General features: G+C 42.6%; 1 protein-coding gene across 1 annotated transcript; it reads right to left on the reverse strand.

The window, feature by feature from the left end:
- Positions 1-19,527: 19,527 nt before the first annotated feature.
- On the reverse strand, positions 19,528-43,616 carry EPYC (epiphycan). The gene is made up of 7 exons (XM_072150669.1): positions 43,539-43,616; positions 41,824-41,991; positions 26,607-26,769; positions 24,502-24,660; positions 23,529-23,731; positions 22,133-22,228; positions 19,528-20,059 (listed from the first exon to the last, which is right to left on the reverse strand). The coding sequence occupies exons 2-7, from the start codon at positions 41,980-41,982 to the stop codon at positions 19,889-19,891; spliced, it is 951 nt and encodes a 316-aa protein (XP_072006770.1). The 5' UTR covers positions 41,983-41,991; positions 43,539-43,616; the 3' UTR covers positions 19,528-19,888.
- Positions 43,617-72,089: the final 28,473 nt, after the last annotated feature.

Consider the following 72,089-nt stretch of genomic DNA (forward strand, 5'->3'; position numbering starts at 1 on the left):
CACGAGTCGAGTATAGTCTTTTGACGCTGACCATCCTTATCTCACCATGTCACAAGGTATTTAATGTGGGAATACACATTCTCATAAAATGTCAGCCATATAGTTGTGTGCCTTGTGCTTACATACTTCTGGCCTTGTATTGGTCATTGCTTATATATTCCTATCTATATAGTGTAATCACAGATTTTGTGTATTTTTAGAAGCTGATAGTTGTACTATACATTATACATTGTGCGGCACAGTATTGGCTATTTGTTATTATAACAACCATATATATGGCCACTTTTTTCTATACTTTTTTCCCTAGATATAACTTTTATAACTTGTATTATCGAGGAGAACTTAAGGAGTACATAGGTCCCAGCATCACTATTGTATATATGATGAACATGGTGGTCTCGCCTTCATGTATCATATATTAATAACCTCAAAGAATAAATAGTGGTTGTTTCATACTTAGATTGAAGGCTCATACAGCAATCAATCAGTTCAGCCAATCTGCAACTATGATAGATTGGAAAATCACGACAGCATGCATTTTTATTGTCATATAAATTGCAAAATGGCACATCTTTAGCATCACTGTTACAGAATAATAGGAAAAACATTAAAATTGCAGCATTTCTTAGAACCCCCCCCCCATCCCACGCCACACACACATTTTCTGGAAGGCCTACTTGGCTGCAATTACGGTCCTGTTGTGACCACTGAGCCATTTCGATGTGACTACTGAAGCCGGGGATTGGCTTTGCGATCTTATGCAGAATGCATGTGATGTGAGCACTTCCAACCAGATGGGACTGGAAGAACTTCAATCCTCCTGCCATCACAGAGATTTTAACCAGCTTGGGAACATCTCTTTTACATTTAGCCTCCAAGCTATTGCTATTATATGCTGAAGGGTAAGCTATGCTCACCTCGTATGATATTCAATACTAGATTCTTCACAATTTTTCCTTTGCTGTATATGATTAGAATTGCTTCAGATATCTTGTACAAACCCGGTGAGCGTGAAAGATACAGAGAAAATAAATCTGAAATCAATTGTTATACCATGCTGCTTCTAAAGTGATTTATTTTCCCTTGGAATCTGACATAGGAACCAAAGCGTAACAGACATGGAAGCAGAAGATTCTGTAAATGTCAGTAGTCAAACTTGTGCAATGAAGAACAGATTTCTTGTACTGCAAGATGACTGACTGTATATGCGTGTTCTTCTTTCCTCATGTACTAAATATTACATACTGCTGTTATAATAGAACTACCATGATCTGTAGTGACAAAGATTGTTATTACGTATATCATTCATTGTCCCAGAAGGAGCTCAAACACCAGTTCATACGAAAATCAAAACATGTATTAAGTCAATACAAAGTAAAACAATTTGTCAAGTTTAAATCTTTCTGTGACTCTAGATCAAAAGCAAAAAGAAATAAAAATGCACTAGCTGGTGCTCCAATACACTGTATGCATCAATGTCAATGTTTCAAGATTTTGTACCTCTATACTCTCTTTGCTATAGATGGATTTGCTTCCTGGGATAGTAGTAGCTTTAGTACTAAGTACAGAATTATTAGACTGGTTGTATGCAATTATCACAAGACAAATCCAGCATCTGCATGTTTCAAGACAGCAATATAAGCATGAAAGCCACCAAAATCTATCTTCTAGGTAGGTATATATATTGCCAGATATGATACACTTTCTCCAGCAAATGTATGTGATGATCCATCTACTTGGACAAGGATCTGCACTGATGTGTGTTAGAGAGTATGACACATGTATAGAAATGCAATGCTACGTGTGCCTTTCCCTGCAAGACTTAATAAATTGTCTTGGCAATGATCAAGACAGAAAGATATTTAGACCTGTTAGATCTTGTATTGGGTTTGCGTTAGTATGGTAAGCCATAGGGGACCACAGATTAATGAGCATGCACTTACTAAGCAACTTCAGAAGAACAATTTTTAACTGGGGTTCCCCAACCTTTGAAAATAAGTTAACAAACAAGCAAGTGGGTAATAAAGAGGAAGACATTATGATATGGGAGAAGGACGGAAGGTAAGCAGGTAGATGGGGAGAAAAGTCTAGGTTAGAGAAAAAGGAAGTAGAGCGACACAGACTATGACAATTGGCTAACAGTTTGAAGAAACCATTCAGAAACTTTCACTGAAGAAAGTGAGGAACAAAGAAAACCCTTATGAGAGGCTCCCTGGCAGCAGAGCAACAGAACAAAATTTGTCTGCATCAGGTTTCAACAAAATCACGGGAATGTCCACTGCAGAGGCACTTAAAGAGACTATGTCACCATATTTATACCTTTAAACTTACAACATTCAGAGGTAGGGAGTGATATGCCTTTTCTAGGATTTTCTCTTTTATGTTAATAGTCACCCATTTACCTATCAATAAAATTTATCCAAAGTTACATTCAAATTATCTATAAATTATCAAAGAGTCCTCGGGTGGGCCTAAGCTCAAACTATTTATAATGGGCCCCAAATATACAGCAGAATGCCTATTTGGAATTGAAGGAGACTCCACTTAACAGTAAGATTCATTTTTAAAGGAAATCAACCACATGGATTCAGTGGTTTTAACACAAGCATACCTACACACTGGTATGTGCCCCCTGAGACAATATCCATTCCTTGTTTAGCTGTTATTGGCTTATTTTTTGTGAAAAAAGATGGAAAAAAGTATCAAAATGAGCCTTAGGGGCTCCTGTGTATTTGTGTACATCACAGAAGCCCCTCCTGGCTATTTCAGCTGCTAATTATTCACTTCTTCCTTTCAGTGCTCCCTTCCTCCCCTAGAAGGGGCTTATTTGATGTACACAGGAGCCCCTGGGGCTCATTTGCATATTTAAAAGTCGTTTTGCATGAAAAATAATCCATTAACAGCTAAATGCAGAGCAGATTTCAGGGGACACACACCAACATGGAAATATGTTTGGGTTAAAACCAATAAATCCATGTGGTTGATTTCCTTTAAGGGTGATTTACAAATATCATGGAGCACATTTACTAACCGAGTTATGAACAGAAATACCAAAAAAGGCATATAGGACAACAATCTATCCCAACACAGACAAAAGACTATTTGTTGGGAATCAAATAACAACAATCTTTATTGTAAATTATTTACAGCAATCAAGACACATAATATTAAAAACATATAAAATATTCCACAAGACACAAAAGAGTGTGGTGGTGGTCCAAAAAGTCAATCAATGTAAATGCATCTCCACTATAATGGCCCAAATGTATATGCCAAATTGTCTACAAATTCAAATTACCCACCCGGGCGTGACATGATGAAAAACTACAGGAGAGAGGCTTGACCACCACCACAGCACCCCGACGCACGTTTCGCCGTCGCTTCTTCCTGGGGGTGTGTCACAATCTTCCTGGGGGTGTGACATACCCCCAGGAAGACGCGACGGCGAAACGTGCGTCGGGGTGCTGTGGTGGTGGTCAAGCCTCTCTCCTGTAGTTTTTCATCATGTCACGCCCGGGTGGGTAATTTGAATTTGTAGACAATTTGGCATATACATTTGGGCCATTATAGTGGAGATGCATTTACATTGATTGACTTTTTGGACCACCACCACACTCTTTTGTGTCTTGTGGAATATTTTATATGTTTTTAATATTATGTGTCTTGATTGCTGTAAATAATTTACAATAAAGATTGTTGTTATTTGATTCCCAACAAATAGTCTTTTGTCTGTGTTGGGATAGATTGTTGTCCTATATGCCTCTTTTGGTATTTCCATTGTGGTTTTGGTGTTAGGATCTATACAGGAATAGGGTCATCTGATTGGTATTCATTGAGTTATGAACGGAGTTCACCTTCTTCCCGGTGTATGTGAGTGCATTGTCTTGTGACACAATTTGAATTTTAAATCCTGCGCTTAGTCCGAATCAGTCGGTTTGTCTGACGGCCATGCCCCCAATTTGTGTCGCATGAATGTCGGGAAACCCAACGGAAATGTGGTGTGCGGACCCTTAGTAAATGTGCCCCCATGGGTTAATAAATCTTATTGATGTTACATTCTTAATGGGAATATTATGGATGTAGGGTGGGTCTTTAAAATGTGCACTTTGTTGTGCCCATCAAAATGCAGTCTGAGACTGTGTGAGATGAGTAACTTTTCTGTAACAAATAGACCCAAAATCCTGATCTGATTTAAATAAAGCGATATAAACCAGAAGATGGGGACTGTTGAAGACCTAAGATAGATATGTCTAAACTTTTCTTCTACTTATTTCACGGTTATATTCCAAAATCTTGTAGAAAGCCATTGTAGAAAAGTATATACTATTTTAGTTGCTCAGAAATGGCCAACTCTATACAGCGAATTGATATTTAGAATGGGATCACTTTATTATTTCTGTAAGGATTATATGTTGCTGTCTCAACCTAGAGTATGTGCAAATTTTATTGTCCCTTTATATCTTGAATCAAAACTATGGTACCTTACTGGTTCATGACTTTGCATTTGCAGAATATGGTAATCATTGCAGGGCTACAGTTTATTTTAACTTACATGATCAATTTCCTTATTGAAGAGGAAATGTAACTGAAATATCTCTCCATCTATACAGTGCTACCTAAAGTTCCTACATTATGTATTCTTTGTCACATTCTAGAAAAAGTAAGTACAGTACTGTCTTCAGAAGTAAGAGTCTATTTATTATTCAGATCCATAACCCTCAGGGTGAGTTCCCATGTTCAGGTTTTTCAGATGCAGTTTTTGATGTCCAAACCAGCAGTGGAGTGAAAAAGAGAGGAGAAGTAGCACTTCTCAATTACATGTTCTCACTCATTATGATCCACACCTATTTGCATCAGAAGACCTGATCATGTGGATTCAAAGTTCTGTGTTTTAACATGTTGCGTAAATTAAACTGCAAATTCACTGATTACTTTTTAAATCTTTAATTATTGTCCTAATGTTGGCAAACATAATGATTTTAAAATATTTGATATCAAAAATGTAATAATGACTTTATCATGAATTGTTTAAATGTTAATAACAGGAAAAATATATTTTAAATACTCATAATTCCACTTATATAGTTCTAAAGGGATATTTCCATCTCAGAAAGTGATGACAAATCCAATCGATGTGGAATATGGCTGTCCGTATTTTTAGTAATGCAGCTACTTCAAAATGTTTGCATTTCAGATTTGTGATTAACATTTTACTTGTCTGCCACCATTCAATAAAGAAATTATTATAGTTGTACACTAAGGCCAGTTGCTAACAAATGTGTTCTCTGTATCTGACAAACACAGAACCGATGGAATGGACTGTGATCAGTTCAGCAGTTCTATGTTCTGCTTTGTAAGGCTACATTCACACTGCCACTTGTTTGCCCAGGAATGATCCCGGGCGAGCACAGCCCCTCTCCATTGAAAGATGAGCTGCCGCAATTATAGGACAAGTCACAGTGCGACACTGTGTGCCAGAGACCTCAATGGGGGCTGTGATATGTCAGCAAATTTTGTGGCCAGATGTCGGTCCCCGTTATGTGAATGGGGCCTAAATACTGCAGATATGTGAAGAAAGTTTGTCAGAACAAACTCAGCTTGACCAGTGTTTTATGTAGAAAAGTCCTTTTCATCTGGGTTTGTATTGTATCCCCCGTTGGTTTCTAGACCGTGGTGGATACTGTATTCATAGTTGGATGAGATGGGCTGAACAATTGACGCTGATAGTTGTCAAAATGGAACCAATATATGGGATAAGGGGAATTATTATAAAAGCCTGTCTGAAGGCAAAAATTTGCTGCAATTTATTTTTACAAAGGTAGGAAACCAGAAAAAGTACAAAAACATGAAAAAAAGGTGGCATTATCCATGAAACACCCAGATTGATACATAGATAATAGCAGAAACATAGGTAATGCTATAACTTGAATTAGGAATTAGCGACTCATTGCATGAGCCCACAACTGTGACAAGATAAATTTGCTACACTAAAATGAGAATTCGTTCTGACTGCATGATGTTAGCCCAATACACTCATTTTTCTAACAGCATAAGATAGAAGAATAACTATGTCTTTGCTTGGTAATAATGTATCTTTATTCGTTACATAAAGTTTTATCTCTTTCACCTTTGAGAAATTTTAAGCATTGTCTCTTACTACATGCAGAACGTAACCTTGCAGTCATCTGAGGTAATTCATTTAATGATTTTGATTTCCTTTCCAAAATGTGATGGTGATATTATGGCTCTGTTCATGTGCTGTGTATTTTAAGTGCCAAGGACAAAATGAAAGTCTTTCAAAATACTTATGGATTCTGCTATCATATAGGGTGAGATCATATCTTTAGATTTAAATATAAGTAATGTATATGGCTGTAACATAATAATGTTTATAGACCCTAAGACTAAGTTATAATGTATCAATCATATAGTGAGAGTATATATAATCTTAGACAGAACTTGTAAAAGTCTAATAAAGACTTTGGGCCACATCTATCAAAACTGTTCTATGTGCAATTTGCCTGTGGAGTGTGCAGGGTGCTCCAGATTAATTGAAACTGGTGCACAATCTTCATCTTCTGGCACTCCCTGGACTGCTTGGAAAGTGTGCACCTTTTTTTTTGGTTCACTTTGTTCATGCTGCAAAATTGTGGCGCACGTCAGTAATAAATGTGGCACACAGTCCAACTATACACTAACACGCCTCTTTTGGTGCACATTTTTCTATCTTGTTGGACACATCCTCCCTCTCCCACTGATGTCAGTTCACCAGGCTGTGAGCTCTGTGAAGAAGCAGGAGGGAGGAGCTGTAAAGTCTGCAGCAATGACAAGTCACATGCTATTTTTTGAAATGCATCCAAACCAAAGCCCGACCCCTGGGACTACACAGAGGATTCTGTCAGAGTGTAAGGTAAGTTATAACACACAATTATATTGTAATGCAAATGCCTAGAGAAAGCAGAAAGGCAAATTTGCCATGCAGCTGTAAGGGGCTTCTGTAGGGGCTCTCTGGTGACAGATCCCCTAATTGCCAGTTTTTCTGATAACAACTTAATCAGTTTATATAATTTTATTATTGTAGGCTTGTATGAAATATTTTTGAAGTATTGTTATTGATTTATCATTACAGATAAAATGTGGAGGGTGAATAGCTTTTTATAAAATATATAGAAACAGTTATTTGGAAAAGTAATTTTATATGCATTTTAATGAAAAAACAAATGATCCACAAACCATGGGGATTTATCCCATGCCAGCGCTTAATATCACCTCTGCCATCAGATTCACAAATTCACAAAAAAGTTTCAAAATGCATAAAAATTCCCACCACATAGACCAGTAGAGGACTGGAGTCACTTTGAGACTTTTTATGGGACTTCAAAAGTCCCAAGTCATGAATCTAGCTTTGCACAGTGTTACACTAGCAGTTGTTCTATGTTAAAGTCAGGTTTATGAAATGGTGGAAATAGCGCTGTGAGACTTTTTAGCAGAGAAAAATCCCCAAAAACCTCAATGAGACTTTTTATGCCAAATAAACCTAGCAACACCAATGATAAATAACCCCCTTAATCTTTAGATTAGCTCTGATACTGCAGAAGATCCTGGCTGCATCTTCATACCTTTAAACATACAGCTCTGAATGCTTTTTATAGCTTTACTTTTGGCTTTACTTTTATAGCTTTAGCTTTACTTTACCCCATATTTTGGACACTGCGTTTACATCCTTATTTAAAGAGTATAAAATGGCCACTGCCATCATCCATATGTATATACATATCCTACAGCTCTGCAGGCCAGCGGATATTACAATTAATATATATTGCAAGAGATCCTTTCATTATTATTTTATAACCTTAGTGGGTTTATATAGTAATAACCTCAACCACAGTGAACAGTCCGAAGATTTAAATAAAAAATTAAAATACATTAATCTTCCATCCAGGACAACACTTTCGCTATAATGTAGTTCCTCAAGGCAGTGGTGACTGAAGGGCTCTCTTCACACTGGGTTTATTCTATCCGGAAAGAGGCTCATGTTCATGTAGGTCACCTGTTCCAACAAAGGCTGCTTATACAAACTTCTTCCTAGTTGTTCACACGGTTAGTATCCTTCATTTACATAGCTGTGTGCTATGTTTATTTCACGTGAATTGATAGATTACTATCAGCCCTAGAAGCTCTGCTGTCTAAAACAGAATTGTATTAATTACAACTAGGAAAAAAAGAGCATGTTCAATCGATGCCAGTATTAAATTGCATGGTGTTCTCTATTTGATTCAACACATACTAATGAGGATGAGATCACGGAACTCAATTTTAGTTAGAATAAGAATGCTGACACTTCTGTTATCGGAACGTCTGGACTTATACAAAAGGCCATAGTGCAAAAGGATGATTGTGCTTATTATTCTGCCTCAGAGACAGCGCTACAACTGTCATTAAGTGCTTTTCCAGATGCCTTGCCAGGTTTCTCATCTGAGGATGTCATAAGATAAAAGCTTATGATTCTCTTTAAGGCATATTGCCTTAAAGAGAATCATTCTACTCTTAAGCTAAGTTCTGAAGAAAAAAAATGTCACGATTTTAAGAAATATTTTCAGGAGCAACACAAAATTATTTAAATAATTAAAAAATGTTAAGAAAATGAAAAGCATTTACCATAACTGTTTTTCTGTATTTAGACAGTTGAATACCAAATGCATCTAGAAGACTTCATGCCAGTAGTATCTCAATCCTTGGACACAGCACCACCTAGTGATGAAACACGACTATACGCTCGTTGCAGATACTACACTCACCGGCCACTTTATTAGGTACACCGTGCTAGTAACGGGTTGGACCCCCTTTTGCCTTCAGAACTGCCTCAATTGTTCGTGGCATAGATTCAACAAGGTGCTGGAAGCATTCCTCAGAGATTTTGGTATATATTGACATGATGGCATCACACAGTTGCCGCCGATTTGTCGGCTGCACATCCATGATGCAAATCTCCCATTCCACTACATCCCAAAGATGCTCTATTGGATTGAGATCTGGTGACTATGGAGGCCATTTGAGTACAGTGAACTCATTGTCATGTTCAAGAAACCAGTCTGAGATGATTCCAGCTTTATGACATGGCGCATTATCCTGCTGAAAGTAGCCATCAGATGTTGGGTACATTGTGGTCATAAAGGGATGGACATGGTCAGCAACAATACTCAGGTAGGCTGTGGCGTTGCAACGATGCTCAATTGGTACCAAGGGGCCCAAAGAGTGCCAAGAAAATATTCCCCACACCATGACACCACTAGCACCAGCCTGAACTGTTGATACAAGGCAGGATGGATCCATGCTTTCATGTTGTTGACGCCAAATTCTGACCCTACCATCCGAATGTTGCAGCAGAAATCGAGACTCATCAGACCAGGCAACGTTTTTTCCAATCTTCTACTGGCCAATTTCGATGAGCTTGTGCAAATTGTAGCCTCAGTTTCCTGTTCTTAGCTGAAAGGAGTGTCACCCGGTGTGGTCTTCTGCTGCTGTAGCCCATCTGCCTCAAAGTTCGACGTACTGGGCGTTCAGAGATGCTCTTCTGCCTACCTCGGTTGTAATGGGTGGCGATTTGAGTCACTGTTGCCTTTCTATCAGCTCAAACCAGTCTGCCCATTCTCCTCTGACCTCTGGCATCAACAAGGCATTCCTGCCCACAGAACTGCCGCTCACTGGATGTTTTTTCTTTTTCGGACCATTCTCTGTAAACCCTAGAGATGGTTGTGCGTGAAAATCCCAGTAGATCAGCAGTTTTTGAAATACTCAGACCAGCCCTTCTGGCACCAACAACCATGCCACGTTCAAAGGCACTCAAATCACCTTTCTTCCCCATACTGATGCTCGGTTTGAACTGCAGGAGATTGTCTTGACCATGTCTACATGCCGCCATCTGAGTTGCCGCCATGTGATAGGATGATTAGAAATTAAGTGTTAACGAGCAGTTGGACAGGTGTACCTAATAAAGTGGCCGGTGAGTGTATATTAAAATACAATACAACTTTGTTATTAGTAAATAATAAAGCGACACAATTTGTTTTTTAAATTCCACGGTTATTCTGAATCCGTCCGACGCCCACGCTCCCCCCCATTTCTGTCGCATGCAAGCTGACGCCGATGCGCCACAATCCGATCACGTGCGCCAAAAACCCGGGGCAATTTGCCGCAAATCGGAAATATTCGGGAAAGTGCGGTGTTCGGACCCTTAGTAAATGAGCCCCATTGTGTGATGTCACACAGGTGTATTACTTGTTAGCATTACACAGCTTTGATTAGACCGGGTTTTAACAGCCAGCTCACCCAAGCCAGGATCCCACCCCTGCAGTGGTCCACTGATATCACCCAATACTACTGGCTACTGGAGGCATTATTGTGGCTACTGTGGGCATCACTGTGACTGCTAGCTACTGTGCGGCATCACTGTGACATGTGGCTATTAGGGGCATCACTGTGACTGCTTCCTCCTGGGAGCTTCACTATGAATACTGGGGGCATTCATGTGACTGCTGGCTACTCAGGGCATTCTTGTGACTCCTAGATATTGAGGGCATCAGGGCCCCATTATAGACTGTAATACCATGTAAGATGTAGGGGCTCAGTATCATCATAGTAAATAAGGTTAGAACAAGACATCAGTCCATTAAACTGTTACCGCTGTTACAGCCTAGAGATGCTTATGTTGTATGAAGAGGGCTTACGGGGTGAGCCTTCATAATACAGACATAGGGTTTGCTGGATATTGCAGCAAACACAAACTGCTAATAGCTTGCATCGATTGTCGGTGGTAACACTTTCATTGACGCCGCCGGCATTTAAATGTTGGTTCTGCGTGGGCGCCGTCTTATTGTTTGTGATCATTGCTCCTTATGACATCATCGGGGAGAAGTGACTGGTTGCCAAGACAGCCTGTATCGTTTCTGCAGATGGGTTACCATATGTTAATAACACATTGCGGCTCATTTACTAAGGGTCCGAACGCTGCACTTTCATCGGGGTTGCGGTATATTTCCATTTTGCGCCGAATTGCCCCAGGATATTGGCGCACGCGATCGGATTTTGGCACATCCTATCTTTTTCCGTGTACGGAGCAGTACGGTGCCGCACGTGTGCTGCACCGTACCGCTCCCGTAGGGCGCCATGCGCCCATTGACGTCTATGGAGGACGTGTATCGGCCGTATATACGTCGGCCGTATATACGTCCTCCATACGTCAGTGTGAATGTAGCCTTAGAGTAAAAAATCCCTGTCTATGGCGATGGTAGGCCTTGGGCCTAGGTATAAAAAGATCCTGTACTGCCCATTCAGATATTTGTGCATTTTGATGAGGTCTCCCCTCAGTTCTCTTAGTTGCTTTCCTCTGCAACCCATTCCAGTTCAACTGTCCTTTTTATACACTGGTGGCCAAAAATGTGCACAATATTCCATGTGCGGTGGGACTATTGATTTGTATAAGGGAAAATCTATGTCCCTATTGTGAGAATCTATTCCTCTCTTGATACATCCCATCATTTTATTTGCTTTAACAGCAGATGCCTGGCACTGATCACTAAAGTGAGTTTACTGTCCCCAAATACCCTCAAATCTTTTTATCCATCAGTTTTACCATAAAAAATGTATCACTTAAAACATAATTATCATTTATATAATAATATAATTTTCATTTCCTCGACCAAAGTGCATTATACCTCATCTGCCATTTGTCAGCCCAGGCCTTCAGCTCCCACAAATCCCTCTGTAATATTATACTATCCTCCTCTGTATTCATTACTTTACAGAGCTTAATATCATCTGTAAATATTGAAACTCTACTTTGTAAACCCTCTTTGAGGTCATTAATAAAAATATTAAAAAGAAATTGCCCCAATACTGACCCCTGTGACATCCCACTGGTAACTTCAACCCAATCTGATAATGTGCCCTTAATGATAACCCTCTGATTTCTATCACTAAGACATTTGTTTTCCCAAATACACAGATTGTACCAGTAGTCTCATTTTATGTACCAATCTTTTATGCAGCACTGTATCAAATGCTTTGGAAGATACTTTTTCAAGATACACAACATCAACAGCCTCCACAGGTCACTTATCACAAACTATGTTTTTTTCTAAAGATGCACTTATCAGCACTGTTGCACTTTGCAGCACTCTTGCAGTCCTCACTCCACTCTGTATCCTCGCTTGTAGTCTCTGAACTAATGCAACAGTTTTTTAGTTTTTGTTTTAGTTAAGTAGAAACAAATCCATAAGACTCAGTACCAAACAGCATATGGTTTCCTCAACAACAGGCTCCACTGTACACATAAATGGTCGTCAGAAGTCTGACATAATTGTGGCACACACCTTCTAAACTGAGTCAGACAGAAAAAAAATTGGTGCACACAGTGCATGCACTTTGGGCTCCCGCAGGGTGCGCCAAGCTCATGAAGACTGTGGACCTCCTCCTGTAGCCCCCTGTCCCCCAGCCTCCTCCTGTAGCCTCCAACCTCCTCCTGCAGCCTCCTCCTATCCTCCAGCCTACTCCTGTAGCCCCTGTTCTCCAACCTCCTCCTCTAGCCCCTGTCCTCCAGCCCCCTCCTGCAGCCTCTTCCTGTCCTAAGGGTCCTACCGTGGCCCCTTTTCCTGCAGTCTCCTCCTCTAGACCCCTGTCCTCCAGACACCACCTGTCACCTCCTGTCCTCCAGATTTCTCCTGTAGCCTCCTCCCTTTCTCCAACCTCCTCCTGTGGCCCCCTGTCCACCAAAATCCTCTTATTGTGCCCTCCTGTCCCCTGTTCTGGTGTATTACAAAAAAACCTGTTACTTACCTTCCCCCATTTCCCTTCAGCAGTCTGACATTCTCTTTTCCCTGCTCTGACTGTGAAAAGCAGGAGAAGGTGAAACAAAAATAGGAGATCTCGGCACTCATATGCCGGGATCATGACTTAGAATAAGGCGTATAGCCGAAACGCACAGGTCTTGTCTACCATGTGGGGGATCTTGTATTTTTAATGCATACTAATAAAGAAGAGTTGTTTTTTACCTTTCACCTGGACTACGTCCATCTCTACGCATATGAATGCCGGGATCTCCTATTCTTGCTTCACGGTTTGCTCTTCCTGCTTCGGAGCGATCAACGTACACCTGTCGAGGTGTAGACTGATATCTGGATTCTAGGGTGAGCTGGACAAATTCTTTACTTTTAAGAAGCAGGAGAAGGTGGGGCCAAGTGAGGAGAGGCAATACCTTCTCACATACCTTGTAGAAGAGGAGAAGCATGTGAGAACATTAAAGGGAACCTGTCACCAGGAGACCCATTTTTAGCACTCCCCCAGTCCCCACAGAGCATAGTACATACACTGCCAAAGTGTTTTTGTATAAAAAAAAATTGGTTTTACAGAAAAAAAGATATGTTATATTGTACCTTTCATTAGCATCTGCTGTGTGACTAGGCAGTTGCCAAAAGGGAGGGTCTGGAAAGGAGCAGTTCCCCCCCACCCTTGGGGAACAGCTTCTCCATGTGACCTTTTCAAATATATGAAAACACCCATCACTTGGCTTAGCAACGCCCCCTGCTCTTCTACAACCAATCCCGAGTGTGGCGAGTTATGCATATATTTGAAAAGGTCACATGTTTCCCAAGGGTGGGGGGGGACTGCTCCTTTCCAGACCCTCCCTTTTGGCAACTGCCTAGTCACACAGCAGATGCTAATGAAAGGTACAATATAACATCTTTTTTTCTGTAAAACCAATTTTTTATACAAAAACACTTTGGCAGTGTATGTACTATGCTCTGTGGGGACTGGGGGAGTGCTAAAAATGGGTCTCCTGGTGACAGGTTCCCTTTAAAATGCCCATATGTATTGATACCATAGAAACCAGGCAACTCCATTTCAGAGTTTCCATATGTCCGACAAGCCATGTTTTACAGAGCACCAACTAGGAGTATAAAAAGAGGAAAAAGTCAAATAAGAGACATATACTGCTGAGTAAGGAACAAGAAGTTCCAAAACTCGTTCAGTTATATGTCCAGTGCTTTTAATATTTTCTCAAAATTTTGTCCCATATGGAAAGAGAAAGGGAAATAACAACAAGCTAAGGAAATTCCCTGCAAATGAAAGAAGAGTACTTAGTATTGACCGTCTATGATACAAACCAACAATATCTACCTATTGAATGCCTATTCACAGTCTGCGATTAAATAAGGCTATCCGCAATGCAAGAAAATAAAACCGAATCGAACTACAGATTTCAGCACACCAAGGAATCTGCACAGTGCAGGTGTGAACAATCTCTGAACCTTGTCCTGAGACGAGAGCGGTAAAGTTTATACTGAGGCAGACACGCCACATCAGAGTGCGACAATGCTTGCTTCAAAGAATGGGTATGGTATGCCATATTTTTATGATTAAGAGAAGATTACATCTGTTTATTGAAATTTAAATAAGTCTCTCAGCTTTAACACTAATCTGGGACATTTTATCTTTTATTATTTCTTTTTTTTATTATGGAGAAGTTTACCATGATACATACAGTGAATGTATGAACTGAACTAAGGTTTAGAAATACAATTAGAGATGAGCGAGCACTAAAATGCTCGGGTGCTCGTTACTCGAACCGAACATTTCCCGATGCTCGAGTGCTCGTTTCGAGTAACGAGCCCCATTGAAATCAATGGGAGACCCGAGCATTTTTCAGTAAAATGACAAACTGACCGAGCACAGTGAAATAACACAGTGCAGAACAGATTGCAGATGTTCGGGAACATCTGCGATCTGTTCCGGAGACACGCGTGCAGAACGGTGTTCTCCACAATAGTATTTGAAGAACAATATGTGTAGAGAACAACTTGCAGATGTTTGGAAACATCTGCAAGTTGTTCTTCACACATATTGTTCTTCAAATACTATTGCGGAGAACACCGTTCTGCACGCGTGTCTCCGGGACATCTGCGATCTGCTCCGGAGACACCCGTGCAGAACGGTGTTCTCCGCAATAGTATTTGAAGAACAATATGTGTAGAGAACAACTTGCAGATGTTGCCAAACATCTGCAAGTTGTTCTCTACACATATTGTTCTTCAAATACTATTGTGGAGAACACCGTTCTGCACGCGTGTCTCCGGAACAGATCGCAGATGTTCGCGAACATCTGCAATCTATTCTGCACTGTGTTATTTCACTGTTTTCTTCAATTAAACGATTAAATTAAATGTTTTAATTGTATTTTTTTATTGTTCTTCACTTCTTTTTTTTTAATTAAATGCTCGTTATCGAGCAGGGCAAATACTCGTCCGAGCAACGAGCCGGTCCGAGTATGCTAATACTCGACCGAGCATCAAGCTCGGACGAGTATACTCGCTCATCACTAAATACAATCTTATTGGTGACAATTTATTGTGTAATAACTTTTTCGCTCCTGTTTACAATTCATTGTTTATGTATTATGTTTTATATAACATTTAGGCCCCTCCCACACTTGCGTTGCAGATCACGTCAGTCTGATCAGGGTTTGGTCAGTGAAAAAATGACGTTTTGCATCAGAGTTCAATCAGTTTTCAGTCAGAGTTTGTTCAGTGTCTCACGTAATGCGCGTGAAAGGACTCAGGGCTGAGCTCTATCTTTTCCATAGCAATTGATGCGTGAAAAACGCATTGCACTTGCGTTGGACTTGCATGTGACTCAGAGTGCGATGCGTTTTTGATGCATCTCCATAGACTTGTATGGTCTGAAAAGACCCATTGATTACAGTTGGGAGGTATGACACATGTCCGTGGTACAATATTTGTTTCCTGGATACTAAAGCTGTGTGGGGACTTATTTTATTTCTACTGATATATGAGGCTGAATCATGCTTGGACTGGCCTGCAGATGAACCAATGAATCCACCAGTGGGCCCCTGAGCTTGGCGGTCCCCCAGATCCTGCATGAATTGTTCAGAACCTTCAGTATGGCATACAGATATTATTCGGAATACAGCATTTTAACCACCCAATATAAATAACATAATCAGACATAAATTATGTACTAACTAGTGTCCTTCCTTCCAGGACTCCACCATCTCAATCACATTGCAGCATCTTACTACTGCCTGAGGCCTGTTACTTTGTGTACATGTATTCCTAGCTCACAGAGCTTAGGATGATGGCTGCCCTAATATATAGCCTGCCTCCTCCAGTGACCCCTGCCGGATCTTTGTGACTTATAGATTTAGCGAAAGCTTTCCAGTTGCGATTCCTGCGATTATTCGTTGAGACCTCCTGCTTCATTCCTGACCTTGATTTCTTGCCGCCCATCATGGCATTCTGCCTATCCACGACTCCAATGTTGCTTGCCGATTCTGTACCTCACCTTGGCCACCACCGAAAGCAAAGTTGCACCTGTGGAGCGACCTGGTGGTATTCCGCCGCAGCAAGTCCAACCCGCTTTACAGTGGGCTCTGGTGAGTACCGTATGCCACTTAGACTCCGCTCCCAGGTGTCGGCTTATGTCATTGCTTGTGGTGGTCCAGTGGGTCCACCACCACTGATCCTGACACTTGCACAACACAAGGTAAAATACATTTCAAGCATTACTCTATTAAACATGTTAATGTAACCCAAGATGTATAGTTCCAAACCTTGTATGTTGTGAAACTGCACTTTTTAAAAAATAAATCCAGAAATGGTAGAATAAAATTCTCATATACTATTTACTTTATCACCCCTGAAATTTCATAAAATGCTGCACTTCCCCCTTGTGTAAACAACAATACACATAAGTGTAACAAATGAGGTTTGTTATAATATAATAGATTTGTTATTCTCAAATAAACTAAAAAATGTGAAAGTAAGCATTGCAAATGGCCATGTGGTGGCAGCAGAGATATACAATATGTAGGAGACAGGCAGAGAACTGCACATGTACTACTTTTATGCAGGTAGCTATAAGTGGGTCCATTTAAATTCCCGTTTGACCGAACCCAACTTTTAAATATCTGTTTGGGTCAGCAACACACAACAGCACACACTTTGCAGTTCAGTTCCACTCAATATTTTCCTTACATATGGGCCGCATAATAATTGTTGTACGGTCTGTGCACATGGTTTTCTATTATCATTAAAGGAAACCTACCACTTCGGATAGGGCTTATAAGCAGCACATGTTGTGCACCAGCTCAGCTTAATGTTTATATCCAAACTAGCTTCCCCACACCGAGGTTCGCGCTCGGCGTACCACTTCCTATTCTGGCGCACACACGATCGCGCGCATGTGTGCAGGGAAGCTAGTTCGGATATAAACATTAATAAAGTGTTTAATTAATAAACGCTTTAAAACAGTTTAAAAATATAACGAAGATAAGCGCCGGCACCAGCTCACCCTGAGCTAGTGCACGGCATGTGCTGCTTATAAGCCCTATCCGAAGTGGTAGGTTTCCTTTAACAACTGAATGGAGACATATTAATTCCAAATATGGGAACTATTATATAACTATGCAAAAAAGGAATAAACACATTGGGGCTCATTTACTAAGGGTCCGCAGAGCGCATTTTCATCGGGTTTGCTGACGATTTCCAGGGGATTTAACAGGGGATTTTGACGGACGCGATCAGATTTTGGCGTCTCGACGCCGGCTTGCACGTGACAATAATCGGGGGGGGGGGGCGCGGCTGTCGGACAACCCGACGGAGTTGGGCAACACGCGGGATTTAACAGAATTGTGTCGCAAGACACGCACTTACAAGCACCAGGAAGAAGAAGGTGAACTCCGGTGGACCGCTGAACTTTAATGGCCAACTATCTTTGTTTCCCATTGCAAACAAAAACAAGGTATCGTCCATTTTTTATTCTGGCAATGAATATGTAAGCTGTGCAGTAAATGGTTGCTATGGCGAAAGATGGTTTCTTAAATCTGCCCCAGTGAGTGTCGAAAGCATTATCTCTTAGATGCATAGTCCATAACAACTAACCAAATTTCAGCCTGCAGTGCTTGCTTCAAAATATAAGAAGCAATCTGAATGATTATAATGACCAAACCTTAAACTTTTGTCCCACCCTTTATGCCACCCCACGCAGTATAATTCCCCCTTAGTGCCCCCCTCAGCTCCCCCTCAAATTGTTTCACTCCAGCCCTCCCCCCGCAGCTTCCCTTCAAACTGTGCCCCCTTGCAGATCCCCTTCATAGTGTGCCCTACCAGCAGTCCCCTTTGTTCTGTGCCCCCTAGCAACTCCCCTTCATACTGTGCCCCATCATATTCCCCTCATACTGCGCTCCCCAGCAATAACCCTTCATGCTTTACCCCCCCCCACCAGTGGTTCCCTTTCATATTGTGCCTTCCAGCACAATGATCCCCCAGCAGCTCTGTATCATGTTATGCACCTAACATATGGCCTAGCAAGCAGCACCCCTAATATTGTGCACCACAGTAGCTCCGTTTCACACTGTGGCCCACTCAGGAGCTACCCTTCATACTGTACCCCACAGCAGCCCCCCCCCCCCCCTCATACTGTGCCTTCCAAGCTGGTCCTTTCTTACTGTGCACCCAGCATCTCCCCTTCATACTGTGCCTTTGCAACAGCTCCCCTTCATACTGTGCCTCCCAGTAGGTCCCCTTCATACTGGCCCCGCACAGCAGCTCCCCTTCATACTGTGAACCCCAATACTCCTTGTTATTGTTTAATGAAAAATAAAATAATCACCACATACCTACCTCTCCACCTTCCCCTGAAGCAGCTTTCCTCTCTTTTCCTTCTGCTTTGTAATGCTGTGATGCTGACATGCAGGATGTCATCATATCATTACTAAATATTCAGTACATACGGCACAAAAGGCAATGCAATAGTGGTGACAATGTTACAAGTCAAAAGACATGGCACACATTTTCTTTCTTTCTTTTATTTTAGTGATGGTTTCACATAATCTCTTTCACCATAAAATCTGTTACATTTATGTCTCCGGATTTTGTACTTAATGGTAAAGGCTTTATTATGTGAAATCATCACTAAAATAAAATAGAAGAATGTAACAAGTGAAATTATAGGTGATATCATAATATCAAATGTGAACAGTAGGTGTCCGCCATGTCTCCTTGAATCTGGCTTAAAACGCAACCAGATCATCAAATGCAGAAGTTAGTTGAAAAAAGCCATGTATTGTTGACACGCTGCCTCAGGTGAACACAGCCTGAAGTTATTAGTAGACTTCACCTGAGGCAGCACGTCAACAATACATGGCTTTTTTCGGCTAACTTCTCCATCATATCATTGCGCCTGCCAGCCTCTGCTACACACAACAGCAGCCAGGGCACAGTGAGGCCTAAAATCTGGGACTGTAGAGCTGGGTTTGGGACAATTAGGAAGTACTTACAGGGAATTTTCCACATCCGATTACCCAAGATTCATAGTTGTATGTGTCTTAATATTTAGGTTTACCTAACCCAGATGATATAATGTGCATTTTCTCTTATATGTTTTTAAGGAAATAGACATTATTTGTTGATGTCAAGCCTGAAGATACTGAGACAAAGGAGAGTGGCATCATGGTACAACAAAATAACACACAACCTTTATGTACATGTTTAGTCCAGCTGTAACACATTTCACATTTACTTCACTTTAAATGAATTAACTTTGCTAGATATTATTAGACAAGTTCAAGATTACACATTTTAGTTACAGTGTTAATTCATGTACTTTATGTACATCCCTTTGCATATTATTTTCCAGTTTTAGCATATTTAATTACAAATGTTATTAAGATTGCATTTTATTTAGGGAAACACAGGAAATTGTAGTAGAAATTGTCATGTAACATTACATAGTATTTTAAGGGGGTTTTATTTAGAAAGCCAAGTAAATATACTATTTGTGGGTGATTTATGAGATTAATGTTTGGTCTTCTGACTTAAATAAGTCTGCCAACTGGAATACGAGGTAGACACAAAAAGGCCTGTGGTGTTCTGCTCAGGTTTATAGGATTTCCATCTAGTCTGATGTCTTCAAGGGATCTCCTGGCATATGACAAGTCTTTCATTTTACAGAAGGTATCTTCGTGCATTTCCTGAATATTGTTATCCTAAAAAAATATGGAAAGACAGATAAAATCTTACTCTTTGAATCAAAGTAAACACTGATAAACCATTCAGTCGAGCTGGCTCCTTACAAATGTATAAATAAAATCCAGAGGTGTAACTAGGAGAGGCAGGGCCCCATAGCAAGAGAGGAGAGGCTGGGCCCCATAGCAAGCTTCTGAATGGGACCCCCCTTCCCACTCAAAAAATGCATATATTTGTATACTCACACATGCAATCAAACATTTATACACTTATGCGCAAATATATAGAACATATACACACACATACAACATCATATACAAGCATACACCATATATACACACATACAGTATAATACAGTATATATACACATTAGCATATATAAATCACAGATACAGCATATATACATCACATTTATGTTATATACATATTATACTGTACAATGTGCAGCAAAATATGTATGTAATGGTGCACATCATCCACTGTTAGTGTGTCGGGTTGGATGATTAAGGGGCCCCCTGATACTGTGGACCCCATAGCAGCTGTTATGGATGCTACCACTGTAGTTAACACATGGGGGGTTATTTAACATTAGACCAGCATCTTGAGACAGTTATATCAGGGTTATTTACCATTACGCCGGCTCCTTGGGACAGTTCTATATCTGTTTTTGGAGCGCCACTGTCCATCACATTCATTAAGTGGCTTTGGCCCTTTACTAAATGTTCTTATGCTCTATTCTCTTTTCCCTCTATACTGCCCCCATGGGACAAACCATCAGTGGATTTGGTTTCCAGTATCATCTTTATACTAATGATACCCAGCTATATGCTTCTTCACCTAACATCACCCCTGCCTCACTTCAGAACACCAGTGATTGATTTTCTGCTTTCTGTAATATCATGTCCTAAATCTAAGACTGAACTTCTTGCCTTTCCACCATCTACTAACTGACTAAAGCCTGACTTCTCCATCTCGGTCTGTGGGATCACAATAATATCGTGGCAGCAGGCCCACTGTCTTGAGGTTGTGCTAACTACCTTCAGAGGCTACTAGGCGTGTGATCTCCAGGCTAAGTCTACACCACGTGCTGAGTAGCCCCCTAAGAGCCTCACTTCTGTGTGTCCATGCCACCTATGAACATGCTGGCATAGCCCGTACAGATGCAGTTGCTCCCCACATGGTGCCGGATAGATGGAAGCTCTGTGCATGGGCAGAAGCTCTTGGTTAAATGAGGGCCGGGAGCCACTGCGCCAGAACGGGCCAGGGTGACGCTGTGACAGCTGGTGACAGTGTCCCTTCAAATAGTCAAGAATACGAATCCTTACCCCAGTATACAAAGATCCCTTCCACATATGTACAATGGTCAAAACTAAAAATAGTTTTATGAAGCTAACCCAACAAAAATAACTTTTTTTTCATTTGCCAAAACCTGGCATGAATCCCATAATTTTTTTTACAAATATCTGTTTTTACATGTATTTTATCTGTGTTTGCATGTATTATATACATAGATTTGTACAGGCAGCCCCCTACTTAAGAACACCGACTTACAGACCACCCCTAGTTACAAACGGACCTCTGGATATTGTTAAATTAATGTACTTTATCCTCAGGCTACAATAAACATCTATAACAGTTATCAAAGTTGTCAGCAATTAAGTTTTATTATTAATCCTGGTTCTTATGACAATCCAACATTTTTAAAATCCAATTGTCACAGAGACCAAAAAAATTGTGGCTGGGGTTACAATTATAAAATATACAGTTCCGACTTGCATACAAATTCAACTTAAGAACAAACCTACAGAACCTTCAGAACCTACACAACCTTCTTGTACGTATCTTGTACTGCCTGTATATAAATGTATTCTATGAAAAATAGGATTCCCATATCATTCCACGTTTTGATATTATGCAATTAATAGATAGCTGTAAATTGAAAGAATGAAGTACATTTTTATATTTCGCTATAGACTTTGAAGTGAAATTAGGATGCATCAAGGAACATTAGTTATATTGGAAAAAAGTATACTAAAATTGCTAAAATTTTAACCAAACCTTAATATCCTTCAGATTATACATTGAATGGTTACCTGAAGGTGAAGAGCCTGCAGACTGTCAGGAAGAGGTAATGGGATATGGTCTAGGCTGTTGTCATTCAAGTACAAAATACGGAGATCTTTCATGTCCTAGAAATTAAAGCACAAAAGAAAACCATAGCATGTTTACCTACATGTTGCCTGTATTTTTAAAACAGAAAGATTGATTTAGCATTACTAAAGGGAAAATACATAGGTTATATAGGTAATGTTTACACTTTAAAGGAAATCTCCCATCAAACTCCAGCAAGGAAAAACCAGAGACACTTCCTCATAGAGCCAGGCATCGTGACGGTGGTAATCTTATTATAGTTGTTATCCATGGGTTCCTTCTTTCTAAATCAACTTTTAAAATTATGCTTTTGAACCTGAGTAGCTTCCCTAGACTCTATATGATCTGGCTTTATAGGTTTGTTACACTGTCTCACCCTCCACCCTAATTCTACAGCACTGATAATACAGTAGAAAGTGCTGACGGTGCGTGGGGGGAGGGTGAGACAGATTAACAGCCTGTAAAGCCAGACCATACTTTCAAAATCATTAGCATAATTAAAATTTATTTTGGAAGGAAGAAGGCCATGGTTAACAAATATAAGAATATTACCACAGTCACACTCCCTGGTTTATCATGATAGATTTTAACAATAGATTTCCTTTAATGACAAAATGTCACCAGTGCAGATGAGAAAAGTAAACTTTGTAATAAAATTTATTAATTTATTATTAATTTATTATGTTTCTGTATCCTTTATTTTACCCTGCATGTCTTCATTATTTAAGCAGTTTGTGTAAATCAACTGTCTCTGTCAGTACACCACTGACAGCTACAGATAAGGAAGTCTGAAAAAGGACTTTACCCTTTACAGACTAATCTCTTTAGCGAGCTGAATCATCAAGGAAATATTCTCTAGGTATACAAATGTAATATCTGCTGATGGATAAAGAGAATTTCTGATTTGCTGGATAACTGCAGAGTTTTGATGCCATTTCCTATGGATGTGAAAATAGTTAATTATTAGCCTCCTTATCTGCCTGAGGTGGACAGACCTCCCGTTACAGATACACACTGCAGGAGAAAGAAGAGTAGAAAAAGGCACAGAGAATCTGCTTTCCTTAATGAAATATATTACATTTCCATTTATATTACATTATTATTTATTATCACCTTTCTATTCATTTCTGAAATAAAAAAGCTTCAATATTGATTAACTACCATATTGATAAGTAATTGATTACAATGAGCACTTCCTCTAATGATCTGTTTGAAAAGACGGCAGCATTTATACATGTAGAGAGAGTGAGAGAGAAAGAAAGAGTGAGAGTCAGAGCTATAGAGACAGAGAAGTGTACACCTAGCTTTATTTTAACTGGCTTTATCTACAGTACATACTTTAAATGCTTCTTGTTTAATTCCTTTACGTCCAAGTCTATTCTTGCTGACATCAATGAAGCTAAGAGAGTTTGGCAGTTCTGGGAGCTGTCTTATCCTGTTATCCAAAAGTGAGAGCTCATTAAGTTGCGGCAAGCTCCTAAATGCATCTTCATCAATTTCTGATATGATGTTTGATGTCAGATCAATCTTCTGTAATTTGTCTAAAGAAAGAGAATGCTTAAAGTTATTACTTAAGTAAAACGCAAAACAACATCTGCCCAGAGCTTCATCATTAGAATTAAGAACACAGAACCTGATCAGAATGGCAAAGTATAACAGAGTTCATTGGTAACTACTTTTAAAGTGTCTTTCATAAAACTCTAGAACATCAATACAAAACTCATATAGGTATTGACCTTGAATTTCCATATGGCAAATTTAAGACAGTATTCAGCAAAATAGATAGATCTTTATGTCAATTGTATGCAGAGGACATATTTTCCTTGTTACAACAGCTCACCATTTGTAAGGTTCCTTCCTATGTGGAAGAGTCTACCATGATGTCTGAGTTTTTAATTGTATTATTTTCCAAAAATAATGGGTGATGATAGGTTCCATACCAAAAAAAAAAAAAAATTAGTACAGCAGACTGATGTAAAAACACAGAACGCCTCAGAAACCTGTTTTGCTGGAGAGGAATGGCTGCAGAGTTCCCGTCAATAAATTCTGCCAACAATCTACTGCATGTTCAGTTAATATTAGTGTTTGCATTTGGAAGATTGATAGACATAGTATTACAAATATAGCATAAACTGATTCCCTTTGCAGAAATCTTGATAGCTACAGGTAGCTCCCTAGCCACAAAGTGCTAGGTAATTGCATTATCCTAATTCAAAACACACATCTGTATGGTACCAGATGGAAAAAGTACACTTCAATATAAAGCTCCCCCAAAAAGGTACAATACCTGTTATTTACCAATAATACATACTTAAGTATGAAAAATCATTCTTGTTTATCTTGTTTATCTTATTGAAACGTAGGTAGACATGAGTAGTGTCTTTAGGGAGTGGTGGTACAGAATCGAGGTTGTGGTCATCACAGTAAACAGTAGTACGAATGCATGCACAGAGGATACAAGTTGAGATTCCTAAAAGACAATGAAAGTTATAAAGTAGATTACTGTACATGCAGTGCTAAATGTACATGACAAATTGTAGACGTCACATAGATCAGCATCTTCCTCCTGTATTAACAGCATATAAGATCAGCCAAAATACTTGATTTTTTTAAATAATAGTAACAATAATGTTGTATTTACAGTTGAAAAAATACTTATAGGGGTAATTCACCAATCCGCATAATTCGTATACAAGTGGGTACTTAAAATATAAGCTAAGAGGTAATTTTTTTTGTTTTTTTAAATTTTGCTCCTTTTAGCAGAAAATGGCTGTTGACATACACTGTAATGAAGAATTAAAATACTACTGGCCCTTTAATCAGTCCGTTGATTTTTTTCCGCGTGGAACAGACAGAGGACGGAAGATGGCAGCTGGTCACACGTCCACATAACATGTCCTGCACCTGCCTGGGCAGGTCATGTCATCACCTCGATGTTTGGCCGTAGTCTGTTGGTTGCAGTGCATACAGTATAGCCAATGTTACGGTGAGACCCAGCTCAGTGAGGTAATGTGCAGTGATGGCAGTTAAACATCATTACTATGGTTACTGAGCAAGAAAGTCTGTAAGATCATCACTGGGAGCAGAATATAAGAGGTAGGAGGAGTTACTGAGAACTAAAGGATCATGGGACTTGTAGTTTCCAGTGGTGGCCATCTTGGTGATAACTCTGCATACTTTAGAGAGGCCATAAAATCATAAAATCAAACTATTTAAGCTCCATTTTGTGACTAATGACACTGAGTTTTGTTATATTCATTTATGTATAGCATTATGGGTTTTTGTATCAGACATTCATATTCGCGAAATACCCCTTTAATCTAATATGGAGTCCCAGCAATTTTCTCTATCTTCTCTTTTACACTGCTGTTTTAGAAATAATCAATTCCTCCCTTTATGTCTGGTTGTCAGACAAATAGATGTGGCAGGTGCATCCCTGTATAATTTTTAATATTATTTTTTTTATGGGTGACAAATGATGTCACTAGCTGCCCCAACACCTTAAAAGATCACATGATTGAGTTAAATAGCAACTGATCTGGAAATATGGACCCCATGGAGATGACTTCTGTGTGTCATCAGTGTGTCATAAGTATTTTTTATGTTACCATAGATGTGTATGGCCAGAGCCGCAAACATGGGAAAGAATAGGCACTTGTTATGAGTTTTGTTCAGCCTCCTTACTAATCAGTAAAAAACACATTCATGTGCATGGTTTCATTGAAATCAATGTGTCAATGTGCACATGTACATGGATTAAAACTACATGTATGTAGCCCAAAGCAGCTAGAATAGAGTCCTTTTAACTAAATTACACCCTTCTTTTAGCTAAAAATTGTTTCCCTCACATCCCCATAAAATCAACTTACCTACCTCATGTATGTATGTGATCAGGGGCGTAACTACAGGGGTAGCAGCCATAGCAGCTGCTATGGGGCCCACAGTGAACTTCCGTGTTCAACATTAACAAAACTGAGTAAGCATCATACTCATCACCAGTTCATCGAGCTCACTATTTAACTGGTTCTGAGTACTAGGATATAACCAGCAGATATCATACCAGGATGCCCCTTCTGTTCTGTGTATATTATTGTGTTATAAATGTTAGAGAATATGATACTATTATTACAGAGAAACACATGAAAAAAATTTCCCTTGCAACTCAACACAAATAACTATTGCCATCATTTCCTGAAAATAAAAGCCAAAATTTTATATTTTTTCCCCTGTTTATATATAAATTGTTATAAAAAAACAGAACCGAATAACTGAAAACTGTTCAAACATTAAATATATAACAAATTAAACATGCTATATGCAGCTTTAAATCATTCTAAACCATTTCTTTGAAAACTATATTACATCTCTGTGCTAGTCTTGTGTAACTGAACACTCATGTATACTTATAACACAAACCTCCACTTGCTTCCGGAGTTTGGACTCCAGGAGACAAGGGTCCCTGTGGTGAAGATCCATCGATTAACTTTGGTGTAGATTCCTCTTCCTCTTCAATTTCTTCTACTGGTTCTGGAGATAGAATGGGTCTATTCACAATGGGAAGTACAGTTCCAATTTCTATCTAGAGAAGAAAAAATAAGATTTATTGATCAGAAAGATTTAGTAGGAGACAATCATTAGTAATAGATCAGGGTATAATGTTACGCAGTTAGTCACTAGGTGTCGCTGTGGTACAAATCCTTATTTTTGTGCTTACATAATCTTTTACACATATAAAAGGCTAAAGCTCATGTACCACAGATGCTAAGAAACTTAAGCTCTTGCATATTTCAGATCTCTATGTAGCGACATATTCTCAAATGCATTGCTAAAACCATGCTTCAGTATTCTCATTTTATGCTGCAGTGTCCCTCATTTCAATCAAAGCTCACTTTACAGTGTAACATCTTGAGAAGCCTTCACAACTAGAGAATTAAGCTGTTTTAGATAACAGAACATCACTAAGATTGCATTTATTCCAATAAACTCTCAGATCAGGACTAAATCAACATCGCTGTCGCATGTCAATGACACCTCATATATTTTCATTCAGCTAAATTATAGAAAGATTTTGACAATGTTGAGGAATTGAAGCAGGCAATGTATTAGGAATTTGCAAATCTAACTTTTAATGATGCAATATCTCAACTTTATAAATAAGACTAGACAAATTCAAAATTATGGTAAGTGAACTGCTGTAGGGATAAAAATAGCATATACTCAATTATAATGCCCAGGGATGCTAGTGTTCCACTTTTTGCTACCATCACATAAGGAAATAATTGGTAATGGCCTCTTAGCCAATCTCTACAGGTAGTGGGTCATCACCGTAGCAAGAGATTGAAATGTCTGTTCAGCCAATCTATTTTGTGCTTTGTCATACATAAGCGTCTTCATTTTTATCTCATTTATATCCTACTAACAATAATTTGTACATGCTTGTAAAACTCCTTTAGAAATTTATGGCGTTGTCACTACTTGGATTATCATTTCTCTATATTATACTAACATTGTCATATCTCTACATTATACTAACACGAAATTTCAAATATTTTAGTAAATACATCTCTTAAGGTGCTGTCAAGGCAGGGAAGATGTAGGAGCCTTAAGCTACCTACAGACTCTGTACCTACTACTTGCCAGAGTTGTGCAAGGGTGATGGTCTCTGCCCTAGTTATGTGCACAGCAAAAATGACAAGCAAACACAAAGACATGAACAAAGTCAACTAAATTGGGTCAGGTGAGTTACTACTTCCTGCAGACTACTTCCCCCATGTGGTCAGCAACTACTGGGTCCCATTATAAGAAGACTGCCTGACTTTGCTATGATGTAAAAATGTACAAACAAAAGCTTTATATTCATGAGGGGCTGCTGGATCCATAGCTGTTAATTGAGCCAGGAGCCACTCTGGTTAATTTGCATAATTTTTCAAGCCTATTGTTGTAAAAACAAGGGCATAAGAAGCTTAAAGAAAAGAGGAAATTGTCAGAAGGGAAACACACCAGCATGTAATTGTGCTTGCTTTACAATCCTCGATCTTGGTGGAAGATCTCCTTTTGTTTCCTTTAGCAGAAAAATGGTGTGGACATGCAGTGAAATGATACAGAACTTTAAATTAATCCTGTGCCTTTCTTGCAGTGTAGGAGGAACACGAAGGAAGATGGCTGCTCTCTGAATAGGTCACATGTCCTGTATCACTATGTTCAGCTGTTGCTAGTTACTTTCAGTAGGTTTGATATCACAGAGGAGGTATTTCCTATCATTATTTGTGGGAAGAACTAACAGCAGGGACCAGAGAAGCCCCAGATATGTCTGTACAGGTCAGTTCTATGAGGCAGAACAGGACTACATGTGCAGGGGAATAGAAGTGGCAAGACTCATTTATTTGGGACAATATGTTAGAAAGATGGAGAGATGACAGAGATATATTGATGCAATTTCCTTGTTGGTCTAAAGGCCATGTGAAGATCTCAGAACCCCGCCACCTCCCAGGCAGGAGGTCATGAACATGTCATCATTCAGCAGCCTCTCACCGGATCTGACTTTTTGGTATGAGAGCAGCTGTATTCCCCCGGTACCTGAGTGGGTGGTTTAGAGCGGAACCTAGAGTTAGTTCAGACAAAGTTATCTTGGACTATTGGTAGGCCTCTTCCACACCAGGCAGGGCCAGTAAGGGGATACAAGAAGAAAGGGAAGCTGCAATAGGATGGAGGGTTCCCACTGGGGCACTTCCTTTATACATGCAGTGAAGGGATCCCGGGAAGATTGTGAAGGGGGATGCCAGTGATGTTAGCGGCAGCCAGCGATCACATGTGTAGACATGGTATGAACATCAAACTCACAGTCTCTTTATTCCAAGACTCCAACACAGTAATATTTACAGGCTGAGGTAGTCAGTCAGCTGAGCATGTCCTTTAAACCAGGTGTAAGGTAGCTGTTAAGGCACAGTAGAGAAACAGGGGAAAGTGGGATCCATAATGGATAAAGAGGGGAACATGGGGTGCATAATGGAGAAAAAGAGGGATATGGGGGTGCATAATGGAGAAATATGGGGATTTGATGGTTCATAATAGAGGAAGAGGGGGATATGGGAAAGCATAATAAGAAAGAAAGGGCATATGGGGATGGATAATAGAAAAAGAAGGTATATGGGCAGCAGAATGGAGAAAGAGAGAGGCATGAAAATGTAGAATAGAAAAAGACTGGCATGGGGAAAATAACGGATAAAAGGTGTTATGAAGATTCAGGCAGGAGAAAAAGGGGGTCATTGGGGTGCAATCTGTGTTAGAAAGAGAGGGTTGAAGGTCAATATCAGATCTTTTAAATATAGTGGATCCCTGTATTTAGCTGCTGCTATCCTGACAAAAGATCCCATTACGCAAAATCTACCATCCATATAGAAGATCCATGCCCTTGTCTACTACTGTCTATATAGAGGATCCCTACCCTTGACTACTCCAGTCCATATAGAGGATCCCTGACCTTGACTATTACCATCCATGTAGGAGATCCTTGCCCTCAACTATCACCGTCCATATAGAGGATTCCTGTCCTTGACTACTAAATCAATATAAAGCAGGGATACACAACCCGCGGCCTATGCCTGCAGCTCCCAGTGCAGCAGCAGGGCCACGATTTTATTGTGTTTTTGCTGCATTGGAGTAGAGAATTTCCATCATCATTATTATTGTCTTGTTTGTGCACTGTATTGTAGTCTGCTCTGGGATCTTATTGTTACTTATTGTACAAATGCAGTACAGGCGGTCCCCTACTTAAGGACACCCGACTTACAGACAACCCATAGTTACAGATGGACCCCTCTGCCCACTGTGACCTCTGGTGACGCTCTCTGGATGCTTTACTATAGTCCCAGACTGCAATGATCAGCTGTAAGATGTCTGTAATGAAGCTTTATTGATCATTCTTGGTCCAATTACACCAAAAATTTTGAAACTCCAATTGTCACTGGGGCAAAAGAAAAAAAATTGTCTAGAACTTCCATTATAAAATATACAGTTTCGACTCACATACAAATTCAACTTAAGAACAAACCTCCAGACCCTATCTTGTATGTAACCCGGGGACTGCCTGTATTATGCAGTAGTGGTTTCTGGAGGGTATTCGCTCTGTACTGTGGTTTTTGGCACATCTTGGGTTTTGCTTAATAGTGCAGCCCCGAGAAGGGTAATCGTATCACAATGTGGCCCTCAGACCTAAAAAGGTTTTGCACCTCTGATATAGAGGATGCCTGTCCTTGGCTCCTACTATTTTCCATATGGAGGATCCTTGTCCTTGATTACTACTATGCATATAGAGGATTCCTGCCCTCAACTACTACCTCACATATTCAGGTCCCTATCCATGACTACTACCTACCATACAGAGCAGTGATGGCGAACCTTTTAGCGGCCGAGTGCCCAAAAAGACACCCAAAACCCCCCTTATTTATCGCGAGGTGCCAACCAAAAATTAAAGCAGTAACTTACTGCTCTCTGTTCTTCAACAATTATACTGGCCTCCTGAGGACAGCAACACAGTAGAAATATGGAAAATTTGCATAATTTTAGATTCTTTCCTGTGCCCCTCTGTAGACCTGTAGGGGCCAGCAGAAGGTCCTTCAAAGATAATTTGCCACTATCTATTCATTCTCCCTCTTCCTACAGTCCCAAGTAGTGAAGTCAGTATCAAAATATGACTGAAAGCAGCATTTTCTAAGTTGCTTGGAACTGCAGGAAGATTCTTTGAGTCCTGTCTGGTGTTCTGTGGCGATGGCCCGGGTGCCCAAAGAAAGGGCTTTGAGTGCCACCTTTGGCATCCGTGCCATAGGTTCGCCACCACTGATATAGAGGATCCCTGTCCTTATCTCCAGCCATCCACATTGATAATCTCCATTCCTTTGCTCCTGCCAACTAGGGCCCATGGAGTTGAGTAGCCACAAGTCACCAGGTACTGGATTAAGAAGTATGCCCATTAACCCATTACTCACGAACACTTCTTGCATTGTTCATATAAGTGGGATCATGTGAGCAAATTCTTCTCTATTTTTGAATGGGAAATCATTGACAGGTCTCTTTTCATTGTTCATTTATGCATTATGAGAGACCTTTCAATCATGCTGGGAAGGGTAAGGAGCACCTAGAGGAAAGTTGAGCCACAGACTCCACTTGCTGTGCGGAATTTTCTGAAACACTGTGATTTCTCAGAGTTAGAGCTGTTTCACACTATCCATTACCAGCCCATGAACATTGACCTATGGTACAGGCTGACCACACTACTACGTACATATGTTCATGGAGTTCCTGCTTCCATGCTAAACAGTATCTGTAAGTGTTACAGAGTCTGCGCATCTGTAAAGCAGTGAAGTAAGGGCCTATCCTTATTATAAAAACCCTGTGGATGGAACCCTATGAATTTGCTGACAGGCTCCCACTAACCTCTTCTGTACCAATGATGCTATTATTAAGTACTGATTGGTTTATGTGTATTTTGTGTAGTTTCACTTATCTGCCCAGGGTATGTAATTGCCTTGTTCCAGCCCTGCATATGATTAGCTGCCTTTGCCACTTACACAACCATCTATACATTGACTTCCATACACTCCACAAATGTTATCAGTACTAACATACACTAAATATATATGATAATGACTTCATTCATAAAGGCACATACTCCACTCACCAACTTCATTGAATGAGATGTGCACAGTAAGCACATTCATGAGGGCTCACATTCATCTTATACACGGGGGTTCACAATTATCATATATATGGAGTGCCCATCTATCACATACCAAGGTGAGCACATCCATCACATACTGTACTTGGAGGTTCACATTCATAACATACTCTATAAGGAAGGCACATCACACATAGTAGAGTTATTCTCAGGCAAGGAGTTGTATGAGACTCAGGTAGCATCCTGTCTCCTCCAGCTACTGGATAATATTTAGTTCTCTAATCACTGCAGAAACTGCTTGGGCTGAAGCATTACAGTGAGGCCACAGATGTGACACATTCAGTATGGCTGGTGTTTTGAGATGCCATATAAATGAGGCTGAAGTAATGTGCATTGATGGCAGTCTACAGCCCCGATACCCCGTGAGAACGCCAACATATGACGAAACATGTTGGGTGGCTGTATAATTGTGTGTGATATTTTAACAGCAGTAAATGGAAATAAGGCACAGAAATGACAATTTATAGTGTAGGCTGTGGTCACTACTGAGAGGGAACATAGTGACTATGGGAGTTCTTGAGTTCGTGAATGGGGCAGCCCTATTGGTTGGGCCGGCACCAGAAGGGTTAAGTTACCAATTGTAGGAGTACACCAAAGCATGTTGCATTGAATCATAAGCACATGAATATAATTGTGTAACTAATACTGCTCCTACATTGCTGCCTTCTGTGGAATTAACAGTGGGTAACAGAGTTCTATATTAGTGCTACTCCCTTATACTACAGTATATGTAGTCTTCCAACAACTCTCTATATGTAAACCACACACATGATGTGGGGCTTATATAGCTAAGTTTCGAACATATCTACATAGTAGTATAAAAAAATGGAAAAACAGCAGCACAGTCCCAGCGAATAATAGGAAATGGGTGCTATCCTTAACTCTCACCAGTCAGAGTCCATTGGATATACAGCAAAGAAAACGGCAGCACTCCAAAATTGTGAAAAAACAAACTTGGTGTTTATTCCACCTCCCGCAACGTTTCGGCTGTATTCAGCCTTTGTCAAGCAGTAGGTGTCTGATTGCATACAGGTATATATAGTCACATTGTGATGACATCATACAAATGGTAAACAAAGTAACATGCACTACCTCGTGCTTAATCAATACATATTACAGTGATCATGCAGCAATAAATTCAATGGCACATACATAAGGATTATACAAAGTTATAATCAATTAATAATGTGCTTCCGATTTCATTATACAATAGAAACCATGTGTATTCTCACCTGTGTGGGAGTCTCCTCTAGCAAAATCAAAACAGGCGCTCGTCGCGTCTAAACAATGCGACTGCGCATGTCCGTGACGCCTAGTGGGGAGCAGATCATGTGTGCGCATAAAAAATTAGTCACAGCGCCAAAAACTAAGAAAAGATATGGTCAGGTGATCTGTAACCCGGCGCATGCGCAGAACACCTCTGAGTGTCTACGATCGCCATCTTGGGTGAGGGATAACTATAGCCACATCATCCTTTAAAAATGGGCAAAAGCAGATAAGGTAAATAAATGAAGTAGTGCCCTTATGTGAATAAGGCACAATCGAGGTAACAAACCGACCCCAACATTTTGGGCTAATTGTGTAACTTCTAAAGAGAATCTGTCCCAATATGAGGTGGGTAATAGCATGGTTAGCAAAAACTGCGTAAGTAAAAGAGAATTGCACTGTTCCCACAGTGGAAAAGAACCCATCTCCACAGCAGATAATGTGCAGTCTCACCCACTAGTGGACACTAAAGGAGATAAGCCCTAGAGGTCGGGATGTACCAAAGTAAAGAAGCGTATAACTTCACACATCAAGTAAGGAAGCGTATAGCTTCACACATCAAGTAAGGAAGCGTATGGCTTCATGCATCAAGTAAGGAAGCGTATAGCTTCACGCATCAAATATGGAAGCGTATAGCTTCACGCATCAAGTATGGAAGCGTATAGCTTCACATGTCCAGTATGTGAAAACAACATCATAATAAGTGGTAAATAGACCATGAGTGAAGGCTATGAAAAATGATCTGCTACTCCCCTAGTTATGTCACAGAAAAAAATGAATTCACGTTGCGGGAGGTGGAATAAACACCAAGTTTGTTTTTTCACAATTTTGGAGTGCTGCCGTTTTCTTTGCTACATAGTAGTATAATAATGCAATTTCAGGGACTGAATGAAAACACAGGCAAGTTTAAATGGATTACCTTGACGCCACACATGCAGCAGTTTTGCTGTCTGGCCAGGGGTGTATATCTTTAGAGGACATCTATCACCAAGATCAAGGATTGTAAACCAAGCACACTGGCATACTGGTGTGTGCCCCTTATCACAGTATTTGCTCTTTTTTATCTTTGTATGCCCTGGCTTTAAAAATAAAATAAAATTAAAGTTATGCAAATGAGCCTGAGGGGCTCCATAGGTATTAATGAAGCCTGGTGGCCCTAAGGCTCATTTGCATAATTTGCCAGAGGGGGCACACACCAGTATGTCAGTGTACTTGGTTTACAATCATGAACATGGTGGTAGATGTCCTTATCGTGGGTCGCGGGCTCACCTGTGCCCCTCGGTGCCCGCTGGCACCACGCTTGCACCACTTACCCATCCTGGCTCCAGTCCTGGCTCCAGCATCCCAAATAATCTAACTGGTCATATACGGTACAACTACATTTGATGGGGTAGACAGGTAATTGTAGCATATAAGTTAGATTAGTCTATTTATTTGTAAATCAAATTTTGATGCGGATAGATATATTTCCTGTATGCCCAGGCTTACTATGCGCCGTTATAAGATACATGGATTGCCTAAAACTTATAGCCGCGCATGAATGACCATACAATTCAATTTCCGTGTATCTCTATCTTTGTAAATGATTACTACCTATATGCCTACCAAGACTACATTCTGCTTCTTACTCTGAGTGAGAGTTCGCGTTAAGATATCCTTGTTTACAGTGTTGCTGGGTTACGATATGTCATGTGACTTTGCTGGCTCTCGTCGGGTGTTGTGTCACTTCCGTTGACCAGTGTGTGGGAGCTGCACACAATAGGGGGCACCTTAACCCCTGAGGAAGTCTCTTGAAGGAGACGTAACGCGTGGTGAGCCCTCCACCTCTACTCTACCTACCTCTACCCCCGTGACCTGACCTATGGACCTAGACTTGCATACTGACTACCTACCATTGTCTGACTTGTATCGTGTGACTGGGTTTTTACCCCTTGCATGTGTTTGTAGGTCGGTCTTGACTCATTATGCACAGGGTATATGCATACTACTTATCTTTTTGTAACCTGTAGGTTTATGTTTACTAGGAGGCGTAGTTGTTTACATTACCACTGAGAGAGGAGGTGGTTTGTTTATTGGCCTTACCTGGCCAATCTAGCTAGGTGTTGTCTACATGTACTGGTACATTTTTAAGTCATTTTAACGTGTCTTTTTTATTGTCAGGATAGTATTGTTTGTCTTTTCTAATAAAGTATTCATTATTTACACAGTACTAGTTGCCTGTTGACACACATGTTTTTCTTCTGTGTTTTTCTGTTCATTAGTGTTTGTTGGCTACTCTCTACTTAGTTGTGCAGGGGACCATTTTTGTGTATGCAAGTCTTTATTCTACAGTCATTCCTTGGTCTTGTACTGTATACCACTGAGACAAGTGAATATGTGTGAGCTGAAATCTCTATACTGCAACTATGTACACACATCACCATTGGAACAGCTGGAGCACAGCAGATGGGTAAGTATAGGTTTCATTTTTTAATTTAGTGCACTACATTTTTTTTTCATAGCTTGGAAAATACTTGCTGCACCACAATTGATAACACTTTTGGGAATCCAACATAAGTTACATTTTATAGAGGTCTCCATTTTTAGGAGCATTGACAAGTATTCCTAGTAATGGGAAAATTGGACCATGGTAGAAATGTACTGGCGCATAGATTGCTTGTGTACCAATATTCTTGCATAACAATGTGTGTGATGGCATTAGCTGCATATATACAGAAATACATTCATATGCTGCCCACACTGAAATTTCAGACTTTACGCTCTCTTCCCATTTGCTGTTACTTGCCTGTTTCTTCAAGCATGAAAGGGGAAGGAGATGACTACTCGAGAGATCAAAACCCCTCCTGTGTAGTAGCAGGCAGAGATGTTATCACCACATAGCTGTATGTTGTAGTGATGTGTAGTTTTCGAATGATCTGGCTCTTTCATATGCACTACAGGACATGGCTCACTTAACCCTACCCCTTTTCAGGTAATATTGGTGTGGAGAGGGATGACTGGCTGGACTGAGGTTCCCTATTATACATGTAATAGGGAGCCGTCCAGAAGCCAGAAGAGCGGGTTATTTTTAGTGAGCGGAGCCTGATGATCCTGGACTTCTAATCACTAGTATGTTGAGGAATTGCTGCTGAACTGCTTGACCCCTAGAAGCCAGCAAGGGGTCAGCAGCACTTCACTGTATTGCACAGCCGCTGACCTACATCGATCCTGTCTTGCTCCACAACTTCTCCTCAGCTGCAGCAATTATTTAATAGTTAAAGAGGACCTATCACCCATAATTTCGGCAATAGGAGCTGCTTAAGCTCCTAGTGCTTAAACAATCGCCGCAGTGTTGGAACACTGCGGCGGAGTACAATGCAATCGTCAGGGCCAGTCCGAGGCACTGCCTCTTCCCCGGACCGCCCCGCTTACTCCATAGGGTGAATGCATATGAATACATCGGAATACATCGGGCCGATTTGCGTTGTACTCCGCCACAGTGTAAGATAGCGTTACCGGAGGTAAGATAGGTAAAGACAAAGTTTTTAATGGAATGAAAAGCTGTGACTCCCCTCCTTCTGGAAGGCCTAGGCACATGCCTCATGTGCCTTGTTATAAATATGGTGCTATGCCCAGCATTCCGTTAGGTCCCCCAGCCCACAGGGAGATCACTTGTGAATCACATGACTCTAGCAGAGCATCAGCCCAGGGTGTGGGCACAAAACACTGCAGTAAGTATCAGGTCAGAAAGTACCTTAAGAGGCACTACTGGACTCTCAACCAAACAACTTTTATCCACTTCATTGCAGATTATACCTTTGGCTTTAGCCTGTATCTTGAGGGCCTTTGCCAAACTGTGTACAGGTTAGAAAGAACAACATCTGATTACGAAGACAGAACAGTAGACATGGATGAAAAACAAGGGTTATGAGATGGATCAGCAGACATTGATGAAAATCGAGGATTACATTGCAGAAACCTAGAGCATGGAACTAGAATTAATATGGTTATTATGTGCGAACTTGGCCAGATCTAAATGTCTCCTATATTCTTTTTGTCAGTAAAACATAAAACAAGTTATATATTTCTCTAAAACCATATTAGACCACTAAATCTGCCCATCAAGTGAAAAAGAGAATTGTACCCCCAACTTCTTATAAATGTCCTGTAGACTTCTCATGAGACCCATTGTTGAAGCAAAAACTTCATGTTTCATCATAATTTTTCACATCTTTTTACCTTTTAAGCCACCAGAAAGATCTAGAAACCAATTGCTAGATACCAGTGATTCAAGGATGACCAATGAGTACAGAACTGTGATATTCCTCCATAACCCCCATAACTCTCATGATATTCCAATACCTTTCATGGTATTGAATAGGAACAGATAATGGGGGAGCGCCAGCGTATGATATAGCCCTATCTCCCTGCCATGATGGCAGATGAATCTTGAGGCTTGGACCTCATGATGTATGTACCAGTCTTGCTGGCTGGTGGACAAAACTACTGCAGGTCTGGCCTGGCATAGTTTTCAGTAAAAATCTGCAAACATTCAACGGTGAATGTTCGTAGGTACACGGCAGAAATACCCCCATGCCGGCCCAGTCTGCTGGCAGTTGCCTTATTTCACATCCCACCACACCTACAGGGCTTTATTGTTAGGAGCCATGTGTTGATTGTTACATATAACATTGGCATAATAGCAGGCACATCGATTAGGCAGAGTGAATATTCAATGGATCAGACTCATGTCCATGTGTAAACAAAGGTCTTACTAGGCAAGACATATAGACAACCTCATCTTTAAATTAGATCAGGAGACTCCTGGGTTCCTAATTGACCCCTTGATCATCACATAGGTGCTCTTGTGGTCTCGTATGGTACAGTAGTATAGTAATAATAATAATAACTGTATTATTCCATAGGGAACTTAAAGTGTCACATCTGCAATACACAGTGCAAACAAATAAGACAAAAAATAAGACGTACATACAACCACATGCACAATAAGAAACACAAGTTACACATAATTAGAATATACAAGTTGGTATATACAGTAAATAAATAAATAAATCCCCCCAGGTGACCTTTCTAAAACACGTTACACACAGTCCTGACTTGGTCTAACCTTCCTCATATTGTTCGACAACTCGAGAGCAGCCGTTATAAATGTCTTTTTAAACCTCTCCGACCTGCACCGGATAAAAAATAAATGGGACCATTTACGTACCAGGGTAATATGATGTTAGCAGGTTTTCCAGGGTCGAAACAGAGAATATTTTGCTATTGGTGATCCCATGTAGCAGGAGTGGAAGGTATAGAGGTAGGAGACTGAGGAGGAATTGGAATAGTTCTCACTTACATTCCCGAAGCCACCTATCCATTCTAAAAGCCAGAGACATAGACTCTTCTAGTACACTAGTGTTTGGATTACTGACTAGAAGGTCTCTTAAGATGCTGCAGAAACCTAGTCTGAAGCCATAAGTGCACAATTATTACAACCTGAGGAAACACACAACTTCTTAAATTCAGTACATTAATCTTCCTACACTGGCGTGGAAACATTAGTTGGCTTTCAGTATATATATCCTTGTTTAGAAATTCATACAATAACCCCAAAGCGGTAAAGAATGTATGAACATTCTTGATCCTGAGGATCTCCATGTAAAAGAGAAACTATTATGTCCACACTTTTGGCATTGTCACATATAAAAAAAAGCATTCCCTATAAGCAAAGAAAAGCTTCCTATTGAAACTAAACAATGGAAGTGAAAATAGGGTGTTGTACATAATCAGCCAAATTCTGAATCATTTGAACAATCTAATATTTTGTAAGGACAGGAGGAAATGTGAGCCATGAGCTTCTCCTGTCCCTGCCTACTTGCCAGATTTCAATGTGGCTGTAAAAGACTATTGGGTTGAAAGTACCAGAACAGAGAGTTCTGACAGGAGCTATTGACATAAAATTTTAACCAGATCAGTAACTAACAATCCAAAATGGAAAATAAATCAAGCTATAGATTCCCATAAATTAGTTATGTGTATTAAAGAGAAATTACATATGGAAAAAGTATTGAACGCATGAAGCAACTCAGGTGCAAAAAGTCATGGATATTGATGACACCAGCTAAAATTAATTAATAATTAGAAGGTTTCCCTGCCACTAAATGAAAAATAATCGGCTAGTTGAACTTATGGCATATAAAGGTGACAAATATAAAGCATCTCATGATAAAATAAGTGAGTGCTCACAAGACCTTTGCAACCATATTGTTGAAAATCAATTGTTGAAACATTTATGCCAGTTCGTATTTCAGCACCATCTTCACCATCAGTGGAGGCAAACAATTTCTGAGCTTCTTTGGATTATTTAATGATTGTTGTGTGAGAAACAAATGTCACAGTTTTCAACGCACATATGATTGATTACAATCAGCTCTCCTATTCCCCATTAGGCCTCTATCTAGGGTTGGCTCCTGGGCGACAGAGCCTCAATGGGCCCCTTTGCTCAAGTGGCGGCATTAAAAATTCTGATCTAAATCAGTCTCCTGTTGCCTAGAATATGCCCTAGTTTATCACACCAAACAGCCCCCTCATTGCTATTTTATGTAAAGTCCCCCTCATCCCATACGGATTCAATAAAAACAACTCCGCTAACCCCCATGGATTCCTTAAGTGCAGCCTTATGTGGGATCCCCCAGCAGCCCGGTTCACGGCACTTGCCCAGGTATGCCCAGTGCTGGCCCTGCCTCTATCACTGCTGTTTTACATGCCCTTCAAGTCATACCCCACTTTTCCCTTTTGGAAAATATGGATGAATGAGCAGAAGTTGTAAAGAGAGTGCCATGTTATTGGTAAAAGACTGCTTAGAGCTGCAGAAGAATTATGCTATGGTTTTGAGTGGAGATAGATCCAGACGGCAAGATATGTTTGAGATGGGGACTCTAAAATCAAGCTTAGATTTTAATTACTGTTCAGTATGTATAGAGCTGCACTGTATAGTTCCTTGAGTGGATATGTCCTTAGAAAGCTTACACGCAGTCTTAGACCACTTCCTGTCTGGTGTCTGTATGTTTATGTATATATGCTGTATGCTTGTATATGGCACTGTATGTGTCAGTATATTCTCTATATGTGTGTGCATGAGTGTAGGAATTTGTAATTGTAAGTTGCATGTGTGAGTATACAAATATGTTTATTTTTTAAGTGGGAAAGGAGACCCCATGCATAAGTCTGCTATGGGGCCCTGCCTCTCCTAGTTACGCCACTGCTGGAAATTGGCAATAGTAGCACTGACATAGCCCCTGTGTTTGCTATATTGATATGCTGTAATAGTACAACAATTGTATGGAACAAAGCATTAAAGCAAACTTGTCACCTGGAATGTTACTTGATGTTCTAAAAGCCTATGTAATGCTGATTTAAAAAATGTGTCATGTGTTATTTGTAATCTGTCAATAGTTTATATAACTTTATTTCACATTCTCAGCTCCCTGCCAGCAACATGTGGTGAGTGCCTGGGGAAGGGGGGCAGCTGCAGCCTGTGTGTTCCAGTGTCTCCTTATGTAATCTTCCTCTACTCCACACCATCCCCCTCCTTGCTACCTGTTAAAAGGGGTTGTCCGAGAACATTGGTTATCGGGAGGGGACTGCTTAAAAAATAAATATGTCCTTACCTTTGCAGTCTCTCCTGGCACCCTGCTTGCCCTTTCTTCTGTAAACAAAGAGGGGCACGGAAACTGCACTGCATCCAGCTTCCGGACGGCCGAGGTGACTATCCATGCCCAACCGTCCCTATTCCCAGTGTTGTATAAAGCAGAACAGGTGGGAGTGGCCGACCACCTCAGCTAGCCGGAAGTTGAACACAACAAACAGGGGCATGTACTGGAGAGATGGCAGAGAGGGACATTGGGAGGGACCGCAAAGGTAAGTACATGTTTATTTTTTTAAGCAACCACCTCTCAGCCACCAACGTTTGTTTTACGGTCTCAGACAACCCCATTAATGCAAATAGCAGGAAGTGGGAGGAGAAGAGATTGTAGAGCTGAGAAGACTGATACACAGGCACACAGGACTGATCATTATATCTCTGAGAGAAATTTAATTTCTTATCTTTATACCTCTCTCTCTGTCTTTCTCTCTGTATATATTTCTACATGTATTCTCTTCTAATGTTTATGTTAATTATAACAAAACTAAGTTGCCCAGTAGCTTATATTCATTATACCTTGTCATCTAGTTATTTATGCATTAGTGCATTTATCTGTTTATTTTGTTTAGGAACCCAGTAGGTCAATCTTCTAGAGTGATGAACACTCTACTTCTTATGGCTGTGCATACAAAGGTAGCTGTCCCACTGGAATAAACCAAATAGCTCCTCCTGCTTTAAAACATGCTAATTACACCGCATTTTCATGGTTACAAGTTCATTTCAATTCTATAATTAAAAAAATGTATTGTACTCAAATACAGATGGATACACACACACACACACACACACATATATATATATATATATATATATATATATATATATATATATATATACAGGAATGTTATACAGATTGTTGATGATGTTCTTCTCTACTAGATCACTCTTTCAATATGTGGGAAACCATTGACAAAGAATTCTAAATAATCAATTAAAGCAAATACCTCTCCTTGATCGATATTACTGGTTTCTTCATAGTCATAATTGCTGTACAGATCAACTTCATATGTATCTGTATCATAGTTAATGGCATCCGTAGGAGGAGCAGCTACTACTGCTTTAAGTATAAAAAGGCCCAAAAATATATTTGCAAAAGTCTTCATTCTTCAAAGCTTGGATGGAAAACAAAAATATGGAATTGGAATTATAACCTGTAATAACTGTAAAATAAACTTCAATTATAACATTTTGTGAGCAAGTAGCATAACCTGAGGAGCTCCATTCATTTCAGTGTAATGAGTACAAAAATATTGCGAGAATCCCACAGTCACACAGTAGCATTAATTCAACAACTTTCCTCTCTGCATATAAATGGGAGTACACATAGATTTTGGATGAAAGCCATAAAGTCTACAAGTCAACATCTCCAAGTTGGACATGCTGACATCTATGAATACATTTAAGGATACATAATACCACTTAGCCTAATGTTTTTGCTACTTACAGGTTGAGGTTGGAGTATAAAATGATGAAAACCTACAATCTTTGAATGTATGTATGACCTATTAATCAGAACAGTTACTACATTGTAGACAAAGGGCTTTCACAGAAGCTATGATATGTGATATTTATACAATAAAGTTTGTTTTGTGAAAACATCAACAAAGGCTTTCTCCTGGCAGGCCATATGGATCAAGTTTTTGGGAGGTGCTATAATGCCATATGACTAAAAACGGTTACATAAAATATTGTCAGCAGATTTATTTTATAAGCCAAGCTTTAGGAATAAGTAACACATTGCTATTATTAAAATTAAGAAATAATTCTTGCTAATATTCCCTTTCTACTCCTTTTGCAGTTTGAAACTTCTTTAATCATCTCTTGAACTGTGTAAGACCCTAGATAAACAGAGAACATATTTTCCTGCTTGAGTAAATAAGCATGTGACATGTGGTGTCTTCTAGAATGACAGTTCTCTTTAAGATGCTAAGAGTTGCTTAGCCCCATACACTTGTTCTATTCATCTACAGCTCCTAGTAGCTCTAGCCCAGAAACATTACCAATTCATTTGCTAGAAGGAACTGACATACAAACTAAATTTCTGAAAGTTAAAAGAAAGACAGCTTTTATGAAGCAGCTTTAGGCATGAGGATATGAAATTCCACTGGGAATAGAGAGCAGTACAAAGCTCTCATTTATGTCAGATTCTCAAAGATACTTTATGCTGGGCACCCATCATGAGAACTCTGCTTGAATTACCTATTTCCATTGCAAAACAACTAAGGCTGAAATAACAGGTTCAGCTTAAAATCTGCAGATATTGCAAAGAATGTAGGAAACTAGATAAAAATGTAGTATAGCGTATTAATATTAAAGATAGATTGAGAAACAGGTAGATAGTATTACAAAATACAAATTTTGTATAGCAATATTGTTTACATTTTCAATTTCAAAAGGTTCTCAATAATTTTACAGAAAATAAGCAATAAAATATGAATATAAAATATTGCCAGAATTCTATTACAAACTGATTTCAATTTCAAATCTCTAGAAACTAGTTTATCAGTGTATCCATTTTAAAAAGACATTTTGAAAGTTTTTGGATTTTTTTAGTTCCTATGCTTTTTGGGACGTATTCATTGAAATTGTATAAGATTGATGAATAACATTTATAGCACAAAAACAATTCATATAAGGAGACAGCAAGAATGAAACTTACCTTGGCTCCTGTTTTGGGGAATGGCAGCAGGTTAGATAGAGTGCAGTGCAAGTGGGATGTGACCTGACCAATGACAAGTCATATCTCAGTCTAAAGGAGGGTGGTACACAGACTGCTAAATATCAACTTGGAATTCACACCATGAGATTTCTTTCAGTTTGTGCATGTTAGAATTAGCAATATTAATGGTTTCAATGTCTAAATGTTATGTCCACTATGTATTGACATTGGTCTATAAAAACAAAATGAGAGGCAAGAAGTTTATTTTACTATATGAATACCTTCATTGTGGTTTCCCAGCTTGGGAACTTTTTATTGATGCAGCAATCTCCCAAAATTTGCAAGGAAGCAGCAAGATCCTGAACCTTGCCGTTACAAAATATGTTGTGGGTTAAATGTTTATACTATATTTAAGTCTCATTAAATAGCAAAGAAAAATTGTAAAACATAATAAGTCATTTGAGGACCATCTTGAGGATATGGGATTATAATAAAAATTGGTATAACCCTGTTTAATAGTTTATTTTGATATTTTTTTTTAAAACACATCATAAACATGCCAGGTTGGTGGAGGTTCAATATCTAGAACCATTAGCTACAGATAAGCAGGTCACAGCAGCTGATTGAACAGGAAGCTTACAGCTCTTTTCTCTGTGCAGTGGTCAGACCAGGGTAATGCAGATCAGCTACCATACAGATAAAGGGAACCTGTCACCACATTTTCTTATATACAGCTAGTGGCATGTTCCTATAGAACCCTATTAACTGACACCCTTCTTTTAGCTAAAAATTGTTTCTTTCACATCCCCATAAATCAACTTTATCTTATTTTACCTAGGATGTCTTGCTCAGCTGGCCCCTCCCATCTACTCCTCCCCATGCCTTATGTTCCCTTACTTTTAATGTCATCAGACCAGGGTGATGTCATCAAAGCTCCTGTACCCTTTACATTTGCAAAATGTACCACATGTCTGTATCTGATGACATGAAATCACAGCAGTCTCCATGGTTTTCTACTCCTCTCCATCCTCCAATGAGGCTGCTGAGATTTTGTGGCATCAGATACATACAGTACAGTACGGGAACAGTTTGCTAATGTTAGGAAGTTAAAGGACCTGAGATGATGTCTCTCTTGTCACATGACAGAGCTGTCATTCAAAATAAAGGGGCATGGTTGACTGACAGCCCAGGAGAGATACTTCCAGAAGATACTAGTCAGAAAAAATAATTTTCAAGTGCAATTGCTGTAATTAAGGTGCAGTATCTCACTGGCAGCTAATTTTAGGTTATATGGGGAGGACTTCTAATCCTTTAACAGCAGGCATTGTTAGTCTGGTGACAGGTCTTCTTTAAAGGGGTATTCTCGTCTGGACATGTACATTACATCTGCCATATATAAACATTTCTTCAATAAGATGTCATTAAAAAAATTGACCTGGGGGGGGGCGTGGCCTGATGCCGAGCTAGGAGGACGTGCGCCGCGGAGCTCCCGGGACCCGGCACCCTATCACCCTTCCTAGGCAGCCATCCTCCACCTGTACCCCCTCCAGCCTGTTCCCCGGTGCCGCGGGTACCTGCCCTCGCACTCCGGTGGCGGTATCGCGGAGGTCTCTGGCTCCGTGCGGTCCCCCCGCACTCCAGCTCCTCCAGCCTCTCACGTGCCCCGCGCGGCGGTGGGACCATAGCCGCCCGGCATAGCGGCTACATAGCGGTGCGGTGAGGGAAACCCCCCCCCCCGCCTCTGGACATACTGAGCCGCCGACCCACTGTGCCGCTGACCCACTCTGAGGATCGCGGCAGCGCTCCAGCCAGCCCTGTATCCTGCCGGGGGCGCCATCTTGCTGGACTCCCCTGCGCTGCCTGAGGCCTAGGCGCGCAGGGTTAACCTCTCCCTTGCCGGACTGCAGCCAGGAGTAAGGTAGGGAAGTAATTCCCCTGCTGCTGCCCACCTCTCACCTGGGGACCCCAAGCTATACAGCCCAGCTGGCACCTAGTCCTCCATACTCCCAGTGATCCCCTGCCCCGGGTTCTGTTTTATATTAACCCTTGCAGTGCCGCTGCAATTTCTCACGTGGGCCCTGACTCTATTTCTGCTAATTACTGGACGCTAGGCTCCTCGATTGTTTATCACTGGCCCTCTCTGCCCAGACGCCATGGGTAACTGGAGGAAGACGGCTAAATTGCTCAAAGCAGCGACCGGGGTGTCTGCGCCTCCATCGGATGATGAATCCGTCCATGACGATCCTCCATTCCAGTCCCTGGAACCCCTGGACGCGCAGGATTGCTCCACATCCCAAGCCGTTCTTGCACAGATACAGTCGAACGCTGCCAAAAAGTTGGGGAGATTCTCCCGCACACAGCCTAGCTCTCCTCAGGGGTCCCCGAACTCCTCTCCCTCCCTCTTTGAAGGCTCCCAGAGTCCGCCACAGCTTGTAAGCTATGAAGAGGGTGTTGATCCGTCTGACGCGGCCACTGAGCTGGACCGCAAATTTGCAGAGGTGCTGGCGGCCATTAACGGATGCCAATCCAAACTTGTCACCAAGGTGGATGAGCTGCGACAGGACTTTGTTCTTTTAAGACACGATGTCCACAAAGCTAAAGAGCGAATTACTGAAACTGAACGCAGAATATCTGAGGTGGAGGATGTCCAGAGGCCTATGCCGACACAGATCAGAGAGCTTCAGCGCCAAATGTCTGCATCCATCGACAGAGCTGACGACCTCGAAAACCGCCTGCGACGGAACAACGTCAGAGTGGTCGGCCTCCCCGAAAAAGTGGAAGGGTCTGACCCTGTATCCTTTTTTGAAAATTGGCTTAAAAATATGCTTCCTGCAGATACCTTCTCCCCGTTCTTTACAGTGGAAAGGGCCCATCGTGTGCCATCCCACCCTGGCCCTCCAGGGGGCAATCCAAGACCCTTCCTGGCCCGGCTGCTGCACTTTAGGGACAGGGACTCTATCCTCAGGGCTGTCCGTACCAAGGGAGAAATTCTCTATGCTAACAGCAGAGTGTCCTTCTACCCTGATTTCTCCGCATCGGTCAGGAAACAACGCACACAATTCACCGAGGTCCGTGCATCCCGTGACAAGGGGTATAAATACTCCATGATCTACCCTTCCAAGCTCCAAATTGTGGACGGTCAGAAGACTCGATTCTTCACCTGCCCAACCGAAGCACTTCACTGGGCTGATGCAGCCCCTCGGGCTCCCGCTGGAAGGCCCGCACCTCCTGAGTGACTGGACTCACATATCCTTTTACCTGATGAGCTATGACAATGCTGGACTTAGTCCTGAATTGATGCTTAGGGGTCCTAAATCACTGCTCTAATTTTATAATATTGCTTTACATTGGGGCGCACGCCTCGTATATTGTACCCCATAACTGATGTGCTATCTCTCTTGGTCAATTTGGCCTGTGCGCCACACATGGCACTTATTTCTCTTTCCCCTCCCCTTCCCCTTCTTTGTGCCTACTCCCCCCCCCCTCCCCTATCCTCTTACCGTTCCCCTATACATATTACTCTTCCCCTATCCCCTCCTTTGCTCTCTTTAAACATGGCTGCCTAAATACCTCCTGTTTATATATACTCTGAGGGTTGGGGGTCCCGGGACAAATGGTGTAGGTTTGTCTTGAGTTAGGGACCACTGTTCTACTCTTTGATTGTTAGTGGGCAGGGGCGGACTGGGAATTTAAAGTGGCCCTGGAAAAAAATGTAAATGTGGCCCCATTCTGTGGGTGGGGTCAAAACAAGTAGGCGTGGCCTGGTGATGTGGGTGGAGTTACTAAACAGCGCAGAGAAAGACACTCATACTACCTCCCTTATACAAGAATAACGCTTCTTTTATAAGAGCACACAACTAATACTGCCCTTAAGTAAAATATATTGTAATACTACATTTTATGTACAAGAATATAACTTCTATAATACTGCCCCTATGTACAGGAATATAACTACTATAATACTGCCCCATATGTACAAGAATATAACTACTATAACACTGCCCCCCTATGTACAGGAATATAACTACTATAATACTGCCCCCTATGTACAGGAATATAACTACTATAATACTGCCCCCTATGTACAAGAATATAACTACTATAATACTGCCCCCTATGTACAGGAATATAACTACTATAATACTGCCCCCTATGTACAGGAATATAACTACTATAATACTGCCACTATGTACAAGAATATAACTACTATAATACTGCCCCCTATGTACAAGAATATTACTACTATAATACTGCCCCCTATGTACAAGAATATAACTACTATAATACTGCCCCCTATGTACAAGAATATTACTACTATAATACTGCCCCCTATGTACAAGAATATAACTACTATAATACTAACCCTAGCCAGCCAGCCCTCCCAGTATATAGCCATCCAGTCCCCCGAGTATACAGCCAGACAGTCAATCCGCCAGTGTACAGCCAAACAGCCTTCCCCAGTATATAGCCAGCCAGCAACCCCCCAGTATATAGCCAGCTAGCCCCCCAGTATATAGCCAGCCAGCCCCCCCAGTATATAGCCATTCAGTCCCCCCCAGTATACAGCCAGACAGTCAGTCCACCAGTGTACAGCCAAACAGCCTTCCCCAGTAAATAGCCAGCCAGCAACCCCCCAGTATATAGCCAGCTAGCCCCCAGTATATAGCCTGCCAAACCCCCCCCCCAGTATATAAGTAAATACCTTATCTTCATATTGCTGAGATTAGGGGCTCGGCATAAAGCCCTCCACATTCGGAATGTAGAACTACTCCACCATAGCGAATATATTACCCCCCCCCAGTATATAGCCAGCCAGCCCCCCCCTTTACACAGTCAGCCAGTCACCCCTGTATACAGCCCCCCCCCCCTGTATACAGCAGCCCCCTCTGGTATACAGCAGCCCCCTCTGGTATACAGCAGCCCCCTCTGGCATACAGCTGTCCCCTCTTGTATACAGCAGTCCCCTCTGGTATACAGCAGCCCCCTCTGGTATACAGCAGCCCCCTCTGGTATACAGCAGTCCCCTCTGGTATACAGAAGCCCACGTGTATACAGCAGCCCCCTCTGGTATACAGCAGTCCCCTCTGGTATACAGCAGTCCCCTCTGGTATACAGCAGCCCCCTCTGGTATACAGCAGCCCCCTCTGGTATACAGCAGCCCCCTCTGGTATACAGCTCTCCCCTCTGATATACAGCTGTCCCCTCTGGTATACAGCAGCCCCCTCTGGTATACAGCAGTCCCCTCTGGTATACAGAAGCCCACGTGTATACAGCAGTCCCCTCTGGTATACAGCAGCCCCCTCTGGTATACAGCAGTCCCCTCTGGTATACAGCAGTCCCCTCTGGTATACAGAAGCCCACGTGTATACAGCAGCCCCCTCTGGTATACAGCAGCCCCCACTTGTATACAGCAGCCCCCACTTGTATACAGCAGCCCCCTCTGGTATACAGCAGCCCCTCTGGTATACAGCAGCCCCCACTTGTATACAGCAGCCCCCACTTGTATACAGCGGCCCCCTCTGGTATACAGCGGTCCCCTCTGGTATACAGCAGTCCCCTCTGGTATACAGAAGCCCACGTGTATACAGCAGCCCCCTCTGGTATACAGCAGCCCCCACTAGTATACAGCAGCCCCCTCTGGTATACAGCAGCCCCCTCTGGTATACAGCAGCCCCCACTTGTATACAGCAGCCCCCATTTATATACAGTAGCCCCCTCTGGTATACAGCAGCCCCCACTGGTATACAGCAGCCCCCTCTGGTATACAGCAGTCCCCTCTGGTATACAGCAGCCCCTGTGTATACAGCAGCCCCCTCTGGTATACAGCAGCCCCCATTTATATACAGCAGCCCCCTCTGGTATACAGCAGCCCCCGTGTATACAGCAGCCCACTCTGGTATACAGCAGCCCCCACTTGTATACAGCAGCCCCCTATGGTATACAGAAGCCCCCCTGTATACAGCAACACCCCACCCCAGTACATGCAAATAAAAAACATGAAACTTACCTTTCCGGCGCTTTCCCTGCTGCTCCGCTACATGATCCAGTCCGGCCGCGGTGACAGATCCGATGACGTCATAGCCTGCGGCGCTGGCCCGTACGGAGCTGTCACCGCGGCCGGGCTGGATCATGTAGCGGAGCAGCGGGGAAAGCGCCGGAAAGGTAAGTTTCATGTTTTTTATTTTTACATCGGCCCCACCAGTCCCAAACCGGCCCCGGACCGGCCCAAGTGAATCGGCCCACCGGGATTTCTCCCGGTGGGTCTTATGGCCAGTCCGCCCCTGTTAGTGGGTATAGGTCTACACTACTGCTGTTAGGGTGTTAGACAGGGGGTTTATATTCTTGGGATTGTTAGTTTAGTTCTGTTATATTTGTTATGCTCACTGTTGTCTGTCTGTCTATGTCTCTGTGGTATGAAAGGATGAATGCTTGGTTGCTCACGTCTCCTTCCCCGCACCCATTTCCCTTCCGCTAATATGTCTTCAATTAAGGTAATGAGTTGGAATGTGAGGGGACTCAACTCCAAATTCAAGAGGGCTCTGATGTTAGATGTCATTAAGCGTCAGGCCCCCCATATTGTATGTATCCAAGAGACACACCTTACGGGTCAGAAGGTCCTCTCTCTGAAGCGAGCCTGGGTGGCTAGAGGTTATCATTCCTCCTACTCTGTTTACGCCAGAGGAGTATCCGTACTCATATCCAAAGTGCTTCCTATAGAGGTCATACAGGTTGCGCCGGATCACTTTGGCCGGTACGTAGTCTTACATTGTGCCCTGTGGGGCTTTACTTTCACTATAGTGTCGGTCTATGTCCCACCTCCCTTTGACCCAGCTGTGCTGCACTTAATCTCCAGTAAACTTGCTTCTATGCCTCCGAGTCCGATCCTCTGCATTGGTGACTTCAATGCAGTCCCTAATCCCTCCCTGGATCGCACAAGCGGCCTAGACACAGGCTCGGTCCGTCTGAATGAGTGGCTCACTTCTCTAGACCTCGCCGATGTCTGGCGTAGTAAACACCCTCAAGAGAGAGAATATTCATTCTATTCCTCTGTTCATAAGAGCTTCTCTAGGATTGACCTGGCCTTTGTCTCCCCTGATATGCTGCAGCACGTTGATCAAGTATCCTATTGCCCGCGCAGTGCGTCAGACCACTCTGCCCTGCTCATCAGTCTCCTTATAGGCCCCCCCAGCGACTCCCGCTTATGGCGCCTGCACCCGGCCTGGCTCCTATCCCCAGCGGTCCAGAGTACTGTTAGGGCAGCACACAGCGAGTTCTGGGATGTACACTCAACCCATCCTGATCCTCTTCTAGTCTGGGACTCGTACAAGTCCTCGGTGCGGGGGGCATTCATGTCGGGGGTAGTTGGCCATAGGAAGTCATTAAGTGCGCAGGAGGAGAGGCTGACGGCTGCACTGATGACCGCAGAAAAGGATTACCTAGAGAAACCTACTCCCGGGAATAAAAAAACTTGGGCTCAGGCGCAGAGGAACCATCTAGCTGTAGTGAAGGAGCGCACCAGCAAGCGCCTGCTGGCCAGGGAAGCGTCCATTTTTGAATTCGGAGATAAAAATGGGAAGCTGCTTGCATATCTCTCGCGGGCTGAACGTCCTTGTGCTTCCGTTCCCTCTATCCTTGACAGCAGCGGAGCCTTGATCACAGAACCCCGGGCCATAAACATGGTTTTTCACGAATTCTACTCTTCTCTTTACAGCTCCAGATTGTCCGCCTCTTCTGTCGAGATTTCCAGATTCCTTGACAGTCTTCCACTTTGGAGGCTCACACCGGCACAGTCATCGGAGCTTGATGCCCCGCTCTCGGCGGAGGAGGTGGAACTGGCCATCCAATCGTTGCCCCCCGGTAAGACACCTGGACTTGATGGGCTGGGAGGTGAGTGGTATAGGGATAACTGTGAGACTCTAGTCCCCCTTCTCCTTAGCCTATACTCCGATGCGCTTGATAGCGGTTCCCTTCCCGACTCCATGCGAGAGGCCCTTATTGTAGTTCTTCCTAAGCCTGGTAAGGACCCTCTGCTTCCTGACTCGTACCGTCCAATTTCCCTCCTAAACTCAGATGTTAAAATACTAGCAAAAATTCTGGCAACAAGGCTTAATAAAGTAATATTATCCTTGGTTCACCCGGATCAGACAGGCTTTATGCCTGGGAGGGGAACTGACATAAATATACAAAGACTACACCTGAACATTGCAGAGGCAGAGAAGTCTTCAGACCCTGGGTTTATATTGTCCTTAGACAATTGTAAGGCATTTGATTCTGTGGAGTGGCCCTATTTGTGGACCCTCTTGCCCAGGCTGGGTATTGGCCCTCGCTTCACAGCACTTGTTAGGTTACTGTATAACGACCCTAAGGCTAGGGTAAGGACCAATCTTAATATCTCACCTACTCTCCCTATGGCCAGGGGCACTAGGCAGGGCTGCCCACTATCTCCCCTTCTCTTTGCACTCGCCATTGAACCCCTTGCTGTGGCGATCCGTCACTCCGATAGCATTAAGGGCATTACTAGAGGTTCTATTATTGAAAAGGTATCTCTCTATGCTGATGATACACTTGTATACCTTGGGGATGTGGGCCCCTCTCTGGAATCCCTTCTGTCCCTGATAGAACGTTATGGGGGGTTCTCAGGTCTCCGGGTTAACTGGGACAAATCGGCCCTCTTTCCCTTATCAGAGATGGGGGTACACTCCCTCCCCGTCCCAGTCCAGGTGGTGTCCACCTTTAAATATTTGGGAATCCAGGTATCACGCAAGGTCCAGGCATATACGGAGTTAAACATCACACCCCTGATAGCTGCAACGGAATCGCGCTTAAAAGCCTGGTCCACTCTCCCCTTGTCCCTATACGGGCGTATTAACATATTCAAAATGATCTTCCTCCCCAAATTTCTATACCTCTTCCATGCCTGTCCTATACTGCTTCCTAAGAGCTTGTTTAAACGCTTAGACGGCATTCTCAGGTCCTTCTACTGGCAGAGTAGTGCCCCGCGCTTCAGTTTAGCGCTGCTTCAGGCTCCCAAGGCTAGGGGTGGACTGGCTGCCCCGGATCTGTAACTTTATTACCTGGCTTCCCAGCTAGTATACGCCCAGTGGTGGATAGATATAGACATGGGTAATGCAGCTACTGCACTGGCTGGTGCCCTGGTAGGTTCCTACGAGGCCCTTACAAACCTGCTGTACAGGTATAAGTCCCCATCTGATACCCCACTTCCCCTACGTACGGTAGCGGTGTGCTGGCGTAGGGCACAATCCCTGGTAGAACCGAGCAGCTCTCCCCCTCTCTCGCCTAGGACTCCATTGTGGCTCAATCCGTGGCTTTCTCACTTCCTCTCCCTCCCAGGCTGGACAATGTGGGGGGCAGCGGGGGTGAAATTTGTAGGCCAGCTCTTATCCCCGGATGCAGAATTACTCAGCTTTAACGAGATAAGGGAGAGACATACTGTACCCAATACGGCCAGCTTCCATTACACGCAACTGCGACACGCATTCAAAGCCCAATTCGGCTCCTTCAGCCTGACAGTGAAATTCTCCAAACTAGAGACTCTGATGAGTTCCCCGGATCTCCCTAAGCCACTCACTCAGTGCTATGCTCTCCTACAAGAGCAAAAGTCCAGACCGTTTTGTCATGCCTTCTCAGGCACATATCTAGTTAATTTTGCCAGCTGCTCCACCTGTTGATAAGTTGTTGTATTGCAGCCTCATTTATTCTGCCTCATGTTTACCTGCAGACTAAACTTTTCCTACTTAGGCTTCCTTAGTTTCCCATCATGCCTTTCTCTAGCCTGGCCCCATGCCTCTGCAGCAGCCATCTTGCTCCATAGATGCTGCACACACTGGGGGTCATTTACTAAGGGCCAGATTCGCGTTTTCTCGACGTGTTACCCGAATATTTCCGATTTGCGCCGATTGTACCTGAATTGCCCCGGGTTTTTGGCGCACGCGATCGAATTGTGGCGCATCGGAGCTGGCATGCGCGCGACAGAAATCGGGGGGCGTGGCCGAACGAAAACTCGACGTATTCGGAAAAACCGCCGCATTTAAAAAAAAAATTGTGTCGCGAAAATTTCACTCACCTTCATCCTGGATAGGCCGGTGTATTTCGAGGCATTCCAGCGGACTTCAGCGCAGCAGCGCCACCTGGTGGACGGCGGAGGAACTGCTTTGATGAATCCCGGCCGGCCCCGAATCCAGTGCAGAGAACGCGCCGCTGGATCGCGAACGGACCGGGTAAGTAAATCTGCCCCACTGTCTCTCTCTTGGACAGTTAATCTGTTGTTTTCCTCATCATAGAACAGTCGGTGAGTTATTATATAATTCATGTACCTTACAGAATGTGATGTACTGAGATATGCTATGTACCTTGTACTGAATGCTGTTATTTTCTTGTAGTTTTACACTGATCCTATTAATAAAAGTTGAAAAGGACCCCCTGCGTCCAGCTCAATGAATTGATAGGAAAAGAGTTTAGCTGTCTGACAACTCGTTCACAGGGACGGATTGAGGGTGTCAGAATAGTAAAACGACTACTATATAACGGGGTTGAAGCACAGATCCTGTCTTCTATCAGCAAGCAGTCAAGCAGCTTACAGCCACAATGTCAGACAGAGGATCTGCTGCACGGTCCCATGTCAGCTCAGCAGCTTCAAGGACCTCTAAGAGCAGCCTTGCAGCGGCAACCGCCAGGGCAAAGGCAGAAGCCGCCAAAGTGAGAGCTGCCTTTGCTGAAAAGGAATTGAAATTAAAGAAGGAAAAGGCAAACCTAGAAGCCAACCTTGCAAAACTTGCTGTGGACATGGAAGCAGCAGCAGCAGAAGCCGAGGCGCAGGCTTTAGAAGCAGCAGTATGCGGCACTTGTGAAGGAGCCAGCATAAAACTTGAACCTGAACTTGGTCATCAGGATGTCTCTCAGCGCACTTCAGAATATGTGCTACAGCAAGACCAGTACCTACATCCACTTCAAAGAGTGAGATCAAACTCTGCTGATGATCTAAGACAACATCCTGTCATTCAGTCAACAACCCTCACACATCACCCTAAGCATGAAAGTAATTCTGTCTACCAATCACCCTGCATGCAACCTGCATCCAGACCTATGGGTCCCTACCACTCAGTGACTGCTTTCAAGAAAGAAGGTGCTGACAAAGACTACTTTGACAGCAATGCATTCTATGACAATTACCCAACTAATCCTCACCACAGCAACGCTCATCCAGATCACCCTCTCAGAGACGAAGAGCTACCACCTTTCCTCAAGTTCTTTGCACGCCGTGAGCTGCTCACCAAAGGTCTCTCAAAATTTAATGACCGGCCTGAAAGTTACAGAGCATGGAGAGCTTCTTTCAGGAATGCCACAGCAGGCCTTGACCTCTCTGCAAGTGAAGAGATGGACCTGTTGGTGAAGTGACTAGGAGACGAGTCGACAGAGCACGCAAAACGCATCAGAGATATTAACATCAACTACCCGAGCAGAGGCTTGGACATGTTATGGGAGAGGCTCAATGAGTGCTACGGCTCCTCAGAGATGATAGAAGAATCCCTCTTTAAAAGGTTACAGGACTTTCCTAAAATCTCAAACAAAAGCTTTCACAAGCTAAGAGAATTGAGTGACCTCTTGACAGAACTACAGGTTGCCAAGTCTGAAGGAGACCTGCTAGGCCTCACGTCCTTAGATGCAGCTAGAGGCATCAAATTCATAGTGCAGAAGCTACCTTACAGCTTACAGGAGAAATGGATGAACCGGGGCTCAGAGTACAAAGAAAGACACAACGTGCAGTTCCCACCATTCTTCTTTTTTGTAGATTTCGTACGTCAGCAGGCGAAGATCAGGAACGATCCTAGTTTTGACCTTTCCACCGTAGACCTTGTCAACCCAGGTACAGGTAAGCCTGCTTTAATTCGTAACCCCAGACGCACCCCTATCACCGTACACAAAACAAATGTATTTCCTGACGATTCCTCAAAAACCAGTGGGACATTAACAAAAGACCCAAGCACTGAGTGCTCCTTGCATAAAAAGCCCCACTCACTGGAGCAGTGTAGAGGTTTTAGGAACAAATCTCTTAAGGACCGCAGAATGTTCCTCAAGGAGAATGGCATATGCTACAGGTGTTGTGCATCTACATCTCACTTAGCAAGAGATTGCGACGCCAGTATTTCTTGCTCTGAATGCAACAGCCAAGAACACAATACGGCTCTACACCCAGGGCCAGCACCACAGATTCCTTCACCCTCAGACAGTACTTCAGAGCACGGCGGGGAAAGGATAGACAGTGCACCCCCTGATGTGTCACCTCTGTGCACTCAAGTTTGCGGAGAAGGTCTAGGTAACAATTCTTGCTCAAAGATCTGTCCTGTTACAGTTTACCCTATAGGTCACAGAGAAAGAGCAGTTAAACTGTACGCCATCCTGGATGACCAGAGCAACAGGTCACTTGCGAGCACAGCCTTCTTTGACATTTTTCAGATCAAAGGACTTCGTTCATCCTACTCTCTCAAAACATGTACAGGAGTAAGCGAAGAAACTGGAAGAAGAGCCACAGGATACCAGATTGAATCGCTAGATGGTCAGACATCCTTGTCCCTTCCTACACTAATAGAGTGTAATTCAATCCCGAGCAATAGGGAAGAGATCCCCACACCAGAAGCTGCTCTACATCATGCACATTTGAGAAGCATAGCGCATCTCATCCCCACACTCGATCCTCAAGCCAAGTTGGTCCTCTTGCTGGGCAGAGACATTATCACAGTCCACAAAGTGAGGAAGCAGATAAATGGTCCTCATAACTCACCCTACGCTCAGAAACTTGACCTAGGATGGGTCATCATAGGGGACGTTTGCTTAGGAAACGCTCACAAACCAAACAACGTAAACGCTCTTTACACAAGCACATTAGAGAGCGGGCGTCCATCCTTTTTTCTACCCTGTCCCAACAAACTTCTTGTGAAAGAGAAGCTCACCAGCCCAGCATACCTGAACACTGGAGAGGGCAGCTACGCCACTGATTACCTGTGTGACGGAGATGAAGATCATCTAGGGTGTACTGTTTTCCAAAAGACCAAAGACGACCATAAGGTAGCCCATTCCATAGAAGACGAGACCTTCTTGAAGATAATGGACCAAGGATTTCATAAAGATGAAACCAATAGCTGGGTGGCCCCGCTACCATTTAAGCCTCAGAGACCCCGTCTTCCTAACAACAGAGAGCAAGCTCTAAAACGCCTTACCTTGCTAAAACGTAACTTCCTAAGAAAGCCAGAGATGGAAAAGCACTTCCTTGCTTTCATGTGCAAAGTATTCGAAAATGGCCATGCAGAAGTGGCCCCACCTCTGGAAGAGAGCAAAGAATGCTGGTATCTCCCAATATTTGGCGTCTACCACCCCAAGAAACCAAACCAGATACGCGTGGTGTTCGACTCCAGCGCAAGATACCAGGGACTCTCTCTGAATGATGTTCTTTTAACAGGGCCAGACCTTAACAACACTCTCATTGGTGTCCTCATCAGATTCCGTAAAGAACCAGTTGCCATCACTGCAGATATACAGCAAATGTTCCACTGCTTCCTTGTCAATGAAGAACATAGAGACTTCCTGCGGTTCTTCTGGTTCAAAGATAACGAACCTACCAAGGACATAGTAGAATACCGTATGAAGGTGCATGTTTTTGGCAACAGCCCATCCCCTGCTGTAGCAATCTATGGGCTTAAGAGGTCTGCAACGGGAAACGAGACCGACTTTGACGAAGACGTCCGCCAGTTCATCGAAAGAGACTTCTACGTGGACGATGGTTTGAAGTCTCTTCCATCATCAGAGGCTGCAATAAGCCTACTCAAAAGAACTCAGAGTGCTCTTGCTCATTCTAACCTCAGGCTACATAAGATTGCTTCTAATAGCAAAACAGTGATAGAGGCCTTTCCCACAAAGGACTATGCCAACGACTTAAAGGACCTGGACTTAGCTATAGACTCTCTTCCCATACAACGTAGTCTAGGACTCAACTGGGACCTCAAGTCTGATAGCTTCACATTTCAGGTCAACCTAGAGCGAAAACCGTTCACTCGACGAGGCGTCCTATCCACAATAAACAGCCTGTATGATCCCCTTGGATTTGCCGCACCTGTGATCATCCAAGGTAAGACCTTGCTGCGTGAATTAACTGTGGATTCAGCTGATTGGGACACCCCTCTTTCTCCAGAGAAAGAGGTTTCGTGGGTAACCTGGAGGGAATCTCTAAATTCATTGTCTGATCTTCACATACATAGGCCATACACGAACATATCTTCTGAAGAAGTCCTCTCCAGGAGGCTGTGCCTGTTTTGTGATGCCTCAGTCAAAGCCATAGCCGCCGTTGCCTATTTAAAGACTGTAGACATCTCAGGCCAAGTCCACATAGGGTTCATCATGGGAAAAGCCAAGCTAGCACCATGTCCTGAACCTACCGTACCCAGACTAGAACTCTGTGCTGCTGTTCTTGCTATTGAACTGGCAGAGCTCATCACATCAGAACTTGACCTACAGCTTGAGGACGCAGAATTTTTCACCGATAGCAAAGTAGTGTTAGGCTACATTCATAATGAGACTAGGAGATTCTATGTCTACGTGAACAACCGAGTACGTAGAATTAGGAGGTCTTCTCAGCCTTCTCAGTGGGGTTATGTACCAACTAACCACAATCCTGCTGACCATGCTACCAGAGCTGTACCAGCTTCATGCCTTAAAAACACTACCTGGCTTTCTGGGCCTGCATTCCTGTGTCAACCAGCACCCACCACTCTTCAAAAATGCATGCACGAACTGTTTGAGCCTGAATTAGATGTGGAAATTCGACCTCAAGTTTCCACACTTAATACAACGGTCACTAAAAGGCACCTTGGTTCTAGCCGCTTCCACAAATTCTCCACCTGGAGGTCCGCTTACAGAGCCTTAGCTTGCCTGATTCACATTGTCAGATCCTTTAAAGCCACAAAGCCAACATCTGTTCTATGCAAAGGCTGGCACTACTGCCATAAAGCTTACTCGGCAGACGAGTTCCTGCAGGCAAAACAGGTTATTATCCATTGTGTCCAGTATGAGGCTTATACCCAGACTATAGAGTCCCTCAGAAACCACATGGGCGTCCCTAAAGATAGCCCTCTTAAGAAACTTGACCCATTTGTAGATGCTGATGGACTATTGAGAGTTGGTGGACGCATTTCAAATGCAACGCTCGAAGTTAATGAGTGTACCCCTATCATAATCCCTCATGGTCATGTTGCTTCTCTGCTGGTCGAGTATTATCATGCACTGGTGAAGCATCAAGGACGCTTGATAACTGAAGGAGCTTTACGAGAGGCTGGATTCTGGGTAATAGGAGCCAAGAGACTTATAAGTAGAGTAATTTTCAGATGTATCATTTGCCGAAAACTCCGTGGTGCATGCCAATTCCAAAAAATGGCCGACCTTCCAGCGGACCGTTTGAGTACTGAACCCCCCTTTACAAATGTGGGTCTCGATGTGTTTGGCCCCTGGTCAGTTATCACACGACAGACTAGAGGAGGACAAGCAAACAGCAAGCGCTGGGCTGTCTTATTTACATGTTTGAGTGTTAGAGCTGTACATATAGAAGTAATTGAGGCAATGGACACGTCTAGCTTTATCAATGCCCTCAGACGCTTCATTTTTCTCAGAGGAAATGTAAGGCATATCCGATCTGACAGAGGATCTAACTTTATTGGAGCTTGTAGTGAACTAAAGATTCCTTCAAATCTGGATGTGAACCAAGTTGAAAGATACCTTTCCGAACAAAGCTGCACTTGGACCTTCAACCCACCTCACTCATCTCACATGGGAGGTGTTTGGGAGCGCATGATTGGCATTGCTCGAAGAATACTTGACTCCATCTTTCTCCAACTAGGCCCTTTGAAGCTCACTCACGAGACGCTCACTACTTTCATGGCCGAGGTAGTAGCTATTATAAATGCTAGACCGCTGGTTCCCTTATCCAACGATCCTGAAGACCCAGCTCTGCTTACTCCTGCAGCTCTCCTCACCCAAAAATTTAATGCAACCGTAACTATACCCAAAGAGTTCACTACTAAGGACTTGTACAAATCACAGTGGAAGAGAGTTCAAACATTAGCAGACCTTTTCTGGACCAAGTGGAGAAAACAGTACCTTTCCACGTTACAGGCAAGAAACAAATGGCAAGATAGTAGGCCCAACATGGAGCCTGGAAACATTGTCCTAGTAAAAGATGCCCAGTCCAAGCGGAATGAGTGGCCTTTAGGATTGGTGACTAAAGTCTTCCCAAGTCAAGATGGAAAAGTCCGGAAGGTGGAGATCAAGATTCCCAAGCAAAATGGAAAACTGTTTCTTAGACCAGTTTCTGAACTTGTTCTGTTACTCTGTAGTTGAAATGTGGTATCCCCTGGAAACCAGACGGGGAGTGTCATGCCTTCTCAGGCACATATCTAGTTAATTTTGCCAGCTGCTCCACCTGTTGATAAGTTGTTGTATTGCAGCCTCATTTATTCTGCCCCATGTTTACCTGCAGACTAAACTTTTCCTACTTAGGCTTCCTTAGTTTCCCATCATGCCTTTCTCTAGCCTGGCCCCATGCCTCTGCAGCAGCCATCTTGCTCCATAGATGCTGCACACACTGTCTCTCTCTTGGACAGTTAATCTGTTGTTTTCCTCATCATAGAACAGTCGGTGAGTTATTATATAATTCATGTACCTTACAGAATGTGATGTACTGAGATATGCTATGTACCTTGTACTGAATGCTGTTATTTTCTTGTAGTTTTACACTGATCCTATTAATAAAAGTTGAAAAGGACCCCCTGCGTCCAGCTCAATGAATTGATAGGAAAAGAGTTTAGCTGTCTGACAACTCGTTCACAGGGACGGATTGAGGGTGTCAGAATACGTTTGATAGAGCCCGTGAACGCTGGAGACAGGATATCCCTGACCTGTCAGATGATGACTGGAGGGAGGTCGAACTGTCCTACTTCACATCTGTAGTGAGCGCGAGGGACTTCCTGATCCAATCTAAATTCCTCCATCGAGTATATTTCACCCCTGCTAGATTATTCCGCATGGGAGCAATGCCCAATGACCTTTGCTTTTGCTGTCAGGCTGAAGTCGGATCCTTCCTGCATTGTGTCTGGTCCTGCCCTAAGGTTCATGTCTTCTGGTCCGAAGTGCTGGAGTTCCTAAATTTACACTTTGATTTCCCACGCTTACTGTCTCCCTCTGTGTGTCTCCTCCGCATCATAAATGAAGTTATCAATGGCCACTATGATAAAATTTTCTTTAGGTTTGTCTTATACTATGCCCGGAAAGTGGTTGTGATGACCTGGAAGGACCAGGAGCCCCCTCCATTAAAAAGATGGATACTACTTATTAACAGTGTCATTCCCCACTACCGGTCCCTGTATGCCAACAGGAAGTGTCCCCAGAAGTTTGACCGCATCTGGTCCAGATGGTGCGTGACTCCCCATACAGCCTTATAAACACATGTGATATATACTCCTCTCCATGATGAAGGAGACTAAGCGTGATGGTATGTGTGTATGTGTGTGTGACTGATTGTCTATGTCTCAATAGTTATTTTTGTCGTAACAAGACGTCTGGCTGCATTATCTGCTGTCATTTATCGCGATATATCCCTTAGTTAATATTGGAACGCAATAAGATCCTGTTCGTTACCACGAATGTTATTCATTGATTCTGTATTGTGGGGAAGAAAGTATGTAACAGACAATCTTGTTCTTTAGTTTGTTTATTGTATTTGTTAAAAAAAAAAATTCCAAAAAATTTGCAAAAATAAATACTTTAAAAAAAAAAAAATTGACCTGGATGAAGATAATTTCTCATAAATGTAGTTGTAGAGGTGGTTGTGCCCTTGGATACAACCACCTCTGCTGGAGTGATTTCACCAAGAAACAAAAATCTTTTGTAAATGAAATGTTTGGGAGTTACTGCATGTCCCACAGCCGTCCTGTGGTCAGGCAGGGCTTAGTAGTGCATTTCTGGCCATCGCTGCCAGAGTGCGGGGTGGTCATATCCGAGGAAGCTATCTCATTTCTAAGGCTACATGGCTACATTTTTGAGAAGTTATCTTCACACGGGAACATTTTTTTTAATAACATCCGATTAAAGAGATGTTTACATATAGCAAATGAATTAAATGAAATGTGAATGCCCACATGAGAATACCCCTTTAAGCTGCATTGACTCCGTTCAGTCAAGACACCAAGAACGAACATATCTGCTTCTGATCCAATCTCTGTTTATTAGGTGCAAAGAAGCAATGATCTTTGACGTCCCCCTCTAATCCATACCTCCCAACCTTCCTGGATATTCATGTTGTTCCCACTTTTCCAGGGTGCGGGAGTGATGTCCAAGGTCTATGTTATTTGATAGATGCAAACAAGTACAGAACAAATATGTCTTTCCTTCTCTTTGGAATGGGCCCCTGATTCCTGATGTAGGATGGGCAGCATCGGTGCCCTGAGGAAACTAATACTGCTGCTCCTAAACAGTACAGGGAGTTTGAAATTCCCTGTGCGATTATAGCTCATGGTTTTCACTTTAGTCATTTTTGGTTAAGGAACACAGTTGTGTACGTGAGTGGGCTGAGCCTCATGGGTGAGGTTTGAGGCTTCCAAGCTGCATTTTCAGGTCTATGGATAGTCATAAGTGTGGAAATAGCAACATTGCCCTGACAAGTGGTAGTCACTTGCGCTCAGCAAGTTAGCTCCATAGAGATGAATGGAGCTGAACGAACATGCGCGGCCATCTGCTCTATTCATCTCGGGGACAGACTGGGGTCCAACAAAGGACCCGACTGGAGGCCCCTTTCTCATTATGTGTGGGGGTCTCATCAGTGAGAAATCAGCAAGTGAAATGAAGTGGCAGTGGCTATGTTTTTGTAAGGTGTTAAAAAAGCGGTCATTTTTTCAAATCTGCCCTCTGTCACTATAAGTGGTTATAACTTCGGAACACTTTAACATATCCAAGTGATTTTGAAATTGTTTTCTCGTGACACTTTGTATTTCATGTTAATTGAAAAAATTTTGGTGGTATGTTTTGCATTTATTTATGAGATTATGCATTGTCACTTTTTATTGGCTATACAATCTTTATTTTTTTGGCAATTTGGACATACAAGGGCTTATTTTTGTGACATGAGATGCACTTTACAAATACTTCATTTTAGTGGGTCATTAGCTCATTGATGAGATTTTATTAACTCTTGTATGTATGGGTGAAAAGAAAATTGTCAATTTTGTTTTCCTTTCTTTTTGTATTTTTTGGGGGTCGTACACTGTACACTAAAAATACTATATTATCTTTATTCTATAGATTACTATGATTACAGTGTTACTTCATGTATATAGTTTTTCATATATTTTTACAATTTTACTGGGAAAAAACTAATATAGAGGAAATCTCGTTTGTTTTTCGGAGACGTAACTTAAAATTTTTTAATGGACAGAGCTAGTTTAGGGCTTATTTTTATGTGTTGAGTTGTCCTTTTCAGTGGTACCATTTTGGCGCACATAACTTTTTTGGATCACTTTTTGGAACATTTTTGTGAAGGGATTTTATGAAAAATGTACATTTTTGGTGAGTTTTTCGGGTTTTGTTTTTACGACGTTGGTTTCTGAGTTATTGTACAGATTGTTACGGTCGCACCGATACCAAATATGCATTTTTTTTTTAATATCTTGCAGTCTCGGGGCACTGGCAGATCCCGGGCTGCAATTGGAGCAGCGGACCCCTGCAGTAAGCACTGTGGGGGTTCCGCCTCAGGGGGGTCTGATTCGCGTTAAATACCCCTTACACGCCCTGTTCAGCGTGACCGTTGCGTGTTAGGGGTTAACACCTGCGATCAGAGAAATCTCTGATTGTGGGGGTTAGAGGCGGGTGTCGGCTATAACATACGGAAGCATGACGTAAGTACTGCAAAAGGTGGGAACGCACCTCCTGCCATTACTATTACATCAAATGTCGGTAAGGGGTTAATCTTGTTACACAGGACCATATTTTGGTGGGGGCTGATTTATTTTACATATGACTGTAGGTTGCCAGATAAAGGGATAATAGCAATGTGTACCTACAGGGTATAATCTATTTACCGTATATACTCGAGTATAAGCCTAGTTTTTCAGCACAAAAAATGTGCTGAAAACCCAAACTGGGCTTATACTCGAGTAAAAAAAAAATTTTAACAGGTTTTTGTGGTAAAATTAGATGCCTCGGCTTATACTTGGGTCGGCTTATACTCTAGTATATACGGTAGTTTTCCACTCTGCCTTCACATGTGGCATTTTGGTTGGATTTTGAAATGCAACCAAGGTTTCACCTCAATCACATGCTGAGGTAACATTCCATTTCTGGTGAGTGTACTACACACAATGTAATAGTGACTTTGGATTGTGTTTCAGAACTGCTGCAAGTGAATGCAGCTTAACCCTTCAAAAGCCATTAACACATATGGCAACTGCATTCACAGTGGTGTAATGCTGCGTTTGAATTGCTTTTAGATGCACCATTCAAAGACAATGGGGAGGAGCTTATTCTGGTCACAAATCTAAAAACTAAGGAAAGTGCAAGGAAAGTGCATGTGCAGCATGCATAGAAAAGAATTCAGCTCCAGCACTGCGTTAAAGGGAACCTGTCACCACGGTTTTCACAAATAAAGTGGCAGGTTCCCATAGAGTCCTAGTAAAGAGAGGAGTAGAAGTTCATGCTGGCATTCTGTGATTTATTTATGTGGTCAGAAAAGTGCGTGAGGTACAGTTTGATAATGTTAATAGGCTAAAGGACCTGTGATTATGACACCCAGACACATGACATTAGGCCACACTGGGACTCACTCTATAGATTCCTAGATACCAGGCAAGTTTATAACTCTGATTTTAAGGGTATCCAACGGAAACAATTTTTTGCTCAGCTTTTTTAGGTCGTCTTTTTGCAACGGCACCTCCTGCAGGCCTTAGGGTGTAAGAACAATCAATGTAGTGGGCAGGAAGTATATTTGTCCTTCTGGAGAGGCATGGCCTGTCTACCTTCCAAGAGCAAAGAGGCATGATATCTGCTCAAGGGTCTAGACCTTCATGGTAAAATTGAGAAGTTCAGGTAACATGCCCACATTCCTTCATCAGTCTTCCTGGGGAGGGATTGTATCCTGATCTTCTACCAGCGGTAGCCAAAGCTGTCACAGGTGTGGTGTCCCCACACATTTCAAAGGAAACTGCACCATATACAAATGTGCGTTGTGAGGGGGTATCGGCTATCTTGCTGAATCCAGTACAGAACAGGTGTAACCTCCGGGGCTGATTTAGAACACCCATATAGTTGTTGTCCTCTTTCTTTCGGTAATGCGTGCTCAGCCCCAGCGGATGAAGGAAATGAGACTGAATCTGCTGGAAAGAGAACTTGCAGGGGCGGAAGAATGGAACGGCCAGGGAAGAAAGACAGGAAAAAGACACCTGCTCAACTGAGGCGCCTAGAGAAGCGTCAACAGGAAAGAGAGTGGGGAAGGTCTTGGGCTGCTGAGACAACTTCTGGTGCTTTTCTGGAGACCACACCTGTTGCTGAGACCCCAGGGGATGAAGTAATGGGTGAGGAGGTAAGGAGGATGAAGAGAGAGGAAGGCACCATGTCCTCAGGGTCCTCCCATTATGAGAGTATGGATGAGTATAATAGGGTTCTCAGGAGGTGAAACTGGCCCACAATCTAGAGCAGTGGTTCTCAACCTGTGGGTCGCGACCCTGGCGGGGGTCGAACGATCAAAACACAGGGGTTGCGATTCTATTACGTTTTTGCAAAAACGGAATAAAACGTGTGTAATAAGAACTCACTGCTTGAGGACCTGTCAGCTGCTGTATACAGGGGAAGCTGGAGGACCTGTGGTGATGTCATCATCACGACCTGTGGGGATGTCATCATCACATGACCCTCTGGCTTCTCCTCTATACAGACTCCTGCGGAACAGGGCTGCTCTGCTCACAGTGAGTAGAAATTAGAACTTGAAGCAGCAAGGGGGGTGGACCAAAACTGGGGGCAGGAAGGAGAGAACTAGAACTGGGGCAGGAGGGGAAGCACTAGAACTGGGGACAGGGGGGGGGGCAAAACTGGGGGCAGCAGGGGGGGACTAGAACTGGGGGCACCAGGGGAGGGTTAGAACTGGAGGCAGTAGTGTAGGGCTAGAACTGGGGGCAGCAGGGGATTTCTAGAACTGAAAACACAACAAGAGAAAGAATGCATTCAAAAGGCTCATGTATGATGCAAAAGTATAAATCCAAGTTTATTCCAAAAAATTATTTGACAAGACAGACAATCAGAGAACAGACATTTAAAATCAATTAAAATACACTATGTACAAGAATACATACAGTCACCCAGTGTGGTGAACTGTAAACAACCTCCTGACCAACACAAAATAAGTGATGCAAGGCCTGCCTGACCATTCAATAATAAAATAAAGGCTATATTGCTAAATGCCCAAGGAACACAGTATCACCGGGTAGGTGTGTAAATGCCGAGAGAATATTACCAACCTCAGGACCCTTTGAAAAGGTGGAATAATATTGCTACAGGGTAAGCATGTTGACAAAGGGGTAACGAGAGGATGGAGAGTAAGGGTACCCAAGCAAAGGTGTCGACGGTGAGCCTAAGAGCAGTCAGGAGAGGCACAGGTGGTCAGGGGTGGCGGGCTCCCCACGCGTTTTGTCGTATCCAAACGACTTCCTCAGGGGTCTGTGAATTTCTAGAACTGGGGGCAGCAGAGGAGGGCTAGAACTGGGGGCAGGATGGGGGGACTAGAACTGGGGGTTAGCAGGGGAGGGCTAGAACTGGGGGCAAGAAGGAGGGGGAACTAGAACTAGGGGGCAGTATTATAGTAGTTATATCCTTGTACATAGGGGGCAGTATTATAGTAGTTATATTCTTGTACATAGGGGGCTGTATTATAGTAGTTATATTCTTGTACATAGGGGGCAGTATTATAGTAGTTATATTCCTGTAGATAGGGAGCAGTATTATAGTACTTATATTTTTGTACATAGGGGGCAGTATTATAGTAGTTATATTCTTGTACATAGGGGCAGTATTATAGTCGTTATATTCTTGTACATGGTTTCGGGTCTTCGAAACATGAGGAACTGCATTGCTGGGTCACAGCATTAGAAAGGTTGAGAACCACTGGTCTAGAGACAAGAATGAGAAAGCAGGCCCTGAAACATCAGAGGTGAAGGAAATGTACACCACAATATGTCTTAAAAGGGGGGTGAAGGTAAGAAGGATAAAAAGAATGGCGTCTGACTCAATCACTCAGTATGCCGGTGTCAATTAATGTCAATTAATGCCGGTGTCTTTGAATTTCTCGGCCGCGAAGATGACATTTTGTTTTTCAGGAGACCAGGCTTCCAGATTTGGTGGCTGTGTTTGAAGCTAAGAAGGATTGAAGGCATGGGCCTTCATATTGGTCTCTTGCAGCCGAGACATATAGTGGAGTGGCTGTACCGCAGTGGTAGAATGCAGACAAGTTATTGAGTTAGAAAATGGGAGGTGCCTGATCCCGGATGTCCTCATGAAGGGTCAAGAGCTCCGTCTTATCAACATGTATATTCCCCAGTTCAAGTGGGACAGGAAGTGTCTCTTAATGATCATTTCTATGAATGCTACAAAAACTCCAAGGATGGGAAAAGGCTACTGGAAGATTAATTAGTTTCTTCTAGAAGAGGTAGAGGTAAGACAATCCTTTGAGGACTTTCTTCAGAGCCAGGTACCATTGCTGGGCCTTTATAGCAGAAAATTCTTACACCAGCTTTCGAGCCTCAAGAATTTAAGAGGTGTCATTACGATAGACATGCATCTTTGGCTTTTGAGATAGATTACGGGAAATACCGCTCACCTGACCCTAAGAGAAACTGCAAGATGTCAGTGAGTGGTAAAGTTGACAGGATCAGGATCCCTGAAAAGTCCAGGTCGGGGATTCTGGAGGTTGTCAGATCCTCCTACTCACACCTCCTGGGCAGGAAGTCTAGATTGGGATGTGATGTTGGCTTTCCTGGCTGAGACTGTCACTGAGCCATGAGTAGACCCCTCTCTTGATGTTTTCACAGAGATGATCAGGGAAGAGGAAGTCAGCCTGGCAATTGAAGGGCTCAGCCTCAAGAAATCCCTTCGGCCGCTCTGCCGAAGTCAATGAGGAGGTCTTCCCTGATCACCCTGTCAAGGGGAAAGGACCAATCTCATATTGACATCTAGTCAATAGCGCTTCTCAATACAGACAGAAATGTGTTGGCAAAGGTGCTGTTAAATCGGCTGCTGCAGTTTGCACCCCTGCTCCTTTCGGTTGTCCCAGCACTGCTCTGTTCCAGGCTGCAGAACATTTAGTGCTGTACTCTGTGTGCAAGAGACAGTGGAGCAGGGCAGGGCTCAAAGGGGTACTTGATGTCTTTGGATCAGGCAAAAGCTTTTCATCGGGTTAAGTTCCTCTCGTCTGTCCATCTGAGGTATGGCCTGCCAGTCGGGTTTGTTGATCGGCTGAAACTTTTGTATCCAGAGGCAGAGAGTTTCCCGCTTGTGAGCCGTTGGATTAACCTTTCTTATCAGGTTGAGTTTAGTGTTTGAAAAAGGTAAATGATCCAGCTCACCTCCAGCCTCGTGTACCTTGGAAATGGCACGGACTCCACCCCGTTTGTCAAGGTTGAAACAACGTGAAAAAATTTTCAATAATCCAGCCAAGTTCCAATGAAACTTCAGACTTTATTTCGTCAAGATCGTACATCCACCATGATTAAGAACGGCTTCACCATTCGAAACTCATTGTATTGAAGGGGAATAATGAAACCTTACTGTGGATGTACGACCTTGACAAAATAAAGTCTGAAGTTTCATTGGAACTTGGCTGGATTATTGAGTTTAGTGTTTACCAAGGGTGTCCTCTGAGAGTGGTAGCGTATGCCATTGATGTCACCATTTTTTGTGTCCTCACGAGGGGAGATGCAATGGGAGATGTCGGAGTTTGACCGCTACTCAGAGGCTACTGGATTCAAAATCAATTTGAATAAGTGTGAGAGTCTCTGGCTGGGAGAGAGAGGTCCAGGCTTGATCTCCTGGATACTCTTCCAGGCCCCAAGACTCTGACAAACTTCCCAGCAAAGAGTTTGACCAGGGGGATTACCCATGAAAAACTGGGACAGCAGGCTTAAGATCACTGCCCTGAAGGTGGACCAGTGGAACAGTTGGTCTTTGACCATCAGCGAAAGGGTGAACCTGATCAAAACTTACCTGCTCCTGTTATTGATACATCTGGGCAGTGCGTGCATCTTAGGGTTTGTTATTCCAGCTGTTATGGGGAAATGGGTAGAACCTAATCAAGAGGGAAGTTACTTACCACACGAGGGGACAGGCAGGGTTGTGTATGGTCAACCCTGTAGTATACCTAGTGAATACATTTCTTAAGTAAATGTTGCAAACTTCTGGTTCCACGGCGGGTATACTCCTGTAGGGGATAGTTTTCAGAATTTCTCTCAGGAATGGGAGAGGCACATGAAGGATTTCTGCACACTGCATGGGCATCTTTTCACTTAGACTACCCTGGTTCTGAAGGTGATTTGCTGGTGGAGTCTGGGAATGTGGGAGATCAAGACCATGTCAAGGAAACTCCTTAAAAAGTGGATTCTGTTGCTCCATTTCCATAAGCCGGTGGCCATCAGGGATTGCCCAAGTTGGCATCTGGGGTGGGTTTATGTCTTGTGAATTCAATCAGGACCCTTGAAGCTCTGGGACTTGACTTGCTGCTTCCTTAGAATGCAGTGTGTGAGGGACAATCTGAAGTGTAGGAGCTCTGAGGAAAGGGGTTGTCCCCGGGAGGAGTGCAGTAGCCTGCTGGAGAGCATGGACCACTTCCTGCTTCAATGCTACTTTAACACAGAGGTCACTAAACCAAAAGATTAGCACCAAATAATGAAAAGAAATTTGTCCATACGTTCTTTTGCATGAACCCACTCCATTCCTGACTAAACAAAACCTTAAAGAGCACATGAGTGATATCTGGACCGCGATGACGCAGTCGGGGGCGTGGCTTCTTGCTGTGTCTGTTCCCGGCCATGATGTGGGCATGTCCCGCTGCTCCCCACGTGACACACTGTTGTGCTTAAATACCAAGAGACCACACACAGACACACACAGGCCCCCTGAGGAAGCGGTAACGCGAAACGCGCGTCGGGGCACTGGCGTCCCCGCCACACACAGCATGGGTAAGCTGATCCTGCCATTATCTTGTTAGGAAAGGCACATAGCACTTTACCACAATGTTACAACTCCATGTTAGGTTGGATTATTAACTTTTTTTTTGCACAGGCACTTTATAGGATTTTTTCATTAACCTATACATGTTAAGATACCTGGGTTTACATTACTTAAACTGCTGATTTGTGTTGCGTGGATGCAATAGTGGAATCCCGAGGACAATATATTGTAGTCATACTGTTACATTGATGTTTTTAGATGATATTGATCAATAAAAGAAGTTTCTAATTTTAAATGGTGTAATGTAGTAAATATGGACCAGATATCACTCATGTGCTCTTTAAGGTTTTGTTTAACACAGAGGTGTACAACCGAGTGGGTGCTTCCATCAATTGACCCAGGTTGGCTGGTTACACGTTATTTCAAGTTAGCCTAGTGGTCAGGTAGTACGCTGTTTACATACGCTGTTGATTGATTATATGTTATTCTACTATAATATTACAGTGTTTGAGGAAGGTCCCTAGTTGAAGGGTCAGACTGGCCCACCAGTGTGCCGGTGACACCCCCGGTGGGCACAACTGCTCTTTGCTACGCCACCTCATTATAATATGCCCAATGCTAATGCGGGAATGTGTGGGAAGATGACTCCTCACTGTGCTCCAGCAAGCAAGTAAGCAAAGGGTTATTTGTACTGCTGCCACTGCACTGAGCAGCTAGGAAGAAAATATTTCCAGCGCTGGAGAGTGCTGAGTAGCAAGTATCACCAGAGGACATGGGCCCACTAGATTTCACCTCCTGGTCCTGGCATCTGGGGCCACCAATGAAAAGGCATCTTGTTGCAAGTATCATTATTCTGCCGCTTTAGCACTGCCTGCTCTTAATAAGAGCTGTGATGAAAAGAAAGCTGTAGCTTCTCCCTCTGCTCCAAACTTGTATAGTGACCTCCTGTATAGAGCAATAGGTATTTACAGAAATAAAAGTGCACTACACTTCACACCAGTAACTTCTCATCTGAGAACTACAACTCCCAGTAGCTGAAAGTCGCAGTTCTTTATCCGACTCTAATTTTGTATAGATTTACTTTAATGTCCTCGGCCCCATATTCTTCCCCTCTTCCGCAGATTGTCCAACGGTATTGAAACATAGAAAATTAGAATTTTCCATGACCATAATGACCAATGGAATAAAGGGGAAGTGTCATTTGGAGCACACAGTGAAAGCTGTAAAAGCAAAGCGCATATGAAAATGGTGCTACTGTGTTTTATTTTGTCAATTGTAACACAACTGACATTTTTTTCCTGCTTCTCAGTACATGACACAATAGAATATACTGACAGCAGTGCAGGCTGACTTAGGCTAACTGAATGTTTTTTGCAGTCTGTGTAATGAGTGTGTGAGTCATATGTAGTCTGTGTGTGATATGTGTGTCACCCGTTTTTGCAGTTCTGCAAAAAATGTAATGCCATCGCCTCATCCCAACCTCTTGAAGGGTTAGCGATTCCACAGACTTATGGATATGCATGTGTCAATTTAACAACAGCATAAAAGTTAATGGAGCACCACTGATGCCTTTGTGTCAAAGCTTTATTTCCTCTCTCTGTTCAGTAGACCAAGTAGCATTTTGTGACTGGATACAATTGCTTGTGGAAATAAAAGCATTATCTGCCTGTTTGCAAATGTTTGTTGAATACAAGTATATTGAGAATTACTAAAAAACGGAAGCACTCCTTTAATGGAAATCCACCAATTGCAAAAAACATATAAACACCAAAAAATACTCACCTCCACTCCTCTTCATCTTGATCCTGGCGCTGTCCATTTCTAGTCTTGACACGCCAGGATCACCTAGAAAAGAATCTGCAGAACGGAGCATGGGGACAAGATGTCTAGCTCTCCGGCTGCTAATTATGCACGCCCTCACATGCCGTCACCTCATTCTCCAATGTGTGAGTCCAAAGGTGAATATTTCTAGGTGTTTTTTTTTCAACTGGTTGATTTCCTGGTTTCTGAAGGTTATATTTATTTAAGTTACACAGCAAACATACTCGGTGCTAAAACTGATTTATTAACCTTTAGCTGTAAAGAAGTGGATCCAATGGCATTAGGATGTCTAACTGGACCCTGTGGGGATTATTATACATGCGATTTGGGCAGCTGCTCAAAGCATATAATCTTTGCAGAGTCTACTTCATGCAAATGCTGGATTGAGTACTACATGGGCAGTACAGCATTTTGGAGCACCTCCTGGCTGCCCTCCAAACCCTTATTACTATTAAACAATTGAACAGTGGC

Source organism: Engystomops pustulosus, chromosome 4, assembly GCF_040894005.1.
Source record: "Engystomops pustulosus chromosome 4, aEngPut4.maternal, whole genome shotgun sequence".
Classification (NCBI taxonomy): domain Eukaryota; kingdom Metazoa; phylum Chordata; class Amphibia; order Anura; family Leptodactylidae; genus Engystomops; species Engystomops pustulosus.

What these genes read in the sequence shown, in the direction of transcription:
- EPYC (XM_072150669.1), bottom strand. Translation starts at nt 41,982, where the DNA reads ATGAAGACTTTTGCAAATATATTTTTGGGCCTTTTTATACTTAAAGCA. An exon ending in GTAATATCGATCAAGGAGAG is followed by an intron (nt 26,770 to 41,823) that starts GTATTTGCTTTA and finishes TTTCTTCTCTAG; the next exon opens with ATAGAAATTGGAACTGTACT. An exon ending in TGCAGGCTCTTCACCTTCAG is followed by an intron (nt 20,060 to 22,132) that starts GTAACCATTCAA and finishes ATATTTTTTTAG; the next exon opens with GATAACAATATTCAGGAAAT.